Here is a 72089-nt window from a genome sequence, read left to right as displayed (position 1 = left end):
TGGAGTTGGTGGTGGAAAAGGTGTGGCTAGTTGAGAAAAGTTTAAGTTGTGGGCTAGGTTTTTTATTTTGATTTGGGCTTAGGGTTTGGGCCATTGGGGTTTTGATGTAAATTGGGCTTTGGGTAGTTAAGATTTTGGGTTTTGGGTTTAATTTTGGTGGGTTAGGTAAGGCTAAATTGGGTTTTGATGTAAATGGGCTAAAATTGGCCTACAACAGCTGCCCCTCTTTGCTTATTATTGTGTAACGAGAATAGAGTAAAGATATAAAGAAAGGCCAATTTTGCCCGGTCTTGCTAAGTATGGACTTCTTTGGTGCTCTTCTCATCCAGGTTGTCTCTTTCCAGTCCATCGCATCTTGTAGCTTTGGTTCAATCCACTGCAAATTCGAAGATATGCCTTGTAGCTTCAATCTGTTCCAATGTAATTCAATATGCTCTTCTATCGCTTCAGTGAGATAAGGTTTGTGGTCTTTTCTTCTGCGACTTCAGAAAGGCAAGATCTGATGTCCTTGAACAACTCCACTGCAACTTTAAGGAGACAAAATCTGACGTCTTCAATCAACTTCAATCTTTATTCTCTACTCGGCATGTGCTCCTGAGCTCAACTCATTTTCGCAATATGAATTGACTCTCTAAAAATAGACAATAAAAACAGAAATTGAAAATAGCTCAGCGCGTGAGCCAAGGCTCAACTCATCTCTGCAATATGAGTTGATTTTTGAATCTTGAAAAGCAGATTTTGAAAATACCTCGATATGTGACTTAAGGCTCAACTAACCTTTCGCAATATGAGTTGATTTTTGAAAAATATAAATTGAAGTAAAAAAAAAAACCTCAGTGTGTGATCTGAAGCTCAACTCACCTCTCGCAATATGAGTTGATTTTTTTGAAAGACAGAAATTGAAAATAGCTCAGCGCGTGAGCCAAGGCTCAACTCACCTCTCGCAATATGAGTCGATTTTTTTTTGAAAGGTAGAAATTGAAAAACGGAAATTGAAAATACCTCGGCGTGTGACCTGAGGCTCAACTCGCCGCTCGCAATACGAGTTGATTTTTTTGACAATAGAAATTAAAATTACCTCAGCGTGTCCTGAGGCTCAACTCACCTCTCGCAATATGAGTTTATTTTTTTTGAAAGGCAGAAATTGAAAAACGAAAATTGAAAATACCTCGGCGTGTGACCTGAGGCTCAACTCGCCTCTCACAATACGAGTTGATTTTTTTGAAAACAGAAATTGAAATTACCTCAGCGTGTCCTGAGGCTCAACTCACCTCTCGCAATATGAGTTGATTTTTTTGAAAAACAGAAATTGAAAATACCTCAGCATGTTTTGAGGCTCAACTCATTTCTCACAATATGAGTTGATTTTTTTGAAAACATAAATTGAAAATACCTCAGCATGTCTTGAGGCTCAACTCATTTCTCACAATATGAGTTGATTTTTTTTTTGAAAAATAGAAATTAAAAATACCTCAGCATGTCTTGAGGCTCAACTCATTTCTCGCAATATGAGTTGAATTTTGAAAACAGAAATTGAAATTACCTCAGCGTGTCCTGAGGCTCAACTCATTTCTCGCAATATGAGTTGATTTTTTTAACAACAGAAATTGAAATTACCTCAGCGTGTCCTGAGGCTCAACTCACCTCTCGCAGTATGAGTTGATTTTTTTGAAAGAAAAGAATTGAAAATACCTCAACGTGTCTTGAGGCTCAACTCATTTCTCGCAATATGAGTTGAATTTTGAAAACAGAAATTGAAATTACCTCAACGTGTCTTGAGGCTCAACTCATTTTTCGCAATATGAGTTGAATTTTGAAAATAGAAATTGAAATTACCTCAGCGTGTCCCGAGGCTCAACTCATCTCTAGCAATATGAGTTGATTTTGAAAAATAAAAATTAAAAGGCTTAACTCACCTCTCGCAGTATGAGTCACTCTAAAACTAAAAATACCTCAGCGTGCCCCGAAGCTCAACTCACCTCTAGCAATATGAGTTGATTTTGAAAAACAAAAATTAAAAGGCTTAACTCACCTCTCGCAATATGAGTCAATTTAAAACTAAAAATACCTCAATGTGCCCCGAGGCTCACTTCTCGCAATATGAGTTGATTTTGAAAACAACAATTAAAAATACCTCAACGTGTCTTGAGGCTCAACTCATCTCTCGCAATATGAGTTGATTTTCCTTGAAAAGCATGAATTAAAAACATCAAAATACCAAAACCTGTCCTTTGGTAGAATTCGGGTGTCTTTTCCTTTGATTCAGTGCGACTCTCATTCAAGATTTCTTGCTCTGTTGGAGTACCTGTATATGCCATGTATGATGTTATCATGATATGCACATGTTTGTCTTAAATGCTTTTATGCCTACATGATTATGCAGTGCTCCTTAAGCATGTTTGTCGTATGTCCATTTAGCCACGATTGTTGATGATCTGTGTTCATTGCTTTGATTCTCGACTTTCTCTTCAGGCCTTATACCTGTCTTCAAGCTTCACGAGTAATCGACGTTTCTCAGATATCACTCTTCTGCCCCCGATTGAACTTTGTTCTTACTTTGAGACTCTTGTGCTTATCAAATTTTCATCCAGGTAATGCTTAACATTTCTTTTGTTTAGAGTATGTCATTTCACCATTTATCATGTGAATAATGAGATGCATGAAAAAGGTCAGATAGGGACAAAAATGATATTTCATATTCATCTATTTCAAATGTGGCAAACAAAGCAAGTTAAACAATGAGAGTAAAAAATGTCAAAAAGAAAGAAAGGATCGTATTCAACGGATACAAATGCTCTAGATATTCAACACATGAACTCTTCCTCGTTCCTCAATCAAAAATCTTTTCGAGCGCGGCTTCTTGCGTAGAAGATTTCGAGCTTTCAGAAGTGCTTCAAATACTGTAGCCTCACTGCTTGACCTATCGTTCGACCGCCAGGTTTGTTTCATTAGGACGCCCTCTCGGGTTTTCATCCTAATCTTTTTGTACTAATCAAGACGCCCTTTTCGGGTTTTCGCCTTGATCCCTTTTTTTTAAGATGTCATTTTCGGGTTTTCATCTTAAGCATAATATTTCTTCACAGCATCTGAGTTCATTGGATTCGACAACTCTTTCCCATCCATCTCGGTAAGGATCAAAGTTCCTCCTGAGAATGCCTTCTTTACGACGTACGGTCCTTCCTAGTTTGGTGTCCATTTCCCTCGCAGATCTTTTTGTATTGGGAGAATTTTTCTCAGCACGAGTTCTCCTTCATGGAATTCTCTTGGCCATACTTTCTTGTCATGAGCCGCGATCATTCTCTTATGGTACATCTACCCGTGACAAATTACTCTTAGACGTTTTTCTTCGATGAGTTCAACTGATCATATCGAGCTCGAACCCATCCTGCTTCTTCTAACTTTAATTCTATTAAGATTCGCAGGGAGGGGATCTCAACCTCAATAGGTAGCACAGCTTCCATTTCGTAAGCCAGAGAGAAAGGAGTTGCTCTCGTAGATGTTCGTACAGATGTGCGATATGCAAACAAAGCAAATGGAAGCTTCTCGTGCCAATCTTTATATGTCTCAGTCATTTTCCCAATGATCCTCTTAATATTTTTATTGGCTGCTTCAACAGCCCCGTTCATCTTTGGGCGATAGGGCGAGGAGTTATGATGCTTTATTTGGAACTGCTCGCACACTTCTTTCATCATCTTATTGTTCAGATTCGTGGCATTATCTGAAATGATTCTTTCAGGCAAACCATACCGGCAAATGATTTCCTTTTTCAAAAACCTACAAACTGCAGTCCTCGTCACATTGGCAAACGAAGCGGCTTCTATCCATTTTGTGAAGTAATCGATGACCACAAAAACGAATCGATGTCCATTTGATGCTTTTGGAGAAATTGGCCCTATGACATCCATGCCCCACATAGAAAAAGGCCACGGAGAAGTCATGACATGAAGGGGTGAAGGGGCTACATGAATTTTATCGCCGTAGATTTGACATTTGTGGCATTTTCTGGCAAAATTGATGCAGTCATTTTCCATTGTCAGCCAATAATAACCAAGTCTCATGATCTTTCTGGCCATATTGAAACCATTGGCATGCGTTCCGCAAATTCCCTCATGGACCTCTTCAAGTATTTTTCTGGCTTCAACATCATCCACACATCTCAAAAGCATCTGATCATTTCCTCTTTTATACAGGATATCCCCATCAAGAACAAATCCCGCTGCCATTCTTCTAATTATTCTTTTATCGTTCTCATTCGCTTGTTCGGGATACCTTTGATTCTTGATATATTCTAAGATATCATGGAACCAAGGCCGTCCGTCTACTTCTTTCTCAATGCTACAACAGTGTGCAGGGACCTCGTATATGCTTATTTTGAGGGGCATTATTTCTGCTTCTCTACTTGCTTTAAACATTGAAGCCAAAGTGGCTAGGGCATCAGCCAGTTGGTTCTCTTCTCGTGGGAAGTAATGAAAAGTTATTTCTTTGAATTCCATGATCAATCCAGCCACTAAATCGCTGTACTTAATCAATTTTGAGTCTCTCACTTCCCACTCTCCACGGATTTGGTAAATCACTAGGGCTGAGTCCCCGTACACCTCCAAGATCTTGATGTTTCGTTTGATAGCTGCACAAAGCCCCAAGATACAGGCCTCATATTCTGCGATATTATTGGTACAGAAGAAGTTCAGTCTTGCGGTGAACAGATAATGATTCCCATCTGGTGATACTAGGATTGCTCCAATTCCATGCCCTAAAGCATTTGACGCACTATCAAAGCACATCTTCCATGACTTCTCTTTTGGTGACTCGGATTCTATTTCTGTGATGCACATTAAGTCTTCGTCTAGGAAATCGAATCTTAAAGGCTCATATTCCTCTGTCATTCGAGTTGCTAAGAAGTCAGCTATTGCGCTCCCTTTTATCGACTTCTGACTTGCATAGGCAATGTCATATTCCGAAAAGAGGATCTGCCATCGTGTCATTCTTCCTGATAGTGCAGGCGATTCCATCATGTATTTTATTGGGTCCAGCTTTGAAATTAGCCATGTCGTGTGATACAACATATATTGTCTGAGTCTCCGAGCTACCCAAACTAGAGCGCAACAATATTTCTCAATGGACGAATATTTTGCCTCATATTCAGAGAACTTTTTGCTAAGGTAGTAGATCGCTTTTTCTTTCTTTCCTGACTCGTCGTGTTGCCCCAGTACGCAACCCATTAAACTTTCGAACACAGTCAAATACAATATCAATGGTCTTCCAAGAGTTGGCAGTACTAGCACTGGAGGTGGATAATTTCGAGGTCGGGGTTGGTTCGGATATGGATTAGAGGCATAATGGCTTCCCATTCCCACCATGTGGGCTTCTGGTTCTTTCTTCTTCATAGGTGCTACCCTTTTTGAACCTTCTGAGCCTTCCATTCTACCACTCTTGACGGCATTCTCTATGAGCTCACCAGATATTACAATATCTGCAAACTCTTTCGTGGCACTTCCCACTAATTTTTCATAAAACGGCGCCTTTAAGGTGTTGATAAAGAGAACGGTTATCTCCGTTTTTGTTAGTGGGGGTTCCACTTGGGCCGAGACGTCTCTCCATCTCTGCGTATACTGTCTGAAGGTTTCTGATGGCTTTTTCTCCATCATTTGCAAGGTCATCCGGTCTGGCACCATATCCGACACATGCTTGTACTGCTCGCAAAATGCTGACGCCAAGTCCTTCCAGGATCGAATCTTTTCTCTACTGAGTTGGTTGTACCACTGAAGAGCTGACCCTGTTAGACTATCTTGAAAGCAATGTATGAGTAGCTTATCCTCGTTCACATAACCGGTCATTTTTCGACAGAACATGATGAGATGTGCTTTTGGGCACCTTGTCCCATCATACTTTTCAAAATCAGGCGCCTTGAATTTCGGAGGCAAGATTAGATCAGGTACCAAACTGAGTTCTTTGGCACCTAGTGCGGAGAAGACTTCAGTGCTTTCTATTGCTTTGATTCTTTCCTCTAGACTTCTATATTTTGCATCATGATTATCCAATTTTAACCTGGCTACCTCTGCTGGGTCGTCCAGATCTGGAACTAGTGGATCAGCAGGGCTTGCCCCTGGGTTCGACGCGAACATTCCTTGCCCCAAATTAGCGGGTGGAGCAGGTGGCATAGGTCATTGTTCCAAGCCTATGGGTTCCCCTTGAGTATACCCTCGTTGTGTGGCGTGGGCATGCGGTGGAGTGAATCCCGGAGGATAGAGTGGATCCTGATCGTGGTGAATTCTTGACTGAGGTTCCATAGCATCGGGGTTCTGCATGGGTCCTTTTCCTTTGACCAAAGTTGTCATCATCTCCATCATTTTGGCTATCTGATCTCTTTGCTCGAGTGATTCCTCTCGAGATCTCACCATTAGATCTCTCGTCTCTTGTTGCGATTTGGTCAGTTGCTCTTGTAATTCCTTTTGAGCCCTTTCCATCATTTCAATTCTCTCATTGAATTCAGCCTCCATTACTCTAGCTTGTCGGCGCGTTTTATACGGATGACGTGGTTCTAGTCTTGTGGTATTACAACTGCGAATTATATATTTTATCTTCAGCGACCGAGTATAGGATATGCAATGTATGAATGAATGCATGAATGAATGCATGAATGTCAAAATGTTAGTTATGCAAGGAATGCAAAAAATTGGTGTTGATTTCAAGATATCCCCTATTTAGGCATTTCCTTAATCAAAGGAGTATTACACAACGTTTCGGTCACTCGTATAATTGACTCCTCCATTAGAAACCCGTTTTTGGCAACCAATCTCTAATCAACACCTTCCTAACAAGATGCCTTCGATGCATGATGAAAAATAAAAATACAGACAAACGACATTAGTTAGCGCAACACATATAAACAGAGAAAAACTGTGGAAAATCTAACAAATTAAGCTACTTGGTTCAGTGGACTCGATTCCCTTGCTTAGAAAGCACAAATGTAAAAGAAATAGAAGGTAAGATGTGCTTTTCCCGTGTACTTATTTCGGTGACTACTAAACAAGCGGAGGTTCGGCATGGCTCTAGTTAGGTGGCTCGTATGGTTCATTATATGCGGTTTTGGTTCTAGATAGGTACTCGAATTGCCCGTACTATCATCTGCTAAGATTAACACGGAGCCTCGGTCATAGCCTATCACAGGCTCACGAGTTCAATTCGAGGGATTACATTTACTTATGCCTATACGGAGGGACAAGTTAACTCACGAAAGCATAAGTCATATGTAACCCGAAAGTATTCACTAGCCTGTGCGGAGGGACGAGTTAACTCACGAAGGCGTAGCGTTTACTTTCACTTAAACGGACGGAGCCCGGGTAGAGAGCTCATGTTATGCGAAAATGCAAGTGCACAGTGTGTGGGGAACAACTCATAAACCTTTACGTTTTACTTAAAGAAACTAAACCAAAATTAAAACCATAAAAATTGAAAACTGAAAAACAACCAAATAAGCAAGTTAGAAGAAATATTTACAGCATGATACAAATGCATGAATTTTGAAAATGAGATTTTCGGATCACGACCAAATATTTACTTTGAACAAGGAAATTTGAAAATTTTGACAAAACGTGTTTAATTCCAGACACGACTCTCAAAAAGGCTGTCCCCAGTGGAGTCGCCAGCTGTAGCGACGTAAAAATTTTAGCTTAGCTTGGTCGCTAATTGTGGCGATTTATTGAAAAAAAGTTTGAAATTTGACGTTTGATTTTTGAAATAAACAGGGAGTCGCCACCGATCCTTTTTCCTAGGTGTGATCGGACACCTATTAGATCTCTTATTAAAACAAATAAAAGGCTAAGTTTAGGTCTACGTTAAAATCCAGAGAAAATTTAGGGTTCGGGAGTCGGTTACGCGCGAGGAAGGTATTAGCACCCTCGCGACGCCCAAAATTGGTATCTTATTAAACACATGTTGTCTTGATTTCCAAAAAATACGAATTCAATTTGACATTTAAGTGTGATCCGATTGAAGGAAATGAGAAGTTGCAAGTTTTTTTGTTTTTTAGAAGGAGGTCCCGTTTTTAACACGAGCCGATTAATTTCACCCAACATAGCGATGAAATCGATGACTTAATGTTAAAATCGGTACATTACCTTATTCTTAAAATTAAAATGTAAAAGTTTTTAAAATGATAGTAAAAAAAATCCAAGAATATTATTGTCAAAAAATATGAATAATGATGTGAATAATAAAATATATAAAATATAAAATATTAAAATATCAAAACATTAGAATAATAATAATTAATATTGACAAATAAAAATAAAATAGAAATAACAAAATGTACATAATATATATATTAGAAATAATAATGATGTTTAAAAATCAATACTATTAATAATACTACATCAATATGTACATATATAAAAAAATAAATACGTGATAATATTAAAATATGTACATAATATAGTGTTAAAAATATACATAATATAGTTAAGATATATACATAAGATAACATGTAAAAAAAAATATATATATAAATAATATAATATTAAAGATATATACATAAAATAGTATAATATATATATACGTAATCTAGAATTTAAAATATACCTAATATATTAAAAGAATATATATAATATAATATTAAGAAATATAATAATAACAAAAAAGGAGAGAGAGGGAGAGGGTGGACGATTTTCGGCCACAAGGTCGGCCATCGTCCGGTCGCCGGACCGCCGCCGGCGCCACCGTACATGGCAGCCGGACCTCAAAAAAACTTTTTCGATAAAAATGGGTAAGCTTCCTCCTTTTATTTTTTTTTACTTTCGTATAAAAGAAACAAAATAAGATTGAAAGGAAAACAATAAGTAAACAAAGAACTCAAAATGAGAATAGACAAAGAAACCTCTTTTGCTTTGATCTTTGATTAATCTTCAAAAAAAACTAGCTTCTCCAAAAACTAGCCTTCACAATAACTCTTCTCCTTGATTACTTTAAAAAGAAACCTCTCCAAAATCCTTTACAATAACTTTCTCTCCCAAAAACTCTCCAAAAAAAATCCCCCATCATATACAAAATATGAGAAGGCTTATATAGCCATTTACAAAATATTTTTTTATTGTTTATGTCTTCATTTGTAGGTACAAGTTGTGGTAGAACAAGTGTGGTTAGTGGAGTAGGTAATGGAGCAAGTGTGGCTAGTGGATTTGGTGGTGGAGAAGGTGTGGCTAGTGGAGTTGGTGGTGGAAAAGGAGTGGCTAGTGGAGTTGGTGGTGAAAAAGGTGTGGCTAGTGGAGTTGGTGGTGGAAAAGGTGTGGCTAGTTGAGAAAAGTTTTTAAGTTGTGGGTTAGGTTTTTTATTTTGATTTGGGCTTAGGGTTTGGGTCATTAGGGTTTTGATGTAAATTGAGCTTTGGGTAGTTAAGATTTTGGGTTTTGGGTTTAATTTTGGTGGGTTAGGTAAGGCTAAATTAGGTTTTGATGTAAATGGGCTAAAATTGGCCTACAACAGGGTTTATGAAGCAATTTATTATTTTTGAAATTTGGTGCTGCCAAACCTTTTTTTTTTCAGCTAACAATTGAAATGGAAGATTTGCATGTTAAATCCCTAAATATTTTAGTTCATCACATTTTAGTCTGATGCCGCCAATTTGCGAGGAAGTATCGACAGAACACTGAAGTAAACATGTCATTTTGGTAAATAGTCTCATGAGCATATCATTTAATTTTTTTTTTACATTATTTGGATAAAAAAGCCTCTAAAAATCAATTTTTAGGCATCCAATATTAATATGTTACATCATTTTTTTAGAATGTATGAATAATAGAATACATCAAAGAACACCAAACTAACACTTGTTACTATTTTTTAGTCTAAAATTAACAAAATTAATTTATTTTTGTAAAATTCTAAAATCCTAAAACTTAGACCCCTTCAAACCCAATCTAATAATTTTCCTAAAATTATAAATATTAAAATTCTAAGTTCTAAACCATCATAACATAAATCATAAATAAATCTAATTGAAAAAAAACATAAACATTGTGTTACTATTATTATTTGTTAATTTTGTTTAATTTTTACATTAATTTTATTTAATTAATCAAAATTAATTAGGATAAAATATTATTAAGGAGAATTGATGTAGTATTAAAAAGTGTGAGTTATTAATTAAATTTTTAAAAATGAAATGACACATTTTTATAACTAAATTATGGAAAAAAGTCAGTTTTTTTTAAATAAGGGAATAGATCTATTTTTGCAGTATTTATTGGAATAGGCCGATTTTAGAGAGAGAAAGTGAAAATGAGGCCAAGAAAATATGTTTTTAGCTAATATTGACATGTCCCGTTGGACGTGCTTTATTGCCTAGTCAAAAATATCGATACCTTTTATCATGTATCTATACCTTATCCTTGTACACCCTCCCCAAGGTATCTTTACTTTTCTCAAGGTATATGTACTTTCAAGAAAGTATCGATAACCTAACCTGTGTTGCTTCCTTTGAAGTCTGCTAATCAAATTAAAGAGACTCATCAGCAATGTGCCGAAGGAAAGAATGCTTTGTGGAGTGCTACTTTCTAATGTAAGTCAGCATCTTGTTTTCTTCCTAACTCAGGAGGATGGCATGCATAATGAGTTCTCCAATGCCAAAATCCTTTTTTTGTAGTTTAATGAAGATAAAAGAAAACATTATCAGAGTAGAGATAGTGATACACCATTGAAAAATGGGGGGACCTTTAGGGTAAGGAAAGTGCCACTATAGTAACCCTACAAAGAAACGGCTGCCACCACCACCACCCATCTTTTCAAGGCTTGATACCAATTTGTAGGTCATTGTTTCATAAATCTTATCATAAATACAAAAATATTTTTGGTTCCTTTAATCATCCATTTCTGCAACATTTTCTATACGTTGATCTCTCATACAACTTTTGTAAAATCATGTTTCAGATATGATAAACTTGCAACGTAAATAAATAGGTTGGGAAATGGCAAAGTATGTGAAGAAAAATGCATATGAAAATGACCAAAAGGAAAGAAATTTGGAAGATTAATGATGGCATCAATACATGGTAAAAAGTTTCAATACTTTTTTTTAAAGTATTGGAAGTGTATTGATACTTTTGATCAATACTTTCATTAAGGTATTGATACTTTTGACTACGTAGGAAAGCATATTCAGTTGGACGTATTTTTATCTTCTCTCTCTAAAATCGGCATATTTCAATAAATATCACAGAAATCAGACTATTTACTAATTTTTTTTTAAAAACCTGACTTTTTTTCATAATTTAACCCATTTTTATTGAATGCTTAAAATATGAATTTTTAGTATCATCTTAATATAAACTTTGATTCGTTAATGGCATGTTCGTACTTGTTTTAATTGTTTTTTCATGTTGTGTTTATATGATGCAAAATATAGTATTTAGAATTATCAAATTTATACACGGAGCAACTAAATGTTTAAATATTTGAAGAAAAAAAGAAATCACATATTACTCTAACATTTTTTTTTCTTTTCTAATGTTTTTTCTTTTTCCTTTTCTTAGAAGCAATGATAGTTTATTTTTTTTGAAAGTCATGGTGGTGTTTATAACTTTAATATTAATTTCTTTTGGTTGTTGTTTAGTTTGAGTATGATTGATTTTAGTTTCCGAGAAGACGAGGAAAAAGTTAGACTATACATAAATTGGTTTCATGTACCACCAATGTGAAAGGCGCAATCTTTTCAAGAGTTTTGACATTATCATTTATTAATGGTATAGTTTGATAACAATAGGGTTAAATAGTTGTTATCAACGGTTACTCAAGGTGATGTATTTTGGTAGTTCTTACGTTACTAGAGTAACGCTTTTTGTTGTTTGTAACTCTCCTCTACTAACCTATTCAAGAAGGACGAAGCATTAGTGTAGTAGTTAATTGCTAGTTGGTCTAATAGGGATATTGATTTTAAGAGTAGAAGAAGATGTCGTCTTTTCACTTTTTTAAATATTAATATCAAATAATAATTGAAACCCGAATTGATCTATATTGCAATCTTTTTGACAACTTTTTCATTCTCATTTATATTGAAATAAAAATATTAATATGAACGTGTGCAAATCAAATATTATTATTTGTACAATATGTGATTCCATATTATTTCTATTTATTTTTAAAAAAGAGTTTTTCCTCCTAATTTTTAGTATTTTTAATTAGATTTTAATTTTGTGAGAAAAAAACTAAAAATTTAAAATAAAAATTTAAAATAACGTGATATCGCAATTTCATATCATCGTTCCTGTTATGTATATTTTGAACATTTTAATGGAAAACAAAAAAGTAAACAAAATTGTAATTAAAATGGTAAAAAGAAGCTAGGGACTTCTAAGAAAATACAAATGCCTCTTTTTTTTTTACTAATTTGATTTTATATTAATAAAAATTAAGCTAAGAAAAAGAGTAGGAGACTCGACGGTGACCGGGGCTGCAAGACGGGCACCTGACGAGACCGTTAGCATTGCAATCGTTACAACTTCGGAACCCAGACTTTTCAAAATAAATCTTATGGCTACCATTGCATTGTCGACAAACAACGAATCTCATCCCTTGGCATAAATCACAGACACTGGACCCTACAGCAACCGGTGACCCACCAATCAGTTTCTTCAGTTCTCCACACTCATGTAACCGTTTGATTTCCTCCGCACCACCTACGTACTTCCCGCCGATGAAAACCAAGGGTAGCGTAAAGCTTTTGATTTCATTCCGCCCGATGATCCCCTGCAACTCCTCTACGAAATCCGAATCCATAGACAAATCTCGTTCGTCGATCGGTAAGCCGAATCCACGTAGAATTGACCTGACGGCCTTACAGTCCTCGAAAGTCCTACGGACGACACGGAGGCTGGTGAAGTAAAGTACAACCCACTGATCAGCGTAAGGGAGAGTAACGGAGGGTTGGGGTGATAAGGGAGCATGGTGGTGGGTTTGAGCCGCTGCCGCTGCGGCCGCAGCCCATGCGCGGAGGACGGAGGTTGAGAGTGTTACACGGTGGAAAATGGAGGGATTTTTGGGGGATTTAGAATAGGGCTGGAAGGGTTGGTCCTCTTGGAGGATGGCGTTAATGTCTTTCAAAGAAGAGGAAGAGAAATGGGAGGGTGACTTGGGAGTGGAGGATGCAGTGTTTGGTGGTGATCTTAGTAGCCAGTGAGGGAACATTGGAGAAGGTTTGAAGGAATTAGCAAGGAGGGTTTAACATAGAAATTAAGGATTACGAACCCAATATAAGGTTAAGTGGGATTTGCGCTTATTAAGGCAACCCTGGATATGAATTAGATAAGGCAATAAGGCTTAGATTAAGGGATTCCAGATTCATGCCTACCTTGATTTCTACATGAGGTTACAAAAGAGAGGGAGAGTCATACTTTGTATAAGAATATTTTGTTTTTTTAATGAAAATATTTAATTATATTATATAAAAAAATTTACATGATTTAAGAAAAACATAATTCGTATTATCTTTTGAAAATTTTATACTTAAAAATAAAATAAAATAAAGAGTATGGAATTCAACCTAATTATGATGGAATTAAAATGTTTCCATTTTCAATGTATCAAAAATAGGAACTCTTTATTAGTTAGTTAGTCTTAATTAGGATAACTTAAAATATATATATATATAATAATTTATTTAGCCCTTTAATTTTATAAAAAAATTTATTTTACTTCTCTATTTAATTTTTTTTGTCTTTTTTAATTTTTTAATTTATATTGTTTATCAAATTATCTCAAAATAAATGAAAAAGTTAATATTAGTTAACTTTGTTAATATGGCATATATGTGAATTACCACGCAGATGTCACATTAGTAATTAATTAATTTTTTAAAAAATTATTTAAATAGTTAACATTTTTAAATTAATTAATTACTAATGTGACATGCATGTGGATTACCACGTGAATGTCACATTAACAAAATTAACAAATGTTAATTTTTTTCATCTATTTTGAAAGATTTAACAAATAAATTTTAAATATTAAAATAAACAAAAAAAATAGAAGAATAAAATAAATTTTTTATGTGAAAAAGAAATCAACATATTGGTTCACTAAAATGTGCCACGTGTTACTGGTTTTCTAAAATTTTATTTATACTTGGATTTGTGGAAAAAAGTTCAATTTATTAAATTATTTAGAGATAATTACATCAAACGTCCTAAAAAATGATTTTCATTTTAAATTGGTCCTTAAATTTTAAAATGTTTTAATTATATTTTTAAACTATCAATGTTATATCTATTAAACTTTTTCATTGTTAAAACCATTAATTTAACCTTTAAAAACACATCAAATCTTATATAACTGAATTTAAAATGAATATTTAAAAAAAATAGAATGCTATCACATAACTTTTAGATGTAAAAATTAAAATAAAGTTAACTAATAAAAGAGTGAAAACTTGAAAAAAGAAGAGTAAATGAATAAAATCTTCCATAAAAGTTTCGAAAACCTCAAAAGTAAGATTTTTAAAATATCTATTTTTACAATATTTATTTTTCTTAAAATTTTATTTTAAATTAAGTCATATAAAATTGACTCGTCATTTAACTATTAAATTAATGATTGGATCTAACAATTTAAAGATATAATTTAAATATTTGAAGTTTAAAAATCAAATTAAAATGAAGGTTATAATTTAAAGATATTTAGTACAATTAACTCGAATATTTACAACTATTTTCAATTACGAAAGTTAAAATGATTACTAAGTACATGGCACAATTTGACATTAATTTCTCTATATGCATTTTGTAAGAAAAATATTTTATATTTATGTAAAATTTAGGGTTTGGGTCGATCTTAAAGGGATGTGGGTAAATTTTTTTCATTTCTGATTTAGATTAAGATATTTTACTCAAAAATATAAAAATCGATTCAACAAGTTGATGATTCATAATTCAATTGTGGTTTATACTTATTTATGGCTAATCAATTCCCTCCCTTATTTCAAATTGATATATTGGTCAATTCTTAATTTGACTAATCAATTTAGTTTGGTTTCAACAATCATGATTTTATGTCAAGATATATCTTAAAATTGATTATGCAATCAGTCAAGGTTATAAAGACGAGAATACAACATAAAATCAATACAGTTATATAAATTGATTGAGCCTTGGATTAATCAACATCGTTGTTTATATAACATATAGGAGGACGTGAGCTCGAGTACATTTAAGGACATATTATTCTCTTATTTAAGGGTTTAGGATTATGGCTAATTTGTAGGATTGATATAAAAATATAATTATGTAAAATTAATACATTTATATCATATTTATATTATTTTAATTAATTTATTTGTATCATCTTAAAATTATAAAAAAGTTTGAAATTATTTAATTTTTTTATGTTTAAAAGAATATAATTTTATTGGGTTAATATGTTCATTAACCCCTGAACTTGATAACTTTACTCTAGTCTCTTGACTTTTTTATTATCATGCCAATCCCTAAAATTGACATAAATTACATACATCGATCCTTAAGGCTAACCCCAATTATTTTTTTTAAAAAAAATTAGCGATATAAAAAAATATCATTGTAACACATGTTATGCATTTATTCATATATTTATAAGCATAAAAAATTTTATTCTTATTTTTTTGAAATATTTTTTTAAAAATAATATTTTAATACTTTTTTTTTCCTTGGAAATCTTTGGTTTTCTTCTTACAACTCTCCCTCCCATCTCTCTCTAATACTTCACCATTTTCAAAATTTGTTATTAGACCATATACTTTGTGTAAATTGTAGATTTAGGACTTATACTTTAATTTAATCAATTTTAGTCCTTATATTTTTTGAAATTTGAAATTTTAGTTCTAATCAGATGATAGCAATTAAATATGTTTAGCTAAATTATGCTATTAGTCCTGTATTATACGTAAAGTTATAGATTAGTCCATGTTCTCTAGCTGGATCATTTTTAGTCGCTATAGTTTTTGAATTTCGAAATTTCAGTATTAATACAAACAACAGTCTTTAAATCTATTAACTAATAACATAACATTATGCATGCGATAATATGTTTGGCGCATCAAATTTTAAAAACAACGAAACTTAGTGAGTTTGTTACCATTAGGTCAAGACTAAAATTTTCAAATTTTAAAATTATAGGGATTAAAAATGACAAAACTAAAATACAAGTACTAAATCCACAACTTACGTAAGAATAGAATCAAATAGTACCAAATTAAATATTGAGTTATAAATAATTTAAGATTGATAAAAAATAAATAAATAAAACATAGTTTAAATATGTAAAGGTGTTACACTTTTTTAAAATTTAGTTATTATACTTTAATTTTTTTTATTTTAAAATTTGTCCTTTTATTACATTCCATTCAATTTTGCCCTTAATTGTTAGAGTGGCTATTAAAGAAAAAGGCAAAATAACCTTTACATCCCTTAATATTTATAGTTTTTGTTAATTTAACTTTTAATCTTTAAAATCCATTAAAAAATTCTTAATTTCTTTTCATATTTAAAAATAAAAATTATGAAAAATAATCCATTTAAAATTTAAAAATAAAAAAGTGTTTTAAATAATAATAATAATAATAATAATAATAATAATAATAATAATAATCCTTTCATGTTACTTGCTAATGTTTACACTAGGGGTGAGCGTTCGATTGAATCGAATCGAATGAAAAAATTTCGAGTTAATCGAGTTGACGAATCATATTTTATCATCTTAATTTGGTTTGAAATTTTCTCGAATCGAGTCGAGTGAGATGGAATTCGAATCAAATCGAATAGAATATATTTATTCGAGTTAAATTTTAAAAAATAATTTTGGGTTCTTGTAACCACTATTACCTATCATAATAAAATTTGTCCACCTTAATCAAATTTTTTATTAACTTTCATCACCTCATAATTTATTTATTAATCTTTTATATACGGGTTAGTTTCTTTGCTTGGTTAGTTGTTTCAATTATCTTCAGATTCTTGTCACTATGTATTTTGGAATTAAAAAATATATTAAATATAAAAATGTAATTTTTTAATAAAATTTATTTTAAATATAAACTGTGAAATTGATACCAATATAAAATTTTAGCACGAATATTTTATGGCATAATTAATAAATCAATTTTAATATAAATATTTAATATGACTAAACAATTCAATAATATAAATAATATAAAATGTAAAATTTAATTTAATAATATAAATAGTATATATAAACAAGATTATTACTATTTATGTTTAGTGATATTTTTTGGATAATTTTAATTTTTTATTTGAGAGTAAATGGTGAGAAGTAAAAGTTTAGGAGGAAAATAAAAAGTTTTGGGGAATAAAAGTTTGAGGGAAAGTAAATGGGGGAGTAAAATTTTGGAGGGAAAATATTAAAAAAAAATTGGGGGGGGGGATGGGTTTGGGGTAGATGGGAGGTGAGATGGAAATGGAATAAAAGTTTTGGGAGGAAAGTGGAGGGAGTAAAAATTTTGAGGAAAAATAAAAAGTTTTGAGGGTTTTGGGGAGTAAAAGTTTTGGAGGGGAAGTGAGAAGGAGTAAAAGTTTTGAGAGACAAGTAAAAAGGTCTGAGAGTTTGGGGTAAAATGTAAAATATTATAGTTTGATATTAGAATTATTCGAAAACTGAACTCGATTCGAATTTGAAATTCGAAAAAAATTCGAGTTGACTTGAATAACTCGATTCGTTTAACTCGAAATTCAAATTTTTTTAAATTTTTTCGAGTCGAATTGAATTTTGCTCACCTCTAATTTACACATGACAGGATCATGGACTTTGCCCTCTTATTACTTAGTTTGAAGGATATAAATGGTTTGTTCTAGAGGCGAAGTCAAAAAATACTTTTAAGGGCCGAAATAAAATTTTAATTTTTAAAAGATTAAATTAAATTTTTATAATTTTAAAAGGGCTAAAATATAATTTTAACTTTTTTAATTTAACATTTTAAATTTTTTAAAGGACCAAAACAATAAATTTCTATTTTAGGCTCTTTTGCTATAATATCAACTACACATTTTGTCTTTTTTTTTTGTTCACTAAATGTAAATTACAATAATTCATAAAATTTTAATTTGCTGACTCAAATTTGTCCCTACCAATTTATTAAGCATCCTATAATTTTTGCGATGAGTGGGAAGGAGAATTATTTAGGGTTAAAGTATTTAAGAGGTCCTTATATTATAGGGGTTGAATTGAATTAATCCTTTTATTATTAAATGAATCATTTTAGTCCCTATACTATTAAAAAGAATTAAATAAGTCCAAATTGTTAAGAAATTAACATTTATGTATAAAAAAAATGTTGAAAATTATTATTATTTATTTGTAGTTAAATTCTAAATAAAATATTTTATTTATAGAACCATAAAACTTTTAAAAATATTAACTTTGTTAAATTATAAATGATAACTCTATTTTAATTTAACTTTATTTAATTCCGTTTAATAGTAAAAGATTGAATTAATCTATTTAAGTATAAAAATAAATAATTTAATCAAACCTCTTTTAAGTATATTCACCATTACATAGTCTATAACCATAGGTGTTTTAGGTCGTATTTTTCTGTATTAATGCAATCATAAATTTCAGTGATCAAATGGGTGAAAAGGTTTTATCGCTTTTAGAAAATAAGCCCTTTTTGGGCAAAAATTAAAGAAATTAAGTCTTGAAATTAGTATATAGTGTATACATTGTATTTAAATTTAATTTGAAAGATTGGAAATTCCATATCATTATAAAAAAAATTCAAATTAATATTTTATAATTAAATTTAAATAAAGAATTATATATAATTTATTTGAATTAAATTAAAAAAGTATTTGCTTGAATTTTATTTGATACCGATTTATAAACTTTATTATAAAGAGTAAATAATATTTTTTTTGAATTTTTGTAACTTTTATATTTTTTTGAAAATTTATTTTTTTAAAATTTTAAAGATTTTTATTTTTTCATATATTTTAAGATTTCCATAAAAAAATATCTTTTTACTTTTTAGAATTTTTATGTATTTTTAAAAAATAAAAACCAACTTGAAATAAAAAATTGCAAATTTTAAGGGTTTTACAAAGCTATTTTACCTTTTTCTAAAGGCATCACATCAACAACTGTATACTATTATGTATACTATTATCACATCAACTCTGATAAAAATTTTCTCTCTTCCCTTCCCTAAAGCAAGAGTGGATAGATATTCCCAGTGACTGAAATATCTATTTTCTTTTTCATATTCATAAAGAAGCTTAACAACTGTATACTATTATGTATTTTTCCCCTTGATGATGGTTACATGTTATATAATTCGACACCTAGAGAAAATATTGAATACCCATAGTATTAAAAACATGCAAATTAACTAACATTTTCAAGAACAAAAATGAACTGCTGTTACTTTGCTTTCACTAGCTTATTGCTCTTCCTCACCGGAACAGTACCCTCGTCCGCCGCCGCACCTGATCGCTTCCATAAACCCTTACGGCTAAAATCTTCGGACCCAAAACCCCAAGCTCAAGAATTCTTCGAGTTGACCAATCCTCTACCGTCCGATCATCTGGCTCCGTCATGTTCCCTCGCCGTCATCAACCATTCATTCGCCAACACAATCGACTCCCCTCCTTTCTCCGCCCCTTACTCTCCACCTTCCGATTGTTCTCCGCCCCGGCCGCTCGTCGTCCTCGATTTTCGCGCTGACTCCTCCGGCGATCAGTACGATCGTATCGCCGCCATCTGGCTCGACGGTACCGAGATTTTCCGGACCAGCACGGCGGAGCCGACGGATACGGGGATCTTCTGGAGAGTCAGGAAGGATATCACTAGGTATTCTTCGATTCTTTATAAACCCCAACTTAACGTCACCATGATGCTCGAGAACGTCGTTAACGACATTTACACCGGCGTTTACGACATTCATGTTTCCTTCCTGTTTTACAAAGAAAACATCGTGCCTAACGACGTTAGGTTTCCGTCAATCATTTCCCCAAGTCAAAACCATTACGACAATTTGGGAACCGCCGAATTGGGCTTGTTCAAAACGCCGCCAGATTTGATAATCCCGATCTCCAGCGACGGCGAAAGAGGGCATTGGTTCAGAGTGGAAAGCGAATCGGACGTTCACGTCAAAAAAGTCCGATTCCCGGACAACACTATTCAAGTCGTTTTGGAATTATACGCGTCGTTTCATGGCAATGACGAGTTTTGGTATTCGAATCCGCCTTATTCCTACATCCGAATGAACAATCTGACGACGGCGCGTGGGAACGGCGCATACAGGGAAGTTTTTGTGACGATTGACGGGAAATTCGTGGGATCGGAGGTGGTTTTTCCGGTTGTTTTCACCGGCGGGATTAATCCATTATTCTGGGAACCGATCGTGGCGATCGGGGATTTCAATTTACCAAGCTACGATCTAGATTTAACCCCGTTTTTGGGATGGTTATTGGACGGGAAATATCACGATATAGCAATCTGTGTCGATGATGCGATATCGTTTTGGCTGGTGAATGCGAATTTACACTTTTGGTTGGATCATGGAACTCCCAAAGTTGAAGCTCAATCGGTGGTTTACAACAGTCCGGCGCTGGCCATTCAAAGACGAGAAGCTTTCACAATGCTTGATGGGAGTTTTAGGATTAAAGCCAATAGGAAAAGTGAGTTTGCAGGTTGGGTTAAATCCACAGCTGGTAATTTCACCACCATTGTTTCACAGCAATTTAAGCTTACAAATGTAGTCAGGTTTTACTTCAATGGGACTTACAAGATTGTTCAACAAAGAGTTAAGGCGAAGAGGGATTCGAGGATTCGAGCTGATTCCGGTAATTTGGTAGGTCGTACAGTTGTTCAAAGGCAGTATCCAGTAACGGTGATCACGTCTACTGTTCCATTGCCTCAGATAGGTTCCTTGGGGTCCAAGGAAGAGGAAATGTATATGATGATCACTAACGTTTCTCATGCCTTGAGCGAACGGCGGATCAACGGGTTGTCTTCGAGTACTCTAAACAACCGGCAGGAATCGGAGGGATGGATGAAGGTGAAGGGTCATTCAGTTGTCTCTGGCAGTGGGAGTACATGGCAGAAATACAATTACAGGGACGAGTTCGGTTGCTATTCTCGGACCGTATTGGCATTGGAGGGCAAGCTCGCCATTGACAATACTACGTTTTCTTGTGCATCTTCTGCGTAGTTTCTGTTGTTTGCCATCACCAATTTGTATGGAACATTCCAAATAATACTTTGGTATGTCGTCTATACTGTATGTAGTGTACGAGTTTGTGTGTCTATTTTAGCTTCTACCTTACTCTAATGTATATGGTTTCTATTTAATAATACCTTCTTTGTATTCATCGCTAGTTATGTTTTGCACTTTTCTTCTTTTTTTTTTCTTTTTTTTTCTAACTAGAGATAGTAATTCCATTCATTAAAAAATAAAAAATACATCAATTGAAATGACAACAATAACCTTTTATAAATACTAATGAATCAAAGAAAACCAATACGGAAATAGCATTTGGAACTATCTATTTCCATTGTTCTAATATTTGCATGTCATGACCTTATAACAACCATAATTAGACTATGCTAATAATGAGCTATAATTAACGACAATGTCTGAGATCTCAAAACACTCAACATTGGTGATGCACAAAATCAATCACTCAAATGGCCCAACCTTCTTCAAAACTCTCAAAAAAATAAAACTAAAGGAAATAATTGAAAAAAAAAACTAAAATTATAATTATTAACGCCGCCATAGCTTTTAGAGAAAACCGAGTGAACTATTGTTACTATCACAACTTTTGAATAAAGTAAAATTAACTGTATCTATACATTAACTTTCACTCGATAGCAACCAGTGAAACTCATCAACTAGAAAAATATCGCTAAAGCTGTTAAAAGTCAAGAAAAAAAAGGAGAGAGCTGAAAGAGAGAGTAGAGAGTAGAGAGTAGAAAATTTTCTTTTTAAGCACAAATAGAATTTCGAGATACCATATTGATTAATACAACTAACTTTTAAGTGATTGGTATAAAAAAAACCATATTTACAAGTTAATTCGATTTGATTTGAAAAAAATAAATTATTTAATTATTATAATATTGAGTTTAAATCAATAAGTGAATAAAATTTAAATGTTGTAATATATATTCTAAAATTTTCATATATTTTTGAAAATCTCAATATAAACTCTAACATAATTAATCAAGATTTGATTGAATTCAAGATTTATTTATTTATTTTCATAAAAAAGAAAAAGTATTAAAAAATTGGAATCAGACATCAAGCACAAATTTATTAATATCATTACACCATGAGTCCCTGGAGAAGGGCATCCGATTTTTAAAAGAGGTCTTCTCCTACAAGTAAAACCATTTTGTCCAATTTCTAAATGAAGTGGATACCTCCTCTTTACTTGGAAACTTCATTAGATTCACTTAAATTGTCCGCAACTATGGAATTTTATTTAAATTAGGCAAATAAAAAATTGAAAAGAACAAAAAAATGAAGAAGCCGAAACCAAATGCTTTTTTTTTCTCCCTTTCCAGCTGTTCATCTAACATTATTCAGACTCTAAATTTTTTAAAAGAAAATATCATTGTCTGATACATTCAGATATTAGTACAAGATCTATGATCCCCTGAATAATTAACAAAATTTAAAAGAAATTGAATATACTTGTGTTGAATACAACACTCACTTCGAGTCCGTCTAACGTAACTGTCCAAAACCTCTGCTGGACCTGTTGTTCATGGCCAAGCAAAACTCGGATAATTTAATCGACAGATAAGCTATTTAAATGCTATAAACTCATCCTTCTTCTATAGGATTGAATTTAGGGTAAAGAAGTATTTGAATGTTGCAGAGTTGAAGTCCAATCTTAATCGAGGACAAATTGGGAGTGGAAGAACCAGGATAGCTGCTCATGTTTCTTTTCAGTTATCATTCTCACTCGGACGCCAAAAGCCCTTCTTGCCAACAAGAAATTGGCCTTGATAAAGTGTTGTTGACCAGTGAAGTGAACGGAGTACCGGATTGAGCTTCTTAATATTTTCCATGGTGTCTTGGACCAAAAGATATCCGCCAGGTCTAAGTATCCGATCCATTTCCACAGCTACGTCAATAGTATCGCATCTGAGAGAGGGGCAAAATGTATGATAACTAATTCTACCATAAATCCAATAGCTTCGAAATTATATGCATGACGCAGTTACTAGCTTTGGTCATCTATTAGGTCATTCAATCACCTACTTGGAGTACACATCGCAAATAAAGCATAAAAACATTTAGATCAGTAACTTTTAAGTGTTCACGACTGCATACCTCTCTTTTAGGTTTTTGAAGAGAAAGCTGGCATGCAGTAGATCATATGTTCGAGGGTACGTATTGAAAGACTCACACCAGTCATGATAGACTCCGATCAACCCCCTTTCGAAAATAATGGACAATGTATCTTGTGCATCAATTGGTACAACATTCATCACCCAAAGAGGTTGGTCAATAAGAGCTGCAGCAAACCTGCAAACACCAATTTCAATAAGAGCATGGGAATTCTGTACAAGAGAAAGTTTATCTTGATATGTCAGATAGCAGTGGACACAAAAAAGAAAGGATCAGAGGACACATTCGAAAAAAGAAAACTGCTCTTGCGATACTACAGCTACATACCATATGTCATATAACTCAGTAAGAAATTAAAGGTGCTAGAAATATGAGGCAGAGAACTCCTATAAAACACTTGTATCTCCTTTCATCGAAGTGAAATGGAATATAGGTCATAGGATCACGAATTACACACAGAACGAGCAAGATGAATCACACGATTAAACATTAATAAACCTTTTTTGTTTTTTTTTACAGAAAAAAGTTTAGAACATTGTTATATTACTTACCCTCCATAACCAGCATTCATATCCATTACATTTCTTATACGTCCCAAGCTTATAGCTAGCCCATCAAGATACACCTCTGATACAAGTGCTGCCCAATGTTTGGTGTCCTCAATGAATATGTCTTCAGCATCTGGTTCGGATGGAAGGCTTGGAGGCTTACTGCTAAGCCTTTGTGGCCATGGTGTGGACCATCTGAGCAAATTACCCATCCTGTCAACTGGAAGGCGCGAAATACAATAACTAAGAGGCTCGTACCTGTCACCATCAATAGACATCATGAGAAGCAATTTCAACACAAAAAAAGGCCAGCACCACATATCCCAACATTATTCATGCAAGTCTTTGAGCGTGAGAAATGTAAGGTATAGACAACACTCTTAAAAGATTACCATGAGGCATTCTGATTGGTTTTCTGTTCACACAAAGGTGGAAGTTTTTCTTTGCGATGCTTGTAACAGGAATATGAGGAAGGCTTTTGATATATTACGAGTCCAACTCCAGTTGAATCAACAGTTTTAGCCACAATCTTCCAGCATAAGGATGTTGTCAAAGCTACCATTGCTGAAATATATACAAAGTATTGGACTAACTTAGCACATTTAGATTATAATAATGAGATGGCAAAAAGAAATAAATGAGGTGACTAATCATACTGGGACAAAACAAGTAAGCAAGGAAAATCTAAAGAAGGGAAAACAATTTTTTATTTCCCCCATGAAAAGTAAGAGAGAGCAGCATTCTCACACTTCCAAACTTTACTATCTCTTTCATCATCTCGATAAACTGGTGTAGCAGACCATATGAAATATCCTCCTGGCTTAAGAACCCTGTTCAGCTCCAATAATGGTTTCCCACCTGCATTTTGCATTCCAAAGCAGCAAAAGTCTCAAAAATTCCATGATATGCTAAAAAAAATAGAAAACTGAACAAAGTCAAACAGATGCTGAAAGGAATTAATAATAGATACCATACCATCTCCGTCCCAATGAACTCTACATCGTGCACAATGTATCAAATCATATGCGTTGTCTGAAAATGTTAGCTTTTGTGTACCGATGACAGAAAGTATAGCAGGAATTCCCCTCTCTAAAGCAAACTGTATCTGAGCTTCATGTTCATCCTTGGGGGCAAATGACATGGTAATTACATCTTTATCCAGCAAATAACCACCAAAGCTAGCAACACCGCAGCCGACATCTAAAATAACCCTAATGTTCTTTCCCCATTTAATAGCTGGTAAAGTCTGGAGGGTGAAAAATAACTTTAAGGGAGAGGAACGTAATGACGCTTAAAATAAAATATCAGTAGTCTTTTTGAGGTCCACACTTCAACCAATAACAGAGGATAAATCAGAAATCAAGTGTTAACTTGCCAAAGGATTGGAAAATCCAGCACATACCTTATGTATGAAATCAATGTAGCTTTGAACACCGTTCTTAAATTGAGTACCGCCACCAGGGAAAACAAAATAATCACCAGATTTTCGCACCCAATTCTGCTCCTTTTTGTATTCCACAAGCTTAGGATGAGGAACATTGCTATACCAAATCTACAAACGAGCACGAATACGTTATATCACCTGCATATTTAGCAAGTAAAACAACACTAGAAATGTTTATACATCAGAAATTTCTTTCATTTTATAACTTTTAGCAACCAGCTTCCCAAAACCTGTTCCTGGTGAACATCAGACTTCCGTTCTTCGCATCACACTCCCCACGTATAATAGGCTATGATACTCGAACTTGGGTGTGCTTGTTAAATATGGGTATATGCCGGATAAAAGCATGCTCAATTTTTTGTTTTTATTTTTTAAAGTTTTTCTATATATTTGGACGGTCCTCTAGAGTCATATGCAATACCCTCTGTCCAAATATAGATTGGGTGTAGGCAATTGACATTTCAAGAAAAAAAAAAGCCTCAAAATAACATAGCAATAGTAGCAATTGAACAGGCTTATGATTAAAGAAACGAAATGTTTAAAATCGCCATCGTAATATTTTCTAGATAGAAAAAAAAATTATCTAGAAGTTCACTAAATGTTAAGAATTTTATCATATAAATTCGACTTTTGAGTTCTATAAATCACTTTCGCACTAAAATTTAAGAATTAAGTCTCTAAACTATCAAAACAAAGAAATATATAAAATTAAACCTTATTTCACACTTTTTCAATGAGTAAACCATTTTGCAAGTAATTTTTTTAAAAATAAAAATCAATTAAACAAAAATCTTACCAAAAATAAAAAAGCTGAAGCTCACCATGTCCCTGCTTTTAGGCCAATGAACTGGAACCTTATAACCAATCGGCAAAGGCGCCAAACATCTCGGACTGGGCTTCGGACAATGCCTTTCCCTATGCTCCATCCGCCTCCTGGATTTCAATTCTTTAATCGCTTTCCAATTATCCAAGCACGGTATATAATCCACCGCCAAAGGACCTAACTGACAGTTCTCCCATTTTATATCCAAACTCACATTCAAGTCCACGTCAGAAGCTGCTGCGATGGTCTTGGAAACCGGTTTCGTGGAGGAGACGGGGACATTCTTAGGAGATCGTGTGGGTAACGGACGCGGCGGTGGAGGAAGAGGATCGGAAACTTGGAAATTGGTGGAGAGGAGGAGGGAAGGGGAAGAGGAGGAGTAGGAAAACAGGAGGATGGTGACGGAAATGAGAAGAAATGAGAAAGCGAAAAGGAAAGGGAATTTGCGTTCTTTGAACATGTTTTGGACGGAAATCGGCATTATGGATCGGAGAGTAAAATTAGCTTAAAACTTTACTATTAAAAGAGAGAAAAGGAATTCGAAATGTCGTTATCATTGAAGACACTTGAAATCATACTTGTGGAAATTTTGTTGTGTGTGGGACACTCACTCATGCTGTAAATCAACCGAATTGGATCTCATCCCACTCACTCCGATTTATAAAATACAAAATTTAAAACCTGTTTAACCTCTCTATTTTATTCACGGGTCAGTTAATTTATTACCTTTTTATGGATTGATATTCTAATCGGCTCTCGGTTTAACCACCACTATAAATTTGGGTAATCTACAAAAATAGTTACTTTTATTTACATTAGGTTACATTTTAGTCACTTATGTTTGAAATGTTACGTTTTAGTCACTTATGTTATTACTTTGTTACGAAGTGATCACTCTACCGTTAAGTCCCGTTATCTCTCTAATAGTAATCCTACGTGGCAATCCAACTAGATTTTAAGTGCCAACTTAGATTTCTAAATGAGACGAAAATAGATTTTTAATTAAAAATTTTAATGAATTAAAATTTTTAAACCTAAACCTTAACTAAAATTTTGATCTTAATAATAGTTTTTCCAGTTAAATGAGAAAAAAAATCCATTGAAAAAAAGAACAGATGGAATAAAAATTAAAAAGATGATATGAACAACTTTTTTAGTTAAGGTTTAGGTTTAAAAATTTTAATTAATTAAAATTTTTAATTAAAAATCTATTTTTGTCTCGTTTAGAAATCTAAGTTGGCATTTAAAATCTAGTTAGACTGCCACGTAGGATTACCGTTAGAGAGATAACGGAACTTGACGGTAGAGTGATCACTTCGTAACAAAATAATAACATAAGTGACTAAAACGTAACATTTCAAACATAAGTGACTAAAATGTAACCTGAGGCAAACAAAAGTGACTATTTTTATAGATTACCCCTATAAATTTTTATATACTTCTTACATTCTAAATTTTGTCCCATTATTTTGATTTTTAAGAAATTAATTCCTTTACTTTTTAAATTTAAAAATTTACTTTTAAATTATATATAATTAATGATATTAACTATTTGAATTAATTAATAACATTATAAAAATTTAGAAATTAAATTATGTTAAAAATTAAAGATTAAATATCAAATTTAAATATAATAAAAAGACAAAAACTAAAATTTATCTATGGAATTACATAGATTTTCGTTCTCAACTAATCCATTTATATCTAGTTGGTTCTTATTATTATTATTTTTTAGATTTAGTTAGTCTTTGAACTTGTATTCCGATAATCAAGTTGGTATTTCCATACTAACACCATTATTTTGTGCTGATGTGGCACTACTAACCAATCATACATTGCCCCATAGTAGCCTCTCAGTACGTTATGTAACAAAAATAAAATTTTAAATTTTAAAAATTAAATATATAAAATTAATTAAAAATGTATATTTTTTTTCACATCTAGAATGAATTATATTTGGACAACCATATATCCGGGTTCATTCTAGATGAATTTTTGATAATTTTATATTTTTTTACTTTTTTTATAAAATATTAGTTATTTAGGTTATTATTTTAAAATATATATAACATATAAACTTATAAATATATATAAATATTTAGATATATAAAAATCTATCATATATATAAAGGGTGAATATCTAGTATACTGATAATATATGTTTTTTATGCCACAAGCAATCTTAAAAAATTGACATGTCCAATGGTGTATTTAGGGGGGCCAGGGGCCCAGCCCCGTAAAATGAAAAATTGTCCATTGGGCCTTTTAGAAATTTTAAAATCTTAAATTAGTAAGAGGTAAAACTACACTTTGCCCCCTAAAAATGATAAAAAATTGATATGATCCTTTAAAAATTATAAAGATATAAGCTATTAAAAGTTAAAATTTAATTTTGGCCCCCTAAAAAATTTTTCTGGCTTTGTCCCTGAATATGTCCCTCCTTTGTTAAAATATTTATTTTTTAATAATTTACTATACCCTATATGACACTTGTCAACTCCTGACTTTTCTTGTATAGTCTAAAATATCCACCAGCAGTGTACCAAATAATTTATATTATATAAATATTTAAAAGTGTATAAAGCTATAAGTATATGTTTATATTTTTTATACAAATATATTTTTATAAATTTATATATATTATAGGTTTTTATATATTTAAATATTTTTATAAGTTTATATTTTATATATTTTCAAAACAATATAAATTAAAAAAAATATTTTATAAAAATTAACAACATATATAAAATTATCAAAAACACATTTGGAATGAATCTGTCTAGATTCCATTCTTGATGTAAAAAAAATACATTTTAATTAATTTATAGATTTTTATTTTTTATTTTAATTTATGTTTGCCTTATGACTTATTGAGAGGCTGCTATGTGGCACCATTGGATTGGGTTACAGTGTCACATCAACATAAAATAATGGTGCTAGTATAGAGGTATCAACCTGGTCGACGAAATACAAGTTCAGGGACCAACTAGGTAACATAAAATATGGGCCAACTAGGTACAAATGGACAAGTTTAGAGGCCAAAATATATATTAACACTTGATCCAATTAACTTTAAAAGATACTATTTAAAATAAAGATACTAATAAATTTAACCCTTAATGTTTACATTTTTGATCAATTTGATTCTTTTTTTAGCTAAAATTATTCATTAACCTGCCAAGTAGAGTTAATCACAATATCCTTTTTAATGGCAATGTTGAGTAAAATAAAAAATTTTAACCGTATTGGCGAGATAACCATATATACTTTATGTTGACATGACACTATTGTCTTACACATCAACAAATAATTTAAAAATTAAAAAGATTAACATGAAGTATACGTGAATTTCAATATATGTTGTCATGTTTAAAAGTTCGACATTTTAATCACTATTTTTGTTAGAAAAAAAGAAATCCAATTTTTTTCTTGAAAGGTTATTAGTTAAATTCGACTTTTAAAAAAATTTAAATTAAGGCTTAAATTTAGTTTTAAAAAAAGAGAGACTAAATTAGTAAAATATATAAATGTGAAAGGCTACATTTACCCTTATCCCTAAATATTTATATATTATTAAGAAAGAATAAATATATTATAGCAGGGTTTTTAATAAATAAATAAAAATTAATTAATTGATAAAATTCTTTTGACACCAAGAGGCAAGTTGAATGATTGCCAAGTGGCATAGTATAAATTCTTTAACTAGATTAGCTTGATTTGAGTCTGGTTTTTAATGTTGTGTTATATCTTCAATACATTTGACGTTTGAAAGTTGCAATAAAAATTTACGGGCAAAAAGGACAAATTGTCTACCTATTCTTTATTATGTGTAAATAATTATAATTATTCCCATATACTATATACCAATTTGAAGTTTCAAAATAAGAAAATTGATATTTGTTATTCCAGTAGATGTCACTACGGTGGAGGCGAAAGCATGTCTTCAAGAAGTATCGGTGACTGAGGAATTAGGTTTTCGAAATTTGACAGTGGAAAAGGATTCCTTGATAGTAATAAAAAAGGTCGGTCTTTAGAAGTGGATAAATCGAGTATAGCAATAATTATTCAAGAAATTAAAAAAAGACGCCGAAGATTTGAAAACATTACCTACTCTTTCGCTGGACGACTAGTGAACCAAGCAGCACACGTGCTAGCGGAGGAAGGGAAGAACTGGACAGAAACAAGGATATGGCTTGATGAGGCACTTCAAATAACAGAGTCAACGACTAAATGGGACAAATGATTCTTGAGTCGAGATTGAAATGGGTCAAAAAAATGAAAAATGGATGATTTCGACTGTCTTTCCACAAAGAAATTCCATCAAAGGCACACAAAGCATAGATCTTTTCAAGATGGAACGATGGTAGTTGATGAAAAAGTGGATTGCCAGAGGAGAAACTGTTTGGTTTTCTTGTTTTTTCAAAAAAATTAGGATGTAATCGATTTTTAGGGTTTATTTCTTTTAAATATTTTCTTCTTCTTTTAGAAATGGACGATTTAAGTCCCTTAGGAAATGAATAGGATACAATTGTAGTATTAATTAGGATTTGTTCCTTCAAACTGATGAGTGTAGGAAAGTAGGACACATAAAACTCATGCAAAGAGTGTATTTAAGTTTAAATTTTAATAGTAACCATTCTTTTATTTTTTCAAAAAAAAAAATTAAACTAATTAAAGGTTTAAAATCAAATAATTTTAAAATAGAAAACCTCCATGCATTAATTATCTAAAAATATTTATGGAAATCATATTTTAAAAATTATTAAAAAGATAAATTAATTTCCCATATATTATAGCTAAGATATACTTTCAAATACCGAGAACTTATTCATATAATTATGTATTTTTCGTGATAAACTCAAAATGTTTATTCATAAATAAAGTTGTATTTTTTTTTTTGAAATTATTTAAATAGCTCGCAAAGTTTAATAGTGAATATTATACAGAGGTGTAACAACTCCCTTAGTATTATTAGAGTAATTATGAAAATTATATTAAATAATATTCACTTATCTACACTAATCATTCATCATCCACAATGTTTTACATCTCTTGAATAGCATTTCTATGCATACAGCATGTTTTCAAACTTCAAAAAATTATTTATATTAATAAATTTTTCTTCAATAAAAAATATATTTTCCAAGATAATTTTAAGTTAAACATTTATATAAACACTATTTTAAGCATTATAAAAATAATTATCTTTTATATATTCAATCTAAATAAATTTTTAAAAAAAACAAAATATTATAAGACCCCATTTACAAAAGATAATCAAAATGATATATTTATTTAACACACAAAATAAAAAGATTAGTTAGATTTAAATAAAGAATAATAGGCTTAAATATGTATCTAAAATTAATTTCAAATTTGGTTTTGTTTTAATCCATTAACTCCATCTTTAATATGGTAAAAAATTCACCTTAAACTCGAATTTATGTGGACCAACCCTGTCAACTCCCTTTTTGTATTTGTGATTTAAACTCCCCTTTTTTCTTAGGACTTGGATGTTAATTATATTTTAGTTACTCAGTCAATCTTAATTTTTTAACATCTATAATACAAAATTATACCACTAATATTTAACATAGGGTAGATATATTATTAGGAAAAACTTTTTTTATTTTCCAATAAAATTTTATGTTTTTGTTAGATGAATTTCTTTATAAAAAAATTTATTACAGTTATATATAGAAATCTTAATTAATCAAAATGTTTATTGAATAAATATTAAAAATCATGTATTTTATCTCGTGTATTATATTTTCCTAATATTAATAAATTTAAAATGGGAAAAAAAAGTGATTAAAATGATAGAATTAAGATTGTTCAGTCCAAAAACTTAGAACTGCAATAATAATAATAAGAACCATATTAGAACTATTCCCATAGATTAAGCATGATAAGAGAAGAAGTTACAACACTCACAACATGTGAGCACTGAAAATTCTAGTTACGAAGAAACTAAATTGTTTTTCTTTAAGAAACGTACGGGCAGCCAGTGAGGTCTGTTGAAAAATTAGATTCAAATTTAAACATAATTAATTTATCCTAGACGCAATAATAGATTTTGCACGTTTTTGGTCCAATAGTGTCGGTTCTGGGGTCCCCAGATGATGTGTACAAAATGAAGCAAATATCAACCTAGTCGAAATCTATTGTATGTCGGTGCAATTTTCCTAATAATTTTGTTATTAAATGTGTCACCGTTTCCACCAACCAGAAACTCTCGAAAAACCTTCGTATACAACCAATATAGGAGTTAATTAATTTAACTTTATTAACAATAAAATACTAAGGTGGGGACAATCTCCTCGTATATTATCAATCTAATGTACTTCCCTTTGTTCCATACTGTGGATTCCCACATGACAGTCCCCAACGCATATGCCTGTATATGAATAGAGTATAAATAAATAACTCGCAAGCTATTTAAGTTTAATTGAAAAAAGAAAATCAAAATTGATTAGGTAATTACCAAGCCTAGCTTAAACTTGAGCAACTTGAGCTATTGAGTCAAATTTAAACTTAATAATACTTAATTCGAACAACTCGCGAGCTTTACATATTTTTATTTTATTAAGTTACGTTATTACCCTTAATATATATTAGTAAACCTATGCTTAACTATTGAGCTAATCAAATTCAAACTTGAGTATAAAACTTAGTAAACAAACTTAATGAAGCTCGAGCTTGTGTAGCTCGATGTTAAGCTCAAACTTAAAAATAGGTGTCCATCTAGCTCAAGTTAAATATTGATCTCCAAATTTCTGAGTCAAGCTCAAGCTGGACAGTATTCAGGCTCACCTAGACGATTACACCTTATGTATGTATATAAAGAGAGAAGAGAGATTGTACAATATTCATAATCCCTTTGCTACATGAATCCTCCAATCAAACTATTAGAAAAAAGCCATGTACCAAGATACATCGTTGTACCACAATCGATTTTGTGTTTAGCCATAGAGTGAATACAGAAAAAGAAGTGGCTACAAGGAAAAGGAAATAATTATACCTTCAATTTTTGTTCCTTGAAAAGCAGACTACAATTCAACTCCGTGGGATGGTGTATCATCATTCCCCCCCAGCCGAAAGATCCAACGGAACAGTTGTGATAACTTACTGGTTTCAGGCTTATGCTTTGACTCATCAAGATGTGCATTGCAAAGGGTATCGTAGTCGTGGATAAAATGGGGTTCGACAATTTTATCCTGGAAGTGACATTCGCAACTATGAGGAGAAAGTCATTATTATGTCTATAGTTTATACAAGAAGGATCTGATTATGGTACCTTGAAAACTTGAAATGGACAAAAGTCGGTACCGCCACAACCCTATTCACCACAAAAGAAACATCATTATCAAATCGATATTAGAAGATATTTACATGAAATAGGAAAAAGTTCAAGCAGGATCTTATAAAACCGTAGCAAGCAAAACTAAAGCAGAAATAAGAAACAAGAAACTAGGTAAAAACTAAGACAATTAAGGCAGGCGAACATGGGATTTCACTACGTTTTTTTGATGTAATCATCACTCCTGGCCATTGACAGTAACACTAATGCTAATAATTTCATGTTGTCGGAACATGAAATGACAAAAATAACATTTCCTTTTGCTGGTATAACCAGTGAATTATTGAAAGACTGAAAATTTACTTGGTTGAGTGAAGAAGTGATGCACAGGGAAGTGAAAAACGTTAATTTTGAGTTAACTTGATAAGAAGAAATTATAAAGGAGAGAGAACATGACTAAATGAGATGTACATTAAGTGTGCATTTTTTAAAATTTTCATGTTTTTTTTCCCTTCCATCTTCCTTTCTACAAGACAACCAACGAAGGAAAATTGCTTTTTCTTTTCATTTTTTCACTTTTCATCTTTTGAATCAAAGACGGCAATGGAAAGAAAAAATATATTTTCTTTCCATTTTCCTCTAATTTTTCATCTCTCAATTTTCTTTCCACCCTACGAAGGAAAGCCTAGGAGAAGAACCTTCAAAGTCAAGAACTTACAGGCATTGGGATGGGATGCTCATTGTGTAGAACTTGCACAAAGTATTTGCTTGAAGAATTAGCCGGACAGCTATATAAGACCAGCATATTATTCCCAGCAAAAGGTGCCACAATGCTGCCTCTCCAATTTCTTTTCTGGGGAGGCTTAGGAGGGAGATCCAAAGCCTCCTCCTTTTGTATTCGCTCAAAATCTGTAATGTTTAAATAAACACCAAGTTATCAGCAAATAGTAAGAACCTTATGCAGATGCACATAATCTCGCTTTTAAGTATTGTCGTGAAACAGGATATCAAGGATGCAACAATGTAAGGATGAAAGCACTGACCAGATCCTTCAAGGAAAAGCCCAAGCAAGCACGAAAAAGGAACTACAGTTTCTGCATGTGCAAAACGCAATCTTGCCTTCTCATAACTGCCAGGTACTTGGTTATCTACACATGAGGAAAATATTGGAAGTCAAAATTGAGAACAAGCCATTGTCAAGCAAGCTTTTGCCTTGTACGGTAAGCTATTCTCACAAGAAAAGTATATCTCATCTACTTTAGGTTCAGCAATCTCTCAAGAAATTATGCTAATGAATGGCAACAATAGCAACACTAAAAATGCTTGCCCTACTTCATTTTCTAGATTAAAAACTTGCAGGAAAAGTTACAGACAGAAGAAGTCAACTAATTATGTAATAATTATGTTAAGTTGAATTGTGATTATTATGCCCTTGCAATAATAAGAGAGAACAGCATCAGACTAAGAAGAAGACAATTTATAATATTTTATAGGCAATTCAAGACTACTCATTGCTAAATATCACCCACTCCTAGACAAGTAAAGACTGTACAACCAAAAACTCATAAAAATATTACCTTCGTCAGCGTTGATAGCTTCTGACATGGATTGCAGAACATCTTTAAGCAAAGGCACTCCCATTCTATAATTTAATGATTTACCATAACCCTTTACCATGAACATCTGTATATCATCCGTCCACTCCAACAAAGCAACCTAATTATTTAGACAGCTTTTGAATGTTAAAACCCATATAGCATGGAAAATAACAAGATTAACTAAATATACTGTTGAAATTAGCATGATAAACAGCAGGATACAAGCTTCCCTGAAAGTAAAGATCTTGGTTTATTTTTCCTTAATATTTACTTAAGGAACAAAGACAAAGTAATCTAAACAAACAAATGGTTATCCTAATGAAGGCAATTTCTTCTACGTATTTACTGGTATGGAGATCAGCAAATGATATATGTTAGATTAATGAAAAATAATAAACATATAAATAAAATAAACTGTATAAAATTTAAGCTTCAAAATATTTAGAGATGATATACACTTCTAGCGAACATTAATAGCATCAATATTTTTGAAAAAAATGTCCACATTCTGGAAAATCATAACGGTCCCTACATATCAACAGTATTTCCAATATGAGCAGTGATGGGATATGCATACTATCTCCAATCTTTTAAATGAATAGATCCCAACTCCAATGAAGCTGTTTATATTGATTTCTCCATAAAGAGTAATGAAGCATGAGAATACCTCAGTGGGACTGAAAAGACTGCAAGCTTGATCAGTTATATCCAACAAGGATGATTCCTGCCATATTGAAAATCAAAGGAACCAAAATATAAGACTAAAGTTGAATTGACCAATATTAGACCTTCCTGATTTTTAACAGGGTATGAACTACAAAATTTACATGAAAAGAAGATGAGTACCTGTTTACACAGAAACCAAAGAGAGGATATATCCTGTATTGTAAAATTGAACTCATACTGCTTAGCCAATGCAGAGGTAATCTCCGTCAGGATCGGTTCTTTCAGCTTATTGAAAGAAGGCTCTTGGTTTTTCCTGAAGTCCTGCACTCACAAAATTCAGTTTAAATAAGCAAATAAGAAGGCAAACCAATCAAATTACAGCACAAATGAATCAACAAAATGATTAGATTAATCTAAGCAGTAAAGGTTAGATTGATCAACAAATGAATCAAATCCGAAAGTTGAAGGTTAGATTAACCTAAAGAGGTAAAGGTGCTGAATATGTATAAAATGTACAAAAATGATTAAGAAAACAACAAAAAGAATGTTTGACTAACTTAAAATCTCAGCTAATTTTCTTGCATCAAACTTCTCAAATTTGTAGCCAAAATTAATATCAGTATAAAAATATGGAAAATCTAGAAACACATAATCGTATTAACCATACTTGTGTTGGTGCTCTAATAATAATGAAGAAACATCGTACATACCTTGTAGGTTTGACAACACTCAAAAAACCTCAGGATTGTGTCACTTGCTCGACTTTCACTTGTAACAGCAAATGCTCGATGACGACCTGGACCTAGACTTCCTTTTCCACTAAATAGCCCCATGCCAAATGCAACAGCACTAGCAGAAGCCCGAGGAATCTTTCCCACAAATTAAGAAGGAAATTCTAAATAAATAAATAATGTACAATAAGACCATCTTCAGAAATGGGGATAAAGAAAAATAGGTTTGCAGTAGCATCCATATGTTATACCAGAAATCCCAAATCAAAGAAAAAAACCTCTTAATCACACACACACATGTATAATAGAAAATAAATTTTCAAACATAGAACTCACTTGAGTAGTCTTTATGGGATACACATCGGGGTGGTATTCCTCATTAAATATATCGGGAAATCTTTCCCTAACCCTGATTCCAAGCTGATACAATTCCTCTTCTCCTTTGATATCCAACTCTCCACCTTTCAGTTTCCCTTTCCAAGGAGACTCCCAGTTATGAAACCAAGCAGGGACTTTTTGTAAGGACAAATTCCTCTGTTTGGCATCTTCTATAAGTTCCTTTATATGAGAAGCCAACTTTTCCATCTCTCTCACCCGCTTCTTTGTAGGAGAACGCGTTCCATGTCTTGCCTAAAAATAAATATTTAAACTAACTTCCCTTTTGTTTGTACTCCCAAGACATTCAACAAGTACTAACTAACCACGCTAGAAATCTCAAGCAAAACAATGACTCTTAAAAGGCAGCACAATGAGTAAGAAGCAATCTCAAAACTGCTATGCTTTGCACAGAATATAACAACAGCAAATCTTAAAGATATCCAATAAGCTAACAATTGGAAACAATGCACAATACTTACCCTACTTCTCCCATGCATCTAAAATCAAACTTTGTAGTAAATCTTCCATAAATTTGGTTCAGTGGGGGCATATTATTAAAGAATAATTATGCTAAATTTTGTAAAGACAAACTTCATCTAACAATAAAATGTAGATCCAAAATATACATCTACTCCATATTAACTTAATCTCAACACCATTTCTAGCTGCCGCGAATAATTAAAAACTCAAATTTCATGAAAATAAAACAAAATTACCACAAGATTTAAGTGGATAGGAGTACAGCCTTGAGGAATATCAGATGGTATAAACGAATTGTCAACAATATCTTTCACAGCACCATATCTGCTCCAAAAAAAAAGGAATAAATAAGAAAAAAACTAAAATAATAATATAAACCTGATTCAAAATTGTAAAGATGATGAAACTACGATTCAATGAGATAGTGAAGAAGAGCGAGACCTTGTTACAGTAGAGAGGTGTTGACGAACATCGAAATCTCGATCAGCTTTTGAATTTGAAAATAACGTTAAAAACAGCAACAAAATTGCTGCCATGGCCATTTTCTTCAGAGACCCTTTTTTGAAAATTAACTGGGAAGAAAAATGGAGGGTTTTAATAAATAGACTGAAAATGAAAGCTTTGGGTTTGGGTTGAAAACCGCCATTAACAATTCCATGCTACCCGCGTACTGAATTGAAGCGTCTGAGTTATTACTACACGTTGATCTAGATTACTTTTGGGGTTAAATAATTGTTGACCATATTTTCCACGGTGTTAGATTAAGATCGCTATCCTAAACTGGCGCAGCGCCAGCGGCTGCTTTCCTTTGCTTGTCTTTTTACCTTTCTTAGAATTTGGGTTTCGAATTCTCACTTGCGTTAATCCGAATTATTTCATTTCCGCCCATCCCATTAATATGATGGGAGATTGGGTTTGAGCTTTGAACTAACAAAGACTACTACCATTGGGAAAGTTATGGGAAAAATAACACTAGCCTAACTTGTTATTTGATAGATTAAAATAACAATTAAGTTATTTAGAGAACTAGCCACCAATTTTGGGGTTGCATCAATGGACTTATTAAAACAAAACCACCAAAAGTTAATTTAGAGGTTACAACTCGTTAAACTTCACTTACTCTGTTCTTAGGTGATGAAATTGATTCTTGGAAATGTATTTATCGAATAGAAGAGGAAAAATCCTACAAATAAAAAAATCTACTTTAGGGGAAATGGAAAGTCTTCCAAACTTGTTCTTTACCATAATATATTTATGGTGATAAAAGGTAACATTTTTGGGGAATTTGTTCATCTCAAGATTACACTATCCTGCAACCAGAAGTGACTTATTCCAAGAGAACCTTCAAGTAAGGGTAAATAGATTTTTAAAGCTAATTGAAGAATATTCTTCTCAATGTTCCTTATAATCTAAAAAATACAATAATAACATATGTTAAGAAGCATTTTATAGTTGTTTAGGGGTCATATTTTTCAATTGCAATATCTCTAAAAACTAAGGATGATGGAGCAAATGAAAACCCACTTCAAATAGATGCAATGGGAGATAAAAGCCCCATCCATTGGTTGTAACTTCACTTATTTGGTGTGATCTTAAGGGAAACAAGAACTCATATTTATAATGATACAGCTTGAGACACGGTACATCAACATGGTTATCTCCCCTGTGGTAGTGATGCATAACCGATTTTCACTTTCCATTGAAGCATTTCTCTTTGCAATCTTGAAGGATCGTCGATGATTTTGTAAGACAAAATGAAAAAATTGAGAGGACAAAAAGACAAGAAGAAGCAAGTTTTCGATGACGACAAAGGCCTTAAAGTCGCAAAAGAGCCGTATTTATAACTACCTGGGTGGGAAATTGAAGCAACACTTTTAAGCGAAGGCAGTAACAAAGAAACAATGTATTTTGAAAAACATCAATCAAAGGCAAACATGTGTCTAAAAGCAATCAATACACAGATATAATTATCAGGGTAGTAATTATGAGTTTTAAACTCTTTACATGTTTAATTGGGGGTTTATGACTGGATTCTAGCCGAATTCAGTAGGCTCACCACTAAATTAATGTTCGGTTGATTACAATGACTTATTATGGTCCGCATGGACTAGGCCTTATTTCGGCAAAAGGCAGCATAGGCATTTCCTTCCCTCACCACTGAATGGTAATTCAGCCAAGGTGGAATAAGATTTTATTTCCATTTTCAAATTTTGCCCCTCACCTTTCTAAAACCCTCCTTCTTCAACCCAACAGCTCCTCTCACCCAGCCTCTCTTGCTTTCTTCGCCTCCGGCCACTTTCAGTTCTCCGCTATTTCATGTCAGTCAATTGAAGTCACCAGTTCCTCCGTTCTTCTCGACAGCCTCTGTCTTGTTTATGCGTTCAGTTTAGGGGTTTGCTCTGTTCTGTTTTTTTTTTTTTGCTTTTCTTCTCTATGGTTCTTGTTTATAGGAGAGAAATAATTCTTGATTTTGGTTCCTCCCTAATGTTTTATAGTTCAGATTTAGTTCATCTGTGCCCTTTTTATGGTTCTATGTTTTGTTGACCTAGTTTAGGATGGTGGTTTCAAACTTTTGTGATGTATATCAAAGTCTAAATTCCCTATATGGATTAAATTTGGGATATCTTCACATTTGGTGGTCTTTGTTGATGCTATTCTGCACTGAACCAATCTATCTCTATGTTGCTTGATTTGCATTGTCTAAACCCTATACCAGTGGTTGCAGGTTGATAGGCCACTTGGCTTAATTACTTACTGCTTGTTGTTCCTCCTGATTACTGCATTTGCTTGTAATTTCTGGTTCTTGCTTCTGTAGCCTCATTGCATTCTATTATTTCTACTAAGCAACATAACTCGGACTTGACTTACTCTCTCGCTATAGTAATCTGGAAATAGATGGAAACGTATTTATGAAATGTTGTTCTGCATTTTTCTTCACAAGTACATTTTCTAGAAGCATTTTTTATATAAAGGGAAGGGGGTAGTGGTTGTCCATGGATCGAATTCAGGATGGGTGTCAACTGAAGACTTGAACACAAGTCCTTTGCCACTTCACTCGTGGTTCATTTGACTTCCTAGAAGCATATTTAGTGCCTGCTCTCTTTTACTTTGTTGTGATTTTATGGTGGCTTATTTCCTATTGGAATATTGTTCAGGACGGCACAATAATTTGTTTGGAAGTTTGTTATTTACGTGTTTTTTATTTTCTGTTTTGTGTTTAATCTGAGATGAAAATGTAAATATCGTACTGATATGTTTTTCTAAACCCAAAAATTAGGGCTTTGAATTGCATTATTCTCCCCTTAAGTTGCTTTGTTTTTAAGAATTTCCCCTTACCCTCAGGATTTTTTCTTTTATTTAAAAAAAAAAAAAACTAAAATGAGACGAATAACTAATGCCTTTCTTGATGTTCAGGTGAAGGAAGCAGTACAACTAGCATGATGTGGAGTCAGGTATTCATGGAACTGTGACTGAAAGTTTTCATAAGTGGGGTATTCCACTTGAACTAATTTAAATGAATGGTTAAAGGTTTTTTGAACTGTGGTCTCCATATAAGTGTATTATGGTTCGAGTTTTTTTTTTTTTTTTTTTCTTGTTGGACATATTTTCTATGGAGAGAGCACATTAACGAGGAATTACTATTTGTGGTCCTACCAACTCGTAGGAAGGGTGCCTCTGTTTTACTTGGTGAATATGATCTATGTCTGTAAGAGGAGTTTGTTACTGGTTTGTATTTTTGAATGTGATCATCAGTTTTTCTGTTTGTCTGATTTCATCTTATAAATTCACTATTTAATGGAACTCATGAATTGATGTATGTGACATATATCATTTGTACATATATAGACATTTGCTTGTAAATACTTAGATGGTCGTCTATTGTTATTTTTCATTCTTTCCTACATACATGCAACTACAAAACTGCAATAATATGTCAGGAAGAATTTGGGGTTCTCACTTCCTGCATTCCCAAGATGTTCACTTGGAAATTTTTGGATATTGAATGATATGTTTGGTTGTAGCTACTAGAATGGTTGTGTATTTGTGAATGGTATGCTTATACTTTTAACAAGACTGGAATGGTTGTAAAACTAAAACCTCATCAAGTTCTTTGCAATTTGATGCTTGCGATCGATGCTTTTAAAACACATGTAAATGCAATTTCATGCAATTTTCACAATGTTTTTTTAAATTATTTTTGCTCCTACAGTCTATTATATAATTTTTGTATAATATTGAAGACATTATTATTTGCAAAGATATGAATTTTTGTTTAATAAAGTAGATTATATATAAAAAATAATATTATATATTATGATTTTTATTAGTTCATATTTTAATAATAATTATATTAAAAAATTAATATAATAATTATATTAAAATATGATTAAATATTTACTTTTATTTTTATTAAATTATATTTAATAATAATCTTATTAAATTTAATAACAATAACAATAATTATCTATCTACAAAAATTCTACTAATGGTATTTTGGTCATTTGAGCCTTTTTTCTTATGCTATTATAATATTTATTTCATTTAACTAAACACACGAATATTATTATAGCTCTATTTTATTTCTTTGAACTAAACAATTGAATTACTGATTACATCTCCATTCCATTACAACTTTATTCCATTCATCTAAATCAAACGTGGTGTAATTGTTATACCCTTGCCTTACCACTCTTGTTGAATCACCCAACAACTATACTTAAAAGGGACAACATGGTGAAGCTTGATCTAGTAAACTCACTAGGAGAATATCTCTCATCTCAACCTTGCCTTGCCAAAGTAGTACGTCACATAAGGTAGGCAAACGTGATTTTCAAAAGATAAATGACGAAGAGCTCCTGTTAACACACATCAATCCATCACTTTCTTAATTAGACCTCGCAATGTTCGTTTGATTATCTCATATAGTCCCCTCATATCAACTCTAATAATGTTCATAACTTTACATTTGCCACTGAGTTTGATTACTAAGACCCATACGAAGTCAACCTCTCTCTATAAATACCCTTTTCATCACCAAGGCAATGGGCAATAAGAGAACAAGACCTACGATCAACTCCATAGCTTGGCAATAAGAGAACAAGACCCATGATCAACTCCATAGCTTACACTCAAGCACCTTTCTAACCTAGATCAATCACCATCTTTAATGACTCTCAGTATCATCTGAATTTAAGGTTTAAAATTTAGGATTAGGGTTTATTTTATACACCCAACATAATGTATAACTTTATTTTCTATAACACATTTTATGTTATTAACTTTTTACGATGTTTCAGGACAGAGGTGATTCTAAAGGAGTTGGTATGGACCCTGACCCACTAAAATAAAAAATTACCATTTAAATCCTCTAAACTTTTTAAAAATTTTAAATTAATAAAGATAAAAATTATACTTTAACCCTCTAAACAATTGTTTTGACTTTGCCCTTCTTTCCGGATAAATTTTTCCTAGCCTGAATTGTGAGAGTGTATATAAAAATGACCTGAATGAAGAAAAGGCAAAAGGAAAAAGAAATAACAAAGGGGTTGGGAAGAGATGAACATTACACAAAACACCATCCCCAACAGTGGGATTACCAATGTTGAAAGACAATCAACTTTAATTACGACCGAATCATTACAGAAAATTTAAAAAAAAAGAAGAAGAAGAAGAAATGATTCTCGAAAATGAATCAAATTCATTGTTTACGAAGCTCATTTAATTCACACATGCATCGGAGCTCTATCTTAGATGCTGAAGATGTCTGTTTCTTTTGGTTCCCAATTATATTATTTTCCTAAAAAATTGCACAGTATCCAAAAATAAAGTTTGATATCATTTCACGTATTGTTAAAATATGAAAAAAATTTCCGAACAAAAATATTAAACGAGCTTACCTTAATTTGATTATTTTATTTTATTATTGAAGACATGAAAAGAAGTCTGGAATCATGTGATGGGTTCATTAAATGCAAGAGTACTGATGATAAATTTAGAATACTGATACGACTTAGGGTTCCTACAAGGCTACAAATTTCAATATTAATCTCTCTCGAATTAGGTTTCAATTTTAAATTAATAAATAAACACTAAAAATTTCATGTCAGGATCTCATTAATTTCTTTGTGGGAGGTTGTGTTCTATTATATCTTCATTATTGATATAGAAGTAATTATAATTTTCCAGGAATTAATATTTATATTTTATTAATTTCATCATTATTTAACTTTTAAGTTAAATTTAGTCTTTAGTTTTTTTAAAAATTTAAAATTTTCCATTAAATTTTTGAAAGATTCGAATTATTGATTTTTTAACGAAATATTGATTAAAATATTAAATTTTAAAATTTGAGAGTTTGTATGACAATCCACGTATATTTCATATTTTTATAATTTTTAAATTATTTGTTATCGTGACATATAAAATAAAATAGTGTCATATTAGTATGAAGTATATATAGACTGTCACATGAGTTGCCATGCCAAATATCATTATAATAAAATAATGTTTAAATTGACATTTCCATTTTAAAAAAGTTAATTTAATTATTTTTAAAAGATTAATGATTAAATTTAACTAAAAAATTTAAATTAATAAAAAAATATAAAATGATAGTTAAATTTAAACATTAAAAAGGATTATACCAATAATGATTACTAAAATACCAAAAAGACTTTAATCATTACTACTTTACATTATTGACACAAAATTAAATTAGATGTTGACAGTTATTGAAATAAAATTGCTAATTGTATAGTTAAAATAGTCTTTGATACAAGATAGGATTTAAGGGTGTTCGAGGAAATTCTAAAGGAGGTACTAGTAATCTCTTTCAGAGTTAAAGTAAGTGACAGTCTTGTTCAAAAAATTCTAGTGTAGTTAATTTGTCTTGGTCTGTTTTCTTTTAAAAAATATAAATTAAAGATGGAATTAATGAGTCAAATTTGAATTTTGTACAGGCAATCCCACAATGAAATCCAAAGAAAGAAAGACTTTCCCACGGTCGCTCCAGGATTGAGTCTGACTCAACTCTGATTAACTCTAGGTGTTTAATTAAGTGACTAAATTTGAATATATGGAATGGACTTAATTCAATATCTGGTTTTCCAATTATATAAAACAATGGGCTGTAATAATATTTCAATCATCATTTTTCTAGTTCCTTTTAGATGATAACGATTGATGAATGATTTGTATTATTGTAAATTAAGAAAACTTAAAATTTCACAGGCTCAATGACTCGGTCAGCATGACTCAACCATACCCCACGAGTCCAATTACCCAATCGGAACCGATTGCATTTGGCAACAAAATAAGTCGACCACCATCCATTGATAACGACTGAAGAAGACTTGGCTCACGGGATTGGGTCTCCAAGAGATCATTGATTGGAAAATATGAACCATAATTATCCAAATCATTTGAGAAAGGCATCATTAAAAGCTTGGAATTTTCTTGATAATTAAATAAAAAAGCCAAAACCAATTTATTTATTTTTAAATAGTTCTCAATATTAAAAATATATTCACTCTTTTTGATAAAATGTTTAGTATTACCCGTAACTCCTTCCTAACTCATAAATAGGAGAATAATGTATTTTAGCATATTTGAACTCATATTTTTTTTTATTGACAAGGGTTTTAGGAAATGACACTCTTGGGGTTTTTTATTTGATTGTATCGAAAGGCTCAATGACCTTCAAGAGAAAGATTCGATGTTTTTGCAGAGTGAAACCATGTAGTATTGAGATAGATCTTTGGGAATATTTTTTTTTAATTTTTTAAAGAATCTATTTTATCTTTTTTATATAGTCACAAGTATGTTCATTAGTTTTACCGTTTGAGTCTAGTTCTATTCAGGTCGAGGGTGATATTCAAGTAAAACCTTCTCAACAATAACGACTTCGAGATTCAAACTTAATTTAAATACCTAGAAAAAAAAAAGTATACTTCTACTTTTTCCAACCATTTGTTGATTCTGAAAAATATATTTTAAATTACAGTACAATCTTATTTATTATTGATTGAACGAATAAATAAGAAAAAAAAGGAAGTGTTTAGCAGCACAACAAAAGTCATGAAATTTATTTATAAAGAAAAAAAAGTGTGCACATGTCTTACTTGCATGGAGAGGTGTGGATGAACTTTTTATTAGGATCCTAATTTACTTATTTCTAAATATGATCACTTTTAGGAGATAATTATAGTTTGCCCATAACAAATAATGCTTTAATTATCCTAAATTAATAAAAAAATATACATGTTTTCATAAAGAAACTGATTGAAGAATGATATACATGAGTATGCTAATCACACAATATTTGTATAGTCCATTTGTAACATGTATACATATTTTATACACACTAGTTCTGTTATTGACTGGTGGTTGATCTAATAAAAGTTTTGGGGTCAAAACTCTAAACTATGCGTATATAATATTTTATGTAGTATATTATTATAATATTAAATTAGGATAAACTATATTGGTAGTTATTAACTTACGAAAAGTTACAAAATAGTCACTTAATTATTCAGTTTTGTATTTTTTGATCACTCAACTATATTAAATTTTTTAAGTATTTTTATTTTTATGTTAATCAGTTAGTAACCAAAAAGACAAATTGAATAATTAGATGACAAAAAAAATCACAATTACATTATTTTTATTATAGTTTACGCATTAAAATATAATGATAGAATGGATGGAGAGAGAGAGAGGTGGAACCTTGTTTTAGGCTAGTGTTCACGTGAATGTTTGTGAGGCTAACAAAGTAACAAACATTCACGTAGAGAGGCTCGGCTCACACCTCTCTCAAGGGTCACCACCCCCCATGGTGCTGCTTTTAGGGTTTTTATATTTTTCTATTGTTTTTGTGCAACTTGCATGGTGATGAGGAGGCCTTGACTTGACCCTCTAATATGCTATGTTTATCTACACATCATTATTGTTATTGTTATTTCCAACCCTAATGCCCTAACCCGCCCCATTATGAGCCCCTATAGTGCCATGCACGCACGTTGAGGCATTACTTCATCCAATACATACATACATACATAGATAAATTATTTTTATATATCTAATAAAGTACTCACTATAAACTGTTTCAATCTGTTTCAGTAGACAAAGTCAAGATATTTATATTTAGAATAGGATTAAAAAAAAAAACTTTTCAGTACAAAAAAATATATCTTCTTTTTACCACTTTTGAGTTGAATAATTGTTAAGAAATCTTGAAATTCTATAGGAAGGTTTGAAGTAATGAAAGGCTATTCAAATGGAGTTTTAGTGTATTTATGTTATTTTCCATCTATTTATATTATTATTAAGATATTAAGACTGAATAATATTTTGATTGAGTTGGTATCACTAATCAACTAAGTTCTAACTCAGTTGTAAAATTATTAAAAGATTCGTTTCTTTTACAAGGAAACAAATACTATTTTTGAAGATATTTATGTCTTTTATTTATACTGTATACTAAGACTTTAATTAAGTTGGTGTCACTCATCAACTGGATCCCAACTTAATTGTAAAATTACTAAACATATATTATTTAGGAGTATTTATATCTTTTTAATTTTGGTAAATCTATAAAAATAAATGAGAATTTCAACTTTACCATTCAAAAAATATTCGGTTCTCATGTCAATTTTTATAAATTTAATATACAAATTTTCACTTATGAGTGTGTCATATTTTAATAAAAAATACAAAGAGGGAAAAAAAAAACGAAACTCTAAGAAAATGAACGAAGAACGTGGAGGGCAACCCTATTGATTATTTATAGACGAGGCAACTATCACACACGAACGCTTGGGCGGCGGTCAACCGTTACCGTTGTGTTTTTACTCTCAGTTTTGGGCCCGATGGAGTTGGGTGGGCGCCTCTTGTATTTTCTTTTTGCTACATTATGTATGCTGATGCTTAAAAAATATACATATTTTATTTCCTTCACACTTTCACTCTATTTTTATATTAAAAATTAGGATGAGTAATTATTATACAAGTGTTTTATAGGGATATGATAAAATATTAAAAAAGAATGAGACACATGTCAAAATTTTAAGGTTGTTTATGAAAAAAAAAATACACTTTCAGTTAACCAAATACTCACCCTTTTACTTTACTCTTATAGGACACCCTTAACCCTGCTTGTGAAGTCTAAAAACTTCACTGGCAACATATCGAATATTTTCTCAAAAGATTATTGTAGAAAGAAAAAAAATGATAGTAGGTATTGATATTTAGACTTGTTCGGGAATATTAAGTTCGAAAAATGTATTTGGATAAAAACATTAGGCCTGCTTAAAATATGAATTTAGTTCGAATCTAATATTCAAAACTCGATAGTGTAGCCAGTTTTGAACTTTATAATACGTAAAATTTATTTTATATATTATATAATGTAAAGTTAGTATTTGGTACATTAGGAGTGTGCTTTTTTAATTCCAAAAGCAAACATAAAAGTTGATCATTTCTCTTTTTCTTAAATATTTTTTAATATTTTATTATACCCCATAAGACATTTGTCAACTCCTAACTCTACTTAAATCTAAAAACTCTAGCAGTGCAGTAAAAACTTTCCTTGTATACATGAATTAAGTATATTAATGTAAATGTCTTTAGAAATTTAGCAAAAGAAATATATAAATATATAAATATAATAATTACTAAATATTAAATAAAATAATAATTTAAAAATAACAATAATATGAATAAATCATTTATAATATAAATAGATTAAGTGTAGATTTGGATGGACGATGAGTTTACCTACGGTTAGTGTAAAAATAGTTATGGTGTGAGATTAGATATTGTAACGATACTATAAGATGAAACAAAAAGTAAACTAAACGTACTACACTACATTTAATCGTCCACCCAATCTTAATCATAAAAGCAAAATTTAAAATCACAATAAATATCATATATAATTGAGACTTGCAAATTAAAATTTTATTTTATTCAAACTTCAGTAGAAGTCATGCCGGGTGAATAGTGGAAGCCTGAATCATTTGTAGTGGGATTTGATCAAAACTTGTCTCCATTACTATATTTTAGGAGACTGGGATATTTTACCTTTCACCTCATTTTTCAAACTTTCTCTCTCCTTCCATTGCTCCAATGTCAATTTCTTTTTTTTTTTGAATTCATGTGTTTTTATTTACCCTATGGTTCTACTTTGGACTCATATGAACTCATCTCGACTAATCCTAGTTATCAACAAAAAAAAGTTGAGAATTACTGTTTTCAACATTGTTTGTAAAATCAAATTTTTTGAATAAATTATATCTAAAGTTATTAAATTATTAATAAGTTTATGTTTTAGTCACTTAACTTTAAAAAATTATAAAATGGTTACTGAATTATTCGAAAGGCTTAAATAAATAAATAAAAAAACTTAATAGCTAGTGACTTAATTAAATAAAAATTTTCGAATAGTTCAATGACTTAAATGAAAACTTTGAATAGTTTAGTGACCATTTCGTAACTTTTTGAAGTTGCATGACCAAAATATAAACCTATATGTAGTTTAGTGATCTTGACTGTAGTTTACCCATATGTTTATTAAATTGAGTTTATTAATATAAATAAAGAGTGAAGACAAAATTACCATTGTTGAGCAATTGCACACTTGGGGCACACATGTTCTTCGGCTATTATAAATATGCATGCCCTCTAAATTAATGTAAGCCTGTGCCTTTATTCACACACCCTTTCTTCAAGCTATCAAATCACTTGTTTCCTTAGCTTAATTTCTTTTTCACCGTAATTTCTTCATAAATCACCATTTTTGAAACCCCCCCTTTTTTTTTAGTTCCCAAAGATGGGTGGAAATTCACCATGCGCTTCCTGCAAGTTGCTTCGTCGCCGCTGTGCTAAGGGCTGTATCTTTGCCCCTTACTTCCCTTCCGATGATCCTCACAAGTTTTCCATTGTACACAAGGTTTTTGGTGCTAGCAATGTCAGCAAAATGCTTCAGGTTCATCCTATATCACCTACATATCACTATCACCAGATTTTATATATCTTTGTTGTTTAAATATATGTATGTATATGTATATAAGCAGGAGCTACCAGTGCAGCAAAGGGCGGATGCAGTGAGCAGTTTGGTGTATGAAGCGAACGCAAGGGTGAGAGATCCAGTTTATGGATGTGTAGGGGCCATATCTTTCTTGCAGAACCAGGTTTCTGAGCTTCAAATGCAGCTCGCTGTGGCTCAAGCTGAGATACTTTGCATCCAGATGCAACACCAAGTCCAAGACCCCATGCTTCAACAACTTCCCAACCCCACTCCAACCACCGCACACGGCGGTGCCACGGCCTCTCATTTGTTAGACGACCAACTCCATTATGACAAACCCTTTCTCCTCCACAATCATCATCAGTTCATTAATTCTACTACCAATGTAATTCATGATCAATATTCTGTCAAGAGAGAGACCATCTTTGGAGACATGGTTTCTTAATAATAAAATCTCCATTTCTTTTCTTTTTTTGTCTCTCCCACAAATGGTTCTTTTTTGGGTTGGATCCTGGTAAGCTCTTAACTCTGAGTCTAAAAATATTAAATTTTATAAATTTATTAATTAATTTTCTTTCCTGGATTTTTCTAGCCGAAAAGTGGAACCTAATTTCTTCATGTTTGTTCGGGATTTTTAAGTATTAAAATGACATGTAAAGACAGAGAGTATAGACACGAGTATGTGCTAAGACAACAAATAAAAGACTTAAAAAAGAAGAAGTTGATAAGGTCAACTCTAGCATGTGAGAAGTGAAGTAAAACTAGGGTTTTCTTTCCATCTCTTTTATTATAAAAGTTTTAATACTAATAACATGTTTTTTATACAACTCACACCATAAAAATAAATCACTCTCCTACATACATCATAAACAGATAATCTCTATGATTTAATCTTAAAATGTGAATTGTGAAATCAACTTCTATATCTAAATTTCAATACTAATTATATTAATATTATTAAGAAATGATTGTATGAAATTATGATTCCACGTCATCCTTATCTCTTTCGAATAAGAGAATGACGAATCAAATTTTTCCTCTTGAGATTCAGCTTTTTTCTCCTGAAAAAATTTATATCCAACTAAAAATGCTGAATACCAGGAAAAAAAATCTGATTTGTTGTTTTCCTATTAAAAATGGATAGAGATGACGTGAAATCATAATTTCATACAATCCTTTCTCACGAGAGACTATATTGAAAATTCTATAATTTTTGCAAGTTATGGGTTTCAACTAAATTTAAATACATCTTCCTATAATTAATTAGAGGTTTGAAGAATTAAGGGTGGATTAAAAATGTATATATTGCACTCTTAAATGGATGATTTGAGTTTAAATCTTCTATGTTATACATCTATAAATCTTAAAAAAAAATTACCTCTATGTATCATAAAACAAACTTAAAAAGATACCTTAATTCTAAAAAAATGTATAAAAATCTATAATTAAATTGCTAATAATCCACATTATTAGAAAAATAATATAAGTTGATGTAGTTTCCACGTGCCATGCTAGATCTCACTTCATCAAGCTTCTTCACGTGGGGGGTACAAGAAATTTAACCTCCTAACGAGTGTCTCTTGAACTTTGTTTTTATATATATATATTTGCTTTCCTCTTCAACTTTATGTTTGACACATAATTAAATAGATTTTTGGATAAAAATATGAAATTTCCATTAATGAGTTACGAATTTAGTACTTCAGTTTATTAATTTTGCTTATAATGTTGTATTTTTAGTTTCAACTTAATTTGTTAAAATATTTTATTTTTAAAATTTTATGTGATAAATATATATTCATATGTATATAATGTTACGTCAATATACTATTTTCACATAATATTTATTAAAGTCACATAATTTTACTTAATAAATTTAATGATTACTGTTTGAGATAAAAAAAAAGAGACTAAAAATAATCAACTCGGAGAACAAAAATTAAACTCACAATTTATGAATAACATAAGACTAATAACTAAATTTGAATGTAAAAACTAAATCTACAAATATTACTGCTAATAACGGAATTTAACCTTTATTCTTTTCAATATAATATGCAATAAAATCCATCCCTCTCCCTATACTTCAAGTATTTCAGATTTAGATGATGAAATAAAAAAAAAATTAAGACAAAAACAACCGACCTAAGATTCCTTAATTTGTTTTTGTTTTTGTTTTTTTAATTACAAAAGAGAGGCTTCAGTTTGAGGATACCTGCAGATGTTGGGCTTGAAATTTCTAACCTTTGTTTAAAAATGGAAGCATTACCCCTAATTAAGTCAACCTTTGCTAAATTTTATTTTATTTTATGAATACTTATCAATTCCAGCTGTTGTGGTAACTCCTTTCATCCAATTATGGAGCTCTATAATCATTCATTTCATGCTTATCAGGATATCTTACTATTTTTTTTTAAATTAATATAATAACAAATTTAACTCTAATATTTCTTCTTTTTATTATTTAAAACTTAAGTCTTTTTTTAAAAAGGATTACTTTGACTCTTAACCTTCAAAATTTAGTCAAACTGTTTTTCTTAGATAAAAAAATTGACTAAAACATTAAAATTGTAATAACACAGATGTAACAACTTACCTAAAAGTTTAGGTGTACTTCATAAATATTCAAAAAAGAAAAATAAATAACTTTTAAAAAAATTTATTAAAATATTTTTAAAAAATATTAATGTCAATAATGAAGTATGTATAGATTGTGCAGGTTGCCATGTTAATGTCTTTAAAATTCTTACATATTAATTAGTATTTTCGCAAAAAAATATTTTGATTAAAATTTGAAAGTTAATAGACAAAATGATCCCAACAAAACTAAAGTGATAAAATGAATAAATATTAAGAGTATATTTGTGAAATTTGTATCACTATTTAATAATATAAGTAATTTCACTAAACTATATATAAGCTTTATAGTTAATCAATTTTAATTAGGTTTATAGCATATTTTGATTTTTTTAATAATAAATATTTGAGTCTATTTTGGCTATGAATTTTGTCATGTATTGTAACACTGACTCTAGTTTTAATTGCGCAAATTGTGGTTGTGACAATCCTCACTCGATCCAATCGCCGGATTCAGATATGGGACATCACATTATATTGTCAAAGCAACTCAAACTAACTTGAATCATTTACAAAATAATTAAGCATATAAACATGGCATAATTCAAACCATTTTCAATTTCAAATATGATCATGCATTACTGATATCTAACAATCTCATTTAAGTGGTCTTAGGGTTAAATGGGGTCCTACTCAAAGTCACGACTCGAATCCAAACTCAACTAACAAAATTCAGGTGGATGTCTCGAGACTGTCTTTTCATGCTTTAGACCCCTGACTTTGGTGTTTACCTGTCTCGAGATTAAAGGGCACTTGTTTCGAGACTTAGCAATTGATGTCTCAAGACCATTACCCAAAAATGCTTGGAATGGTCATTTTTGTTCATAGTATCTTGAGATATGACCATAGTGTCTTGAGATCAGCATACCAAATTGTCCATAATGCAACATTTTAAGCTTGGAAATGATGTCTAATGTCACTTAAGTTATACCAATACCATACCATGCCAATACACACACATTTAACATGTGAAAACACATTCAAATTGCTTACAAACATGGCATCCAATGCATCATGTCATCATCTAGTTAGAAAGATAAGATAATAAGGCAAGCTAAAACATACATATAATAATCAAAATTAGATAGTGAAATTTAACTTTATGGCACTCAAATGTTGAACAAGTACCATAGCATAGCATATCAAAAGACCTAAAAATGACATTTGATCATGTGACTCAACTTTGGTATATGGCTTTAACCATTTACAAGCAAAAGATCACAAACTTGGTTTGAACTGAGCCACTGAATCTTGGATACTTTACGAGTTGCTTCTAACTATCAAATACTTGTCTGTCACCTGCGTACAAAAACAAACACATCCATACGTTGAGTATAGAGAACTCAATGGTGCTAACATAATTTGAATATCAAAGCAAAACATAATAATAATTAAACATGCTTCTAATCCATAAAAGTATATCATATTATCGAGTTTACAATGGAACCAATATCTCATGACATCATTTCCTTAAGCTTTCATATAAGTATTATAACTTGATTCTTGTTTTGTACATAAGCATATCGATGCACCCTCAAGACTTTGCATCTCAGCCAATCATATATCAACTAACTTAATACCTTTCATAACATTGCTCATATTTCAACTTCATTTCATTTGAGCCATAGAGTAAACCAGAGTCAATCTCTTCATTTCCTTGTAATAATTTCTATGTCGTACTATGTTCCATTACTATATTATTCAATTTAGTCATTATATTCAAGACTAATCAACAGTACATCCCTTTATAATTATTCACTTTCATAGTAAGGTTATCAGCTTACCATAGATCGATCAACCGATTGACAATTCTATACTTGTGGCCTTTATTAACTAATTCCGAACGAACGGACTGGTATATAGATCATTATATCAATATATGCTCATGGACCCAAAGGGCTCTGGAGCTAGTGTTATGTTCTTATGGACACTTAGTACTCCGGCTAATACATCGGTATGCACTCATGGACATCCAGTGCTTTGGAGCTAACGATACATTCTCATGGATACCCAATGCTCTTTAGTTCGATATATGCTTACGAACACCTGTGTTTTGAAGCTAGTAATACATTCTCACACACCTAGTGCTTTAAAGAACTTATTAATATACGCTCACGAACACCTAGTGCTTAGGAGCAAGTGACACGTTCCCACGAACACCCAATGCTCTAGGGAACTATCAATACGATCTCACGGACACTAGTTCTTTAGAGAAATATCGAGTAATGTATATATGTTACATTCATGCTTTTTTAATTATACTAATACAATTCGGCTACAATTTGCACATTGTTATTCATATACTATTCCACATAGTATCATAAGAATATTCATACATATTCAATTACCTACTTGATACTTAACATTTAAATACATATTTAACAAGCATATGGCATAATCAATATCGACATTAACACCATTATATCCAAAAGCTATAATACTTAATAATTTTATAAATTGAAAATATTTTATGCTAGCATAAACCAGATTTATTGCTCATTGTCTATTCTCGTCTTTCCGTTGTCCCTCAACGTCTCAGTCTCTTATTTAGCCTTATTCAATTAATTGAGTGTAGAAACAATATTAGATTATCATCTTTAACTTATAAACATTCAAATTAAACCTATTACTCATTATTTTCAATTAGGTCCCTTATAATCCTAATATTTGAAATTCTTGTATTTTACAATTTACTCGATCGAATCTAAATCTAATTTTGTAATTACATTTTAGGGACTTCAAGTTAACTAAAAACAAAGTCTTCATTCAAAGTTCAACTATATGTTGGAAAAATCTAGTTAAGAAAATGATTTTCAATTATAGCGGAAGTTTAATTTTTTTTTAAATCGAGCTGGATAGTAATATTTATAACAATAAACTTTTTCCCGAAAAATACCCGTGCTTTGTGCAAGGCTAATTTGAGTAGTTCTTAACTTTCAACGAAATAATCTTCTCCGCCATTCTTATACCTCGAATTGCACCGAGTGTGAGCTCGAGCAACACAAACCAAACACAAAATAAACACAAACCAAACACAAAATAAGAAACAATTTTATTACTTTCAATAGGAAAGTAATTCTCTCAATAGAAACCTGTAAAAATTGTAATTCCCAGAAAATAAAATTTATTCTAAGAAAATAAATTCCTACTACTTTCTGGCATAATAACAATATATAAAACTTGTGTGTGTAAATAACTCTACCAGTCCCATCTATTCATAGGAAGAGATAGAGAAATCTTGGTTGAATAAAAAGAACACAAATAATATTTATTTAATACAAAACACTTCTCTAGTTTAATTAGGAAAATGATGGGCAACACACCCTAGTAAATATTACTAGGGTTGCCGCCCTTCACTTATCATATGAGGGGGATTGGGCCTCCCATATACTGAGTCTAATTATATATGCTTCTTGGGTTTTCGACCCGACACATTATAATTTAATCCAGCCCAATATTTTATTTCTATTTTCTAAAATAAATATTAATTAATTAATTAAATTAATCAAATTAACTAAATTAAATTTTCAATTAAATATTTTCTCAATACAATTCTAATTCTGTTAAAGAAATGACAATTTTACCATAAAAGAATTTATAAGGAAATATATTTAATTTCTATATTCAACAAATTCATAATGACTAATTCATTTAATTTCATTTTTTTGAATTTCAATTAGTTAATTATAATTAATTAAATAATAATTTGAAAACCTTAAATTAATTTTCAAATCATTTATATACTTATTGAAAAAACACATTCATTTGTAAATGCAACCTATTTCTCTAGCTTCATCATTTCCACTCTTTTTGTTCATTTGATTTTACATGCAATTCAAAATTCCTGGTTTCAACAAACTAACAAAGAAACCAATTAGACATATATAATTATGGCTTAAATAATTTATAACTAAGTTTCAACTTTTCGCCTATCAATTATAAACTTATTTAGTCACGAAGTCATTTCACATAGCATCGTAACTGACTCTCCCTAGTTACATGTCATTATAAAAGCTACTTGATAAGTGCTCGTCTAATGACCTTATCATAAGTGTGTTACCCTCATAGGATATTTTTAATCTCTTTGGGAAAAATCTATTCTTCCAATATAATCATATTCTATCTCATGATAACCATTACATCTTCCTTCATGAAAAGTAAATTAATATCAAATAGTAATCAAGTCATTTATCGCAAAAACAAATAACCCGTGACCTCATTTATGTTTGATCTATTATGTAATGCCAATGAGCAAAATAGGTTTTTAGCGGTATTTTTTTTGCCCTATAGTAGTGCTTTGAGCATCATAAAAAATGCCGCTTTAGATAGTGCCGCTAAAATTTGGGCGTATATGTGAAAAAATGCCGCAAGAGAGTCGAGTATGTTGTGACATTTGTAGCTAGAAGCGCCGTAAAAGATCATGTTCTATAGTGATGTTTGTGGGAAAGTGCCACTAACATCAATAGATTTTACCAACCCATTTTATTCATATAAAACCCGAATTTTCAACATATTTTCTTGTAACTTCAAATCCAACAACAAACTTCAAATCTAAATGATACTGTCACTAAAGAAATATGAATATGATCTAAATTAATAACTGAAATAACAAAATATATTCAAGAATGTATATAATTATATATAAAAAAATAACAAACACACCCATTTAACGATTTCCTTGATTTAAGTTCCTTATCCAATGCTTATAATTATATATAAAAAATAACAAACACACCCATTTAACGATTTCCTTGATTTAAGTTCCTTATCCCTGAAAGAAAAAACAAAACAAATCCAAAGGAAATTTAACCATAAATTCTTACATTGGACACATCTATATGCAAAGGGATCAAAGAAAAAAATATAACAGAAGTATAATAAATGATAGTTGTTTAATATTTTAGCTACCTTTCTATATTCTAAATCAGGGCTTCCAATTACAGATGAGTAAAATCAAAGGCAGAACAAAAATCTCAGGGCTTCCAGTTTCATCTTGAGGCTTTGCTTGGTTCCTCATACCTGAGAAGAAGCTACCTCTCCATGTTTATTGCCTCGACAACTAAAAATGCTTGTGGAAGCTCTGCTTGTTCAAATATTCGTTAGCAAAGTTCTAGTCACATTTAATGTTTCTGTAGATCCTCTTTACAAACAAATTAGAACCAAGATAACCAACAGCTCTTATACATTGAAAAGGAAATCGTCAAAAACCCACATGAAGCTGAAGCAAATGATGCCATCAAACTCTACTCCTCTCTGTTTCAAACAAACACCGCTAAATAGCTATATAGATTAAGGGTATACTTCATATTCCATTGAAAATTTCATGAGAGAAAATATGATTTGGAAAAAAAACATAAAAAAGGCTAGATAACCTTTTTTTCTAAAAATATGATGGATAATATATTTCAAAACTCACCGCAAAGGATTCCTAAACCAAGACAAAAACATCAAAGTGTATCCGAAGTAGAAACTGGTCTGGAAGAGGCCTGACATCTCGGTTTTCACATAGTAGTAGTATGCAGAGTACAAATACACATACACTATTGTCGAGGCAGCAGAGAAAAATGATGTCCACTGCCAGTGATAGTTCTCAGCGTTTAACAAGAAATATGTCCCCACAATTGTCACACAGACAGTTACAATGATGAGAATCAGGAACACCAGCAGCATAAATCCATAGACATAATAAACCTGCAAAAGACAAAGGCTTGTTGAATCAGAAATTATTAGAATGCGAACACAATTTCCAAGTATACATGAACCTAGATTTAAGGAGGAAGCGAAACTCCTATATGCTATTAAACTACATAAATCCAAATAATTTATGACTCCCACTAGGCAAATTATAAACATAACCAGACAAATCTAAATAAATCCAAATAATTTATGATCTTGTCAAGCTTCGAAACAAGAGTCAGATGAATAGAGGATTGTCAAGCAGCAATGGACGAAGGAGATGGAGATTGATGGTAAATGCACTATCGATGGCGATGTAGCAGACGGATGACTGGACAGACTACTAGCAGTAGATGGATGGGGGAAAAAACTAAGTTAGGGATTTAGTGGAAAACGATTTGGGGGAATAAGGGTTAGGGGGTCAGCTATCAAAACAGCGCCATTTTAATAAAAATTAAAAAAAATTCACAGCATTTATGGGCAAAACACCACTATTACTTTACCTTTAGCAGCGTTTATGAAAAAAATGCAGCTATCATTTTTAACCTTTTACGGCATTTATTGGAAAAACACCGCTAACGCTGCTCCCATTCTGTGTACCTTTACGGTGCGTAGCATAAAACGCTGCTAAATATATACTATTTGTAGCGCTATGTCCACAAACGCCACTTTAGAACGACTTATTACTGCATTTTTTGGTTAGCACCACTAATGGTATATATTTGTAGCGTTTTTCAATACAAACACTGTTAAAAGTTCAACCTTTGCGTGCTTTTGATCCAACGCCACTAAAAACGCCGCTAAAAGCTTATTTTGCTGTAGTGATATCATTTACCCATTAGTTGGGCTATGAATTCTACTATTGTGAATAGTGTTACATACTACAGAAGTTGTATACCTAACCCACCAACTTTCGGTTCCTTATCTATTTGAACTAGGGCCTTTACTTACATCAAAGTATACAAGTTACACATACATAGTTCATCATCCACTCAATATTAAGGTAAGCCACACTGTGAACATCACAAGTGAATAAATCTATAAATGAATATAGGATCTATTCTACTTGGGTCTTATCCGATATACTATCAGTCCAGTCAGTCACATCTATGTCTCTTTCTTCTGAAGGTCATCCACTCTGATGCTTAAGACAAAACATCTCCTCAATTAGACTTGATAGATGACATATTAGTCTTTCAATTAGTTTCTTCATTTCTGGTTGACTAAGGACATGCTTAGGTTTATTTATTAATACAAGTTGTCTTTCAGTATTACGATCCTTCCAAGTAATACTGCTTAGTATTAGTTAAACCTTAGATAACTAGTAAGCCAATATTTGTTTCCACTTTGCTTTGCGTTTAAAAACATCGAGGATAATGTACAAAGAATATTAATGTAATTAATAAATATTTTTATCAAACCAATTTGCTTGAAAACTACAATTATATAAAATGAATATACTACACTTAGGGCACTATATCCAACATTGTCCTCTCTCTAAAATTTCATGAAATCAATAATGGTTAGCTACCAAAACCTTAATAATTTCATGATATATCACATAGGTTTTCATTATTCATCATCCTAAGCTTATAATTTAACAAAAATTCAATGAAAAATTTCTTACTTCTTTGTTGATTAGCACATGACATGAAAGAAAAAGCTTAAAGACTTATATCTATTCTTTCTTTCTTCATAAACAGTAGAGGATGATAAAAATGAAACACTCTATCTTTCTTTTCGTTATTCTCATGTTATTTCTTAACTTAATTAATTTGCCAATAAATCGATGGTTAATAATAAATATTTTTATCAAACCAATTTGCTTGAAAACTACAATTATATAAAATGAATATACTACACTTAGGGCACTATATCCAACATTGTCCTCTCTCTAAAATTTCATGAAATCAATAATGGTTAGCTACCAAAACCTTAATAATTTCATGATATATCACATAGGTTTTCATTATTCATCATCCTAAGCTTATAATTTAACAAAAATTCAATGAAAAATTTCTTACTTCTTTGTTGATTAGCACATGACATGAAAGAAAAAGCTTAAAGACTTATATCTATTCTTTCTTTCTTCATAAACAGTAGAGGATGATAAAAATGAAACACTCTATCTTTCTTTTCGTTATTCTCATGTTATTTCTTAACTTAATTAATTTGCCAATAAATCGATGGTTAATAATAAATATTTTTATCAAACCAATTTGCTTGAAAACTACAATTATATAAAATGAATATACTACACTTAGGGCACTATATCCAACATTGTCCTCTCTCTAAAATTTCATGAAATCAATAATGGTTAGCTACCAAAACCTTAATAATTTCATGATATATCACATAGGTTTTCATTATTCATCATCCTAAGCTTATAATTTAACAAAAATTCAATGAAAAATTTCTTACTTCTTTGTTGATTAGCACATGACATGAAAGAAAAAGCTTAAAGACTTATATCTATTCTTTCTTTCTTCATAAACAGTAGAGGATGATAAAAATGAAACACTCTATCTTTCTTTTCGTTATTCTCATGTTATTTCTTAACTTAATTAATTTGCCAATAAATCGATGATTAATAAGCTTTCATGGAAAATGTTAGTGGAATCTCATGGCTAGAAACATTTCTTCCCACCAATGAATCGAAAACTGAAGATATCAATTATGTATATCATATCTTGGAATATGGGAGGGGATGGAAATGCGTTGAAAGTACGGGTTCTGAAGAAACAAATTCTGAAGCACTATTTCAAGAATCTAAGCTAGAGGAGGTAACCTTGCAGTAGATGAACAAGGTATTACCTAAATATGATTTTTTATTTCATTTTCTCTCATTCTCTAGGCAAGTAAGGGGGTATTAGTGTTACATGGGAGAGGGGTAAGTTTGAGATTGTTGATTGACGAATATTACCTTCTATCATTATTGTTAAGGTTAGGTGATGCGAGTCGAATTTTGTATTGTGTGTCGATAATATACATTGCATGCAGAATTATGGAACAAAGGGAACTTTAACTTGAATAGTAATGTATTATAGTTATTGATGCGAGTCTTAAGGTCTAATTTCAGACCCATGGATGTGATGAGCTTACACTACCTTAAGGCCCAACAACAAGGTCAAAGGCCAAGCAAATCAAACCAAGATTTTATCAAAGGCAATATCTGAGGATGAATCTTTTTGAGGAAACGAGGAATGATACATGTATGGAATGGGTGAAATTTATTAAAGTCAATTCAACCAAGCTGCCAATTTTCAAACTAAAAAGATTAGTCAACTTGCGACGAATTTTTGGATAAATCCAAACATTTATGGGCTTAGATGTCTGCATAGAGTTTGAAGATATATCACTTAGCTTCAAAACACACTTTAAATCACTCTATTTCAAGTTTAGGAGCTCAAGTAATGACCATTTTAGTGAAGACTGCGTGAACAGAATTTCTGGACGAGATTATGACGGGAATTACAAGTTTCGGGCTTTTAATTTGAGTTTAAATCATATTGAGTTTGGTTTTTAGGCTTAATTTTTATTATATATGATCCTAATATTGTATTTATTATATTTTATTATTTATTTATTCTGAATTTTGGATATTGTCTAAGTATTTTAAGTTGTATAGGAGTTTTTGTTTCTTAGTCAAACAAGAAATTTTAGTTTAAAACTACTTATTGTTTAGATTAATTAGAGTTTTAGTATACTATAGAGTTTTATTTGGATGTACTTAGCTAGCCTATATAAAGGCTTCTTAATTGTTCATTAAGTAGACAATTGTTTTAGTTAATAAGGTTTCCAACTCTAGGACTTTGTTTCTTTGTGTAAGATTTTTTTCTTATGATTTTTAGAAGTAGTTTTCTTGTCAATTTTCTTGAAGGAGTCGTGAGATTCATTCTTCACCCTTCAATTTGCCAAGGATTATTTCTTGGAGGGTTGATTAGAGCCATTAATTGAATTTATTGGGATTTATATCTCAAATGATTCAATTGGTCATTTATCCTTCTATGCATTATATCCATTGGTTTACTCATCTCATCTTTCACTTTGTTTTAATCTGTCTATTTAAGAATATAAACATCACCATTTTCATCTAATGACTATTATTCATTTTCAATTTTGAACATAATTCAAGACATCTAATTTCACCAATAATTGTGATATTTTTATTATAATTATCTGTTTAAGAAAAGATTATTTTGGCCTTCATCAATCTTTACAATTCCATCTTTATTTAATGACACTCTCTTGATATATTTACACTCCTAATCCTTCCTACTTTTTCCTTTAATTCAATTTAATTATTTATATTTTTAATATTCACAGTTTTCCCTAACACTTTTCATACTCATATGATTTAGTCTCAGACATTAGGAAAGGATATAAAGATTATCACATCTTACTTTCTAAATCTTTTTATTTGTAAGTAAATATTTGAACTAATTTAAAACTAAAAGTAAAAATTCAATAAATAAATAAAATTAACAATAATTAACAAACCTATTAATAAAAATTTTCTTAAAAAAGATAATTAATTATATAAAAGTATATATATGTTTAAAAACTATTACACTCATATTTTTTTAAATTGATTTGTCGATGCTCAAAAAATGTCGAATTTTGTTGTTCGACACGTGTTTATTTGTTTTCTTTTTTAGTTTTAAAATATTTTATGTTTCCAAATTTCAAATATTTAACTTAGATTATATATTTACAAATTATTTTATTCTTTCTCAAATTCATTTTTAAGGTGAGTATATATGCTAAAAGTAAATTGAGAGTAGCCATATAAATCATTTTAAATATATTATTTTAAAATAAAATAAATGTATGTAGATTGAGTCTTAATTCGATCGGTATTGACATTGTTGGTAGTGCAAGATGACATGGGTTTAAGTGCGTTGAAACGTATAATCCTTCTATTTCAAGGTTGAGGAGGGACTATGAGTAGTTGTAAGCATTATATCAAAAATAGCAATTTCTCGACTAGATTATATATATTTTTAAGAAATTTATATTTTTATTAGTATGATTGTTATTATTAGTAATTTTATAAGAAAATGTTGTTACTTTTATTTATTTATGGAATTGCTACTTTTACTTTTAAATTAATTCAAAAAAGAAGAAGAAAGAAAGCAAGTTTTAATATTTTTTACCATTGACTTTTTATTTGGTAGTATTTATATATCCATGGCCTAGAAAAATCAAAAGGTTGAAATTGTTCTGCTTGTCATGGCTCACCGCAGACATTTTTTACTAATATTTACAGCAGTAACAATCTTTAGATTATACTAAAATTTAAGTTAAATTATAGAAATGGTCGTTCGTTTTTGTTTTGGTTACTTAAATTTAAAAAAATTCAATTTAGATGCTAACGTTTGTATTCATTCCTATTTTAGTCACGCGTCGTTAAATTCAGAATGTAAATAATAAAACCGTTATAATAATACATTTGGTCCTTAATACGTACATATTTTATTAATTTAATCTTAATTCTAAATAATTTAATATATTTAACCATTTATTTTTAATTTTTTTATCAATTTAATCCTCAAACATAATTAGAATATTTAATATAATTATTATTACCAACATTATCATGGCCACCGCCGCGGACATTGTCTTATAAACTTACATAGAACCGCGGTGGCTTCTACTTGTTGACAATTTTGCATTAAAAAAACAAAATCATAAATTAAAAACTAGATAGTATATTCTAAGTAGGAGTGAATCTATTGAACTATATATTTTTGAGAGGTGAAAATATAATTTTATCATTTATTAATTTATGATTTCATAATTTTTTAAAGGGATTTAATAGAATTTTCTTTTTATTTTTAGGACCAAAGTATAATTTAACCATATAATTTTCTTTCATTTTAGAGACGCTAAGACCCTTGTTCGCCTTGTCTAAGTTTGCTCTGATTTCAGAAAGAGGTCTATCATATTTATATACACATATTTTCTTTGTCGCTATAAAAAAATTAAAAAGAAAATAAAGGTGAACGCTAGCAATGGAACTGGGAATTGGGAAATGGTGGAGCAGTGCGTGGTGGGCACACGGAAATGAATTGGAAAGGGGTATGAGAAGGCATTGTTGGGTAGAATAGAAATTGTTTAAATAACTTAAAAACCTTTTAAAAAAAACATTGTTTGAAAGAATGGATGAAACAAGGAGCGGATACTTGGTGGATGATTGGTTCGGTAGCTCAAACTCTGTATAGGGTTTTTTCAAACAATGAAAGGGACGGGCAAGGAAGAGGATGAAGAAGAGCACCAAATGCGAGTCATTGGGTAGGGCGTGGATGGGAGTTTGAGTGTTTGATTCTTTGATCTTTTGTAGCTATTTGGTTTCAAAATCCGCCTGCTCAATCCGAAAACAAGTACGAATTTGTAAATCTCTCTTTTAAAATTGATAGCTTTGGTTAGATTATTTGATGATCAAATTGATAGAATTTGTAAAAATAAAAGTTTAAATTTATTGAATTATTTAAAATTAAGATCAAATTGATAAAATATATAAGTCTTGAGGACTAAATGTGTTATTATGCTAGTTAGAAAAAATGTCATGTCATTATTTCCGTTATCAATTTAATAACGGGTGACCAGAACAGGAACGAATACAAACATTAGTACCTAAATTGAAAATTTTTAAAGTTGGGTGACTAAAATAAGAACGTGGTCATAGTATATAATTTACCCAATAAAGAATAGTTAGTACAAAGTATAAACTCTTATAAAAAAATAACACATCTTTAAAATAAGCAAATTTTTTTCTTTCTTTTTTGCTAAAAACAAATCCCGAGGGTGGCTGAATATTACCCATTGATTTAATTTATTACTAACTCATATATTAAAACATGTATAAAAAATAATACTTCTACCAACGTAACATAAATGTTTATTTTATTAACAAAAAAAATTATTATAAAATACCCATTTTAATTCCTTAATCAAATTATTAATATCCAACAACTTCGAATTTTTCTCCCCAAAATCTAAATGATAAATGATGTTGTTTAATTTTTTTTAATAATTTTATTATAGGTTCTGATTATATCTGTTTTTTTTATAAAAAGCTTAAAACTACCTTTAGCCCATTTCCAACCAATAAATAGGAAAAAAATATGCTTTAGTAACTCTAATTCATGTTCTCTTACATTAACAACAATATCTATAATAATCGAACTAAAACTCAACAAATATATTATTTAAATTTAAATTCGAAAATTAATCTTTATGTAATTTTTTTCTATCATAAAAGACAATGGTGCTTGTACAATCATTGAAAACGACCAGCTATGTGATATTATATCTGATATTTGGCTGTAAAAATTGACTGAATTTGGTTCAATACATAAGGTTCATGAAGCTTCTATCCCCCATTTACAGCTTAAGTAAGAAAAGCCAAAAGGAAAGAAAGACATAAGAAGACAAAGATATGTTAGTTTTTGGATATCTATCAACCTCGAATATTGCAACATTAAGGGGGGGGGGGACAAGGATAAGAGAGTAGGGGGGAGAAAGGAAAAGAAGGTTTGTTTTACATGGAGTGTGGGTTTTGAGTGCTCGAGGTTAATATACTTCCAAACTAAGGTGGTTTAATTTTCAAATTACATTCCTTCTTTTCTGTTCTGTAAGAATCCCAACCTTCTTTCTATCTTATCTTTTCTCACATGATTATATTTTGGAATAAAGATTTTGCCATACTTCTTTTCTTTCTTTTATTGTAGGGCTTTTTTTTTATAAATGGTATTTATTTGTAATTTGTGTAAAAAAATAGTAGCAGTAAAATTAAATACTATAATAATACTATAATAAGAGATAAAAAAAAACTAAACACATCGTATCACATTTGAGGTAAACACTCATCTAAACGAATTCTTAGTTAGGCTTGTTTAAGAATGAAATTCTTTGAATTGTATTTTAAACATCTTTTTATATAATTAAAAATTAATTTATAAAATATATGAATGTTGAAACGAAATAATTATTTTTCAAGGTGAGTTATAAAATTAATTACTTCTATTTGCTTAAGGTTACATTTTAATTATTAAATTTTAAAAATTTATTATATGATGATTTATTACATTATGGTTACTCAATTGTTAACTCTTGTCAAGGGTTCAATATCAAGTTGATGTGATCGTTAATGTTGTTTTTTTTTTAATCTTTCCCTTTTCATGTGTTCTTTTTCTTTTTTTCTTTCTCTCTCTTCTTCTTTCCCATTAGCCTTACCTACCGCCAACTTTACCATCATCAACCGCCATCGTCCGACCTTCAATCTTCGATCAGAACCCACCAAATCATTGATCTTTTCCCTTTCTCCCCTTCCATTGGCTTTGATTTCCAAGAACCCCACCAAACATTTACGAAAATAAAACTAATTTTGAACTGATCTTAGCACCTTTTATTGTTGTCAATCACTATATTGGACTTGGATTCCAACAAAAGCTTCTCCCCACTAAAACCAATGCTTTTATCATTGAAATCTTTGATTGGAGCTTCAAATATTTAAGAATTTGGCAAGCCAAGAAAATATGAGTTCATCTTTATATATATATTCAATCTCTTCCCTCTCTCGCTCTCTCTTATTTTTGTTGTTTTCAACTTCTAATTCAACAGGTTGAGAGGTATTTTGGGCTTTTGTACATGTTTAGAGATTTTTATTAGAAATTTAAAGCCGAAGGCAGTAGAGTTAATAATGACGACCCGAGTTTGATTGGGAGAAAATGAGAAGGAAAGAAAAGACAAAGAAAATTAAAAAAAAATATAGAAAAAAAGTACTATTAATAGTCACATCAACTTGTGTTACACTCTTAACGAGAATTAATAATCGAGTGAGCATAAGATAAAAAATTAATAAGTTAATGATTATAGAATAATTTCTTAAAACTTGATATCCGAAAAACAAATATAATAATATCATATTTTCTTTTAATGCATAAAAGATTATAAATAAAATATGTTGAATACAATGTTATTATAAAAAGTTGCATATTAAATAACCTTTTAACTTATTAACAAAAATCATTACATACATGTATATTCAAGGACTTTAGTTAAAAGACACAAAAAGTCAAACTGATAGAGATGGGAGACAGTCATTCATCCCATTGGCTGCTCAAAATTTTATTGGATTTCATGTTCAAAATGGAAGACAAACATTTCCATTTAGACTTTGTTTTTTTTTCGGGTGTAAGCTATTTGGTTTTACATAAAATTTTCTGCAACTCTAATCTCAGTTCAGACCTGACGTATTGAAATCGTTGCATTTTTGTCATGCACTGTTTTCCAATTTATAATTAGTATCCTATACGTTGGGTTGATTTTTTGTTTATATTAAATTATAGAGTAAAATATTTTAATGTTAAAATATGCTCTAAATTTCTATATATTTCATGTATTTGGATTTTAATTTCTCTAATTTTTAATTTTGGGAATGTAGTCCTCTACTCTTTGAATTTAAAAATTCAAGTATAGTTGATATTACCGTTAAAATTATTTTATTAAGTTTTTTAGTGTGAAATTTTGAAATTTTAAAAAAAATTCACTTGATAATCATGTAACAAAAAAAATTTAAAATACTAATTAGAAATTTTTCCTTAAAAATACATATTCGAAATTGACATGATTAAATATATGTTTTTTCTATTAGAATAATGTTATTATATATATCATTTTAATTGAAATAGCTAACAATATTTATTATTTAGACTAACTAATAATATTATAAAAGTAGAGGGACTAAATTATGTAAAAAAAATAGATTAAATCTCAAATTTCAGTATAGTTTAGGGCCATACTTTATTTCTAAAAAAAAGGCCAAAATTGAAATTTGATCATTGTTTTATAATGTAAAAAAAAGGCAATGCAAATGTAAAAGAAATAAGAAGTTATATGTTAGTCTCTAAGATATAAGGTATTTAAATTATATATAATCACATAATATGTAATCGAAAGTTAACGATATTAATTATTTGGACCAATTTATAATATTATAAAATTAAAAGGATCAAATTAGTTTAGAAATTCAAGTATATAGATTAAATATCGAATTTAGACATATTAGAAGGACCAAAGCTGAAATTTAACATTTTGGTAAAATGCAAAAAAGAAGAAAGAAAAGCATAGTTGAGTTGGCCGTGCAAAAAGTAAATAGAATTCCTCCTTTCAACATTTATAGTTTGTTGTTGACCAAAAAAAGGAAGCATTTATCATTTGTTAATTGTTTTTTCTTTCCCCTTTTGTTAGGAAAGGACGGGTGCTTTCAAAACATTAAAAAGGCCTCAGCACGCACCAGTGGGGTTCAAACATCTTTTCTTAGGAAAATGTTTTAGTTAGGAATTAAATTGTAAAGATTAAATTAAAATTTTATTATTTTTCAGAATTAAAGTACAATTTAATTATTACAATTTAAAATTTTATAAACTATAAAAGAACTAAATAAAAAATTTTAAATAAATAGTGTGATGAATGTAAAATGTTTGCCTAGTTTTACATTATAAATTTAATTCAGGAATCAACTCATAAAAACCCAGACTTCCGTGAGGTAATCTTTGTCTATTTTCCTTTTCATTGCAATTAGATTTCATTGATGACGGGTTTAATCTAGTTGACTCGAGCTTAATTTGTAGTAGTTTGAGCTTAAACTCAATTCAAATTGAATGTATAAAATAAGTTTAAATTCAAATCTTTGATTTTTGCTAAGCTTAAATTCAACTTTAAGTTCAAATTGAGATTTTATAATATAGAATAAAATAAATATGTTTTAAAAATATAAAACTAAAATTTAATCAGCTTGTGAGTAGATTTGATCATGGACCGATTTATCTGCTTAAGTCCGAAGGCTTGTCCGAAAAATAGAAGGGTTTGGACAAAAAATAGGTTTGAAAAATGGACTTGGATAAAAAAATAAAGCCCTTTTTCTAAAGGGAACTGGCATCGAGTAAGACTTTTTTGGCTCGGCCTGAATAAGTTGTTTTGCTACCATTTTGTTATTATTTTGTTGTTATTTTTTTTGAATTAAAGCATTCAAATTTCGTTCTTAATAGAATTAAACATAAAATCACCAATTTAGTAGGAATTATGTCAAGAACTAATTGATTTGAACACGTAATATATGTAAAATAAACATATTATCAAATCCCTCTATTTAGCCTATGCTTGCCCTCAAGCATATTGTATAAGAATTAAAGTAAGTAGAGAGAAAGGTCAAGTATACTCCCTGTGTATATCTAGCGTGGTTTTCGGTGTTGGGAGTGACTACTTTGCAAGATGGTGAGAATTGTGGAGACTTAGGTTTCCATTGTTTCAAGGTAAGCTTTGATACGGCTTAAGCGTTGCTCTGCAAATGAAGGAGGCTGCTCCTCTGGCTTCCTAGTAGCGAAGTTGTGACGTTGGCGAAAGACTCTATTATTACGAGCAGTTCGCATACTTGGAGGAACAAAATAATACACAGTAGGGGTGTCAGCAAGCAAACCCATAAAATCCAAACAATACTCACATATATGATTCATAGTATATGCACATGTAAAGGAGGAAAAATCGAATTTAGAGGGAAAAAGTTGAGAGATTAAATTTGTAATATATGGCCCAAGTATGAGTGGTCGATTAGAGCGTAAAACAACATGAAAATTTCGTGCAAACTAATATCTTAAATTAACCTTATATCCAAAATGCATACACCATAAGAAGAACAACTCTGTCTTGGTTAAAACAGATGACGACTTGAATAGCTAAAAGCTAAAAACTGATGAATATATCTTAAAGCTGGTTCATGCGCTGACAAGTCCTTAGAGGTCTTAGGATTGTAAAGATGATTCCGAGGTTGAGTTAAAGCAGAATAAGCATCATTAGCATCAAAATTACTTGGTATATCCAATAAAGCAGTATGATATGAATCAGCTTGAACATCGTCCGAGTCAGTGAAAGCTATGACAATGTTAAAATCGGAAATTGACATATTAAAATCCTTACCAAGTAAGTGAAAACAAATAACATCTTGAGTTTCAACAGTTTGCAATGCATTAATATTGAAGCTAAACGTTGCATAAAACTTATAGACTAGTTCATAATACGCAACACATGAAATATTTGCAAACGAATTCTGTAACGCCCCAAATTTTTTATTTCGGCTTTTGTGAAAATGTGACACAAATGTGTATCTACTTTTGTGGTTAAGTGTTCTAGGTGTGTATGGGAGGTCCCAAGTTCAAGCCCTTATTTTAGCAATTTTTGTTATTTTTGGAATTAAGCCATATCTCTGTTCAATGGGGTTTATAGTTAATTGCCTGTAGTTCCATAATAGAATTGTCCTACTGGTCTGGTGGTTATGTGGAGTGTAAGTTTGTTGACGGTCTTGTGTTCAAGTCCTTATGCAAGCTTGGATGTTTATATTTTTGTTTGGTCGGTTGAGAAGGTGTTTGAGTTGGACTAAAAATCTAAAGTAGTTATGATTGAAGGGTTAGTGGGGGAGGATTTAAGGGGAAACAAATATATCCAAATTTATTTGATTCTAGTTGGACTTTTAACATTTTTTTTCTTCTTATTCTCTCCTTCTCAAATTTCCCTAAAATTCTGCCATTGTTTCTAACGCTTTGCTTTCCTTCTCATTAGCTGAACTTATCTAGCCTTTTCCTATTCTTTTCGATTTTCCAAATCGACTCCTTCTCGTTCAATGTTCATTTGCACTCGTTCGGTAAGTGACTGTTTTGCCACTAACTTTTTGGTTAGGGGATAGTTTTCTAAAAGAAGGTTGTTTGTGGTTCTTTTGAATTAGGCGGAGGTCAATATTTGGTCAGTACTTCTGCAGAGATTGGAACGTAGGGTTCGGTTCATTGTCGGTAAGTGCTTGGGTTTACTATTGACTTTGATGATGACAATTTTTGATTTTGAGTTTTCGCTAGAGTACTAAATTGGGCTCTAAAATATCAATTTTTAGGTCTTTGAGTGGTCGGGAGTGTTTTTACACCAAAACGATACCAAGTGTGTACTCGAAATGCAAGAAATTAAGTTTTCGGTAATAGTCGAAAACCTTACTGTCGATGCTACACGGCCGTGTAGTAGGCCGTATGGTAGACCGTGTATGAAAACACGACCGTGTGATCGACGAAGGCCAGGCTGTGTACAAGACACGGCCGTGTGAAGGCCGGGGTGTGGTCGTGTGGGCCACACAGGCTAAACCAAAATGGGCGTGTGGGCCACATGGGTGTGTGGGTCCACATAGGCGTGTGGAATTTGGGCCAGGCCCTGTGATCCACACGGGCCAAGGCCATTCTGAGCGTGTGGGCCACACGAGCATGTGAGCCCACACTGACAAACCACATAGGCGTGTGGACCCATTTAGCTAAAATGTTTCCTAGGGTTGCACGGGTCACCCAAGTCGACTGTGAACCTACTGTAGGGTCGGTAAGCGCTACTTAGACTCTAAATCGTGTGATCTGAACATACAATGTATGTGTTGAGCATGTTAAATTTATGAATGTTTACTGATCTGTATGTATGACTGATAATTGAATATTAGCATGTAAGCATGTATTTCTGTATATTTGCATTAAGCATGTTTAGTTGCATCTGCATTGGGGTGGGATGATTGATTATTAAAGGAAATGTACTGAAAGACTTTCATGCCTATTATCAGGCAGCTCAGCTGCAATATTACTGATATGTGCCGCATTCGGTACGACTTGGTGTGTAGGGCTGAGTGGGTGTTTTAAACCCCATATGGTGTGTAAGGATGGTCGGAAATGGTGTGTAAAGGCTGGTGGGTAGGATACTGATTTCTGTTACTGTATGCATACTGTATCTGAGATGGTTAGGCCTTAATTTATATCTGAAACTGTATCTAAATGGGCTAAGGCCTAGATTGTATCTGAATCTATAACGGGCTTAGGCCCTAGACTGCATTTGGCTGATAATTGTTATTGGACTGTATGCATGTCTTCTGTGGGGATTACACACTAATTTTACATAAACTCACCCATTTCTATTTTATCTGTATAGGTAATCCATAGAATTAGACGGATCAGTGCAGTGGAGGACTCAATGGTGACCATATGTCTATTGAACAATTTTAGTTTCATTTATGGTTTTATTTCCTATTTGTTTCTGTGGTATTTTTGATGTAATTTGGACTTTTGGACTGTTGCTTTTACTTTGGATTTTCATTGTTTCCATGTATTTTTAAACTACAAACTCAACAAAAACTCAGTTTAATTCAAAACAACATTTTCCTAAAATACGAACTATTTTCTTTAAATATCACGGTTTTAAAAGCTTCCGCCACGGAATATGTGTTAAACGAATCAAATTAACGAGAAAATAAATTTTGAAATTAACGAGGGATAAATAGAAGCTAATAAACGGAAACGGTTTTAACTTGACAAATTCGATTTCAAATTCCATTTCATTGACATCGCCAGATTCAGACATAACGTCTAGGCCGAGTTT

General features: G+C 31.2%; 5 protein-coding genes and 1 long non-coding RNA gene across 6 annotated transcripts; 3 read left to right on the top strand and 3 right to left on the bottom strand.

Annotated features, from left to right (window-relative positions):
- Positions 1–12295: 12295 nt before the first annotated feature.
- On the bottom strand, positions 12296–13346 carry LOC121230725 (uncharacterized protein At3g28850). Its single transcript, XM_041116036.1, has one exon. It carries the CDS (start codon positions 13171–13173, stop codon positions 12403–12405), a length of 771 nt encoding a protein of 256 aa, XP_040971970.1. The 5' UTR covers positions 13174–13346; the 3' UTR covers positions 12296–12402.
- Positions 13347–19109: 5763 nt separating this feature from the next.
- On the top strand, positions 19110–21339 carry LOC107900555 (peptide-N4-(N-acetyl-beta-glucosaminyl)asparagine amidase A). Its single transcript, XM_016826183.2, has one exon. It carries the CDS (start codon positions 19379–19381, stop codon positions 21179–21181), a length of 1803 nt encoding a protein of 600 aa, XP_016681672.2. The 5' UTR covers positions 19110–19378; the 3' UTR covers positions 21182–21339.
- A 1157-nt stretch (positions 21340–22496) lies between these two features.
- LOC121230724 (probable methyltransferase PMT23) lies at positions 22497–27130 on the bottom strand. The gene is made up of 8 exons (XM_041116035.1): positions 26146–27130; positions 25283–25432; positions 24856–25126; positions 24628–24738; positions 24273–24444; positions 23884–24138; positions 23315–23509; positions 22497–23125 (listed from the first exon to the last, which is right to left on the bottom strand). Exons 1-8 carry the CDS (start codon positions 26626–26628, stop codon positions 22927–22929), a joined length of 1836 nt encoding a protein of 611 aa, XP_040971969.1. The 5' UTR covers positions 26629–27130; the 3' UTR covers positions 22497–22926.
- Positions 27131–32160: 5030 nt separating this feature from the next.
- On the bottom strand, positions 32161–38172 carry LOC121230723 (multiple inositol polyphosphate phosphatase 1). Its single transcript, XM_041116034.1, has 12 exons — positions 37742–38172; positions 37537–37624; positions 36779–37072; positions 36422–36580; positions 35892–36032; positions 35713–35769; positions 35025–35163; positions 34491–34595; positions 34166–34356; positions 33445–33486; positions 33169–33364; positions 32161–32544 (listed from the first exon to the last, which is right to left on the bottom strand). Exons 1-11 carry the CDS (start codon positions 37840–37842, stop codon positions 33197–33199), a joined length of 1485 nt encoding a protein of 494 aa, XP_040971968.1. The 5' UTR covers positions 37843–38172; the 3' UTR covers positions 32161–32544; positions 33169–33196.
- A 1067-nt stretch (positions 38173–39239) lies between these two features.
- LOC121230722 (uncharacterized) lies at positions 39240–41101 on the top strand. The gene is made up of 2 exons (XR_005928861.1): positions 39240–39692; positions 40715–41101. It is a non-coding gene; the product is annotated as an uncharacterized lncRNA (long non-coding RNA).
- A 7896-nt stretch (positions 41102–48997) lies between these two features.
- Positions 48998–49800, top strand: LOC121230721 (LOB domain-containing protein 12). Its single transcript, XM_041116033.1, has 2 exons — positions 48998–49283; positions 49372–49800. The coding sequence occupies exons 1-2, from the start codon at positions 49128–49130 to the stop codon at positions 49768–49770; spliced, it is 555 nt and encodes a 184-aa protein (XP_040971967.1). The 5' UTR covers positions 48998–49127; the 3' UTR covers positions 49771–49800.
- The last annotated feature ends 22289 nt before the right edge of the window (positions 49801–72089 follow it).

The sequence above is a fragment of the Gossypium hirsutum genome, chromosome A06 (genome assembly GCF_007990345.1).
Source record: "Gossypium hirsutum isolate 1008001.06 chromosome A06, Gossypium_hirsutum_v2.1, whole genome shotgun sequence".
Classification (NCBI taxonomy): domain Eukaryota; kingdom Viridiplantae; phylum Streptophyta; class Magnoliopsida; order Malvales; family Malvaceae; genus Gossypium; species Gossypium hirsutum.
The sequence above is the reverse complement of the archived record's forward strand: the minus strand, read 5'-3'. Positions and strand labels throughout refer to the sequence as shown.

Coding starts and splice junctions, on each gene's coding strand:
- LOC121230725 (XM_041116036.1), bottom strand. CDS start 13,173: ATGTTCCCTCACTGGCTACTAAGATCACCACCAAACACTGCATCCTCC.
- LOC107900555 (XM_016826183.2), top strand. CDS start 19,379: ATGAACTGCTGTTACTTTGCTTTCACTAGCTTATTGCTCTTCCTCACC.
- LOC121230724 (XM_041116035.1), bottom strand. CDS start 26,628: ATGCCGATTTCCGTCCAAAACATGTTCAAAGAACGCAAATTCCCTTTC. Junction 25,433..26,145: donor GGCCTAAAAGCAGGGACATG/GTGAGCTTCAGC, acceptor GCTCGTTTGTAG/ATTTGGTATAGCAATGTTCC. Junction 23,126..23,314: donor TTCAAAAACCTAAAAGAGAG/GTATGCAGTCGT, acceptor CCCCTCTCTCAG/ATGCGATACTATTGACGTAG.
- LOC121230723 (XM_041116034.1), bottom strand. CDS start 37,842: ATGGCCATGGCAGCAATTTTGTTGCTGTTTTTAACGTTATTTTCAAAT. Junction 37,625..37,741: donor CACCTCTCTACTGTAACAAG/GTCTCGCTCTTC, acceptor TTTTTGGAGCAG/ATATGGTGCTGTGAAAGATA. Junction 33,365..33,444: donor GTCCATTTCAAGTTTTCAAG/GTACCATAATCA, acceptor TGTCACTTCCAG/GATAAAATTGTCGAACCCCA.
- LOC121230721 (XM_041116033.1), top strand. CDS start 49,128: ATGGGTGGAAATTCACCATGCGCTTCCTGCAAGTTGCTTCGTCGCCGC. Junction 49,284..49,371: donor ATGTCAGCAAAATGCTTCAG/GTTCATCCTATA, acceptor GTATATAAGCAG/GAGCTACCAGTGCAGCAAAG.